General features: G+C 44.6%; 1 protein-coding gene and 8 non-coding genes across 9 annotated transcripts; 5 read left to right on the top strand and 4 right to left on the bottom strand.

Moving 5' to 3' along the window:
- Positions 1–6,688: 6,688 nt before the first annotated feature.
- Positions 6,689–6,760, top strand: trnag-ucc (transfer RNA glycine (anticodon UCC)). The gene has a single exon. It is a non-coding gene; the product is annotated as a tRNA-Gly (tRNA).
- An 8,185-nt stretch (positions 6,761–14,945) lies between these two features.
- trnag-ucc (transfer RNA glycine (anticodon UCC)) lies at positions 14,946–15,017 on the bottom strand. Its single transcript has one exon. It is a non-coding gene; the product is annotated as a tRNA-Gly (tRNA).
- A 10,793-nt stretch (positions 15,018–25,810) lies between these two features.
- On the top strand, positions 25,811–25,883 carry trnag-ucc (transfer RNA glycine (anticodon UCC)). Its single transcript has one exon. It is a non-coding gene; the product is annotated as a tRNA-Gly (tRNA).
- Positions 25,884–32,930: 7,047 nt separating this feature from the next.
- Positions 32,931–35,578, top strand: LOC133398686 (gastrula zinc finger protein XlCGF57.1-like). Its single transcript, XM_061670016.1, has 2 exons — positions 32,931–33,128; positions 33,556–35,578. The coding sequence occupies exon 2, from the start codon at positions 33,810–33,812 to the stop codon at positions 34,938–34,940; it is 1,131 nt and encodes a 376-aa protein (XP_061526000.1). The 5' UTR covers positions 32,931–33,128; positions 33,556–33,809; the 3' UTR covers positions 34,941–35,578.
- A 1,866-nt stretch (positions 35,579–37,444) lies between these two features.
- On the bottom strand, positions 37,445–37,517 carry trnav-uac (transfer RNA valine (anticodon UAC)). The gene has a single exon. It is a non-coding gene; the product is annotated as a tRNA-Val (tRNA).
- A 626-nt stretch (positions 37,518–38,143) lies between these two features.
- On the top strand, positions 38,144–38,216 carry trnav-cac (transfer RNA valine (anticodon CAC)). The gene has a single exon. It is a non-coding gene; the product is annotated as a tRNA-Val (tRNA).
- A 582-nt stretch (positions 38,217–38,798) lies between these two features.
- On the bottom strand, positions 38,799–38,871 carry trnav-aac (transfer RNA valine (anticodon AAC)). Its single transcript has one exon. It is a non-coding gene; the product is annotated as a tRNA-Val (tRNA).
- A 3,073-nt stretch (positions 38,872–41,944) lies between these two features.
- trnav-cac (transfer RNA valine (anticodon CAC)) lies at positions 41,945–42,017 on the bottom strand. The gene has a single exon. It is a non-coding gene; the product is annotated as a tRNA-Val (tRNA).
- Positions 42,018–42,764: 747 nt separating this feature from the next.
- trnav-uac (transfer RNA valine (anticodon UAC)) lies at positions 42,765–42,837 on the top strand. Its single transcript has one exon. It is a non-coding gene; the product is annotated as a tRNA-Val (tRNA).
- Positions 42,838–51,297: the final 8,460 nt, after the last annotated feature.

The following is a 51,297-nucleotide window of genomic DNA, read 5'->3' as shown; positions in this document are numbered from 1 at the left end:
ACCTGATCCCAATCAGCACTCATCACTGCCTGCATTTAAGCCTGCCAGATCCAGGAATCCAGCGCCAGAGTATTGACGTTAACGTTAGTCTATTTCAAGGAATCATTTGCTTGTTTGAAATGAACATCACAAAGACATTGGACAAAGCAGTGTTTTAGCACGAGTGCTAATTCTCAACACTTGTTAACAGGAAGCCTTGAAGAAGGTACACTGAATATAGATTTCAAATGAGCCTTGCTGCCAACAGCTTCAGACAGACAACTTCCGTTCCAGGTTCCACCAAACTATACTGATTGTATCGTGGTTAGTACTCTGCGTTGTGGCCGCAGCAACCGTTTTTCAAGTCTGGGTCAACGCAGGAATGAAGCGCTGTAATTGGCTATTTTATTGCTGCAGTTTGAAGTTTGTGGGAGACAGTGAAAATCCTCCACAGGGGCTTTCAGAGGGCCGCTCTCTCGTATTGTCTTTGTTTTTGTGTTTTTTGTTCGTCTTTGGAGACCTTACACGACTCACTTACACAAGGGGAGACTTGCTAACCATCAAGGAGGCTACTCCGGACTTTCTGTCACCAACGTTCGCAAATCCGCTCAGTTTTTTCCCCGAGTTACTAACGGGGGCGGCGTCCGCGGTTTTCGGCGCATGGAGACGGAAACGGCGCCACAGAGGGAAGCGAGCCGGCATCCAAGTGAAACTCCGCAAGAGAGGACACAGATTGGCGTTCCTGTCGATCCACCTCGCGAATGTACGCTCCCCACCCAACAAAATGGACGAGCTTCATCTTCTGTTAAAGACCAGTAAAGACTTCGGCCGTACCGCCGCCATGTGCTTCACGGAGACCTGGCTTTACGACGCTGTACCCGATGGCGCCGTCATGCTTCCCGACTTCCATTTTCATCGAGCGGACAGCGACATGGAATCATCGGGGAAAACAAAGGACGGCGGGATATGCTTCTATATCAATGAAAAATGGTGTGCGGACGTCACGGAGCTCAGCACACACTGCAGCCCGCATTTGGAGTCGCTGTTTTTGAACTGTAAACCATTCTACTCGCCGCGTGAGTTCGCATCATTCATTCTCTCTGGCGCCTTTATTCTTTATATTATATATATATACTTTATATTATGCCCACATGTCTTGTGCTGTTGAAGCCTTGCGTGTGTGAGAATCACGAAAGAAGTACAATGACTTAGCGGCCACCGAGAGTGACGGCCAGCGAATCAAGAAAGACACAATCAAGGTTAGAGTGACAGCCAAATGGATGGACCAATGATGAGGGCCGGGGCCCGTAATATGCGACTCATAGGCCGCAGTTTTCCATCTCACCGAGGGGTCTTGTGGTCTCGAAAGCTTGGAAGAATGGTCGCGAGAGCGCCCACTGGTGGACATCTTCAGCGTTTCCTGTGGGCACATCCCTTTCGTCAAGCTGTCATCTGGCTGCGATTTTGGTAGCGGCGACGCATCCAGGAGGCTCAGAGCGTAGCACTGGGAGGATTCTCTATTGTGTTCTGGCCGCTTCAGGGCCGGCATACCTGTGAATAAATCTCGCGTCTGGTGTAGTCAATTAATGGCATGAAATGACTTAGCAGATCTTGTCCAATGACCAAAGCTACTAACTTGACAGGTGACACGAACACCGGATGAATTATGGAATGTGGCCCGATTGTCCATTGCAACCACACTTGCGAGCTTAAGTGGGTGTTCACCAAAGCAAGGGGGCGAATTGTCATTTCACAGTGTTGAAGGATAAGTGTACGGCTGTCTTGCTGTACTTTGTCACGCAGTAGGTCAAACACGTCCTCGGACATGACAGTGATGTCTGCTGCAGTATCCACGGGTCCGTCATATTGGAACGTACGTTCAAGTGTGGTCGTCAAGTAAAATTACCCTGATGAGTCATTAGCGGTGAGTTTACCGAGAAGATGCTGAAATGGCTGCTTGTCTTTTTTCCCCAAAAACATGCATGGTAGGTTAATTGACAACTCTGAATTGCCCGTAGGTGTGAATGTGAGTGCGAATGGTTGTTTGTTTATGTGTGCCCTGCGATTGGCTGGCAACCAGTTCAGGGTGGACCCCGCCTCCTGCCCGAAGATAGCTGGGATAGGCTCCAGCACGCCCGCGACCCAGGTGAGGAGAAGCGGCTCAGAAAATGGATGGATGGATGGAGGTAGCTGAAGTCATTCAGTGAGTCACAGGACACGGTCGGAGACTGTCGAGGTCGGATTGTCGAACTGGGTTTTGGGCCGCGAATTTTGATTTGAGTAACGGGTGTTCCCTGGTCATCGCAGTGGTCAGTTATGTGCTTGCCCAGTCAGTTGGACGGGACGCTTGTCATCGCTATTTGGAGACGTCGGAGTCAGAACAGAGCTCGGGGACGTGGCCGAGCAGGGGTTGTCGTGGGTCTTGCTTTACATTATTCGCCAAGCTGCGGATGATCTCAAGGATAGCATGTGCAGTCGTACCCAATTCTTTGTTAGCGACCCCTTGTGGGGTTGCGAAGGAGGATACCTGACTTTTGGGCTTGTCGCGTTCGAGCGAACCGGACCAGGTGTCAGTTTTTTCCAGCAAATGTTCAAAGTTTTGGCACGTGTCACCCAAAGTGATTAAAAATAGACAAGCAATGAATTAAACCACAAAATGTGGTTACTGTAATGTGCAGTGCACGTACGCGAACGTAAGATGGCGTTTCTCGCTTGGGTGATGCAGGGCCTTCGTTGCTAAAGCTTGTCATACTCTCACCTTGTAAGTCTCAAAATTAGTTCAAAATAAAAATGGCACAACGCTTCAATCGTACAATTGTTGCAGTTGTGTTGAAGCAAACGAGTGACAACGGGAACGTTTCAATTCATCACAATCGCGATCGTTGCGCGGTTGGATTGAATGGCTTTAGCCGTTTTGCAAACGAGAGAAAAAGAAAAAGAAACCTTTCACTTAATGAAACCAATCGCGGCTCTCGGCGTTTTGAAAGCGATCACAAACTGAAGCTTTTAAATAAATAAAAGCAATTGCGTCGCGCAGTGTGGTTAAAACTAGTCAAAAAGGCACTCGCGAAACAGCAGAAAATCATAATGTGGTGCAACAGACAGGCTAAGTTTATTGTTCCCAAAGTAACAATCATCGATCGGCGATCGTCAGTAGCTTGCTAGCGGGTAGGTGGCTAATGGCTAACTTTGAGAGGGGGAGGTCACAGGTTACGCCATGAGCCAAACGTCCATGAGGTGGCAGTCGACCGCAAAGACCAACCGAAGAAGAACCACATGATGTCACGTGGACGCCAAAGATGGCGGACTACGGAGGCCTCTAAGTGTGAAGCGAACGACCACATGGCGAAGCAATGCAAACGGCACAAATGTCGCACAAAGCAGAGAGACAAAATGGCGGTCGCCGCAGATGCCACGTGTTGTCTCCCCACACAAAGGAATGAACACTCTAGGTTTACTGAGAGGCAAATCTGACTATTCTCACGTTTGCAAGCATTTACAACGCTGTGTCGACTGTACGGAATGCTGCTCAACACAGATTACATTTGACATGCCACACACAAGATGGCGGGCGACGTGTCGATTTTACTGAAACAGCTTGTATTTTTGTGTGTTCTGAATTCAAAACTTGAAATCTCCTCACGCGGGTTGCATCAATACTGTTGCGATTGTGTCTGAAATAAGAATTGTAATTAATTTAGGATAAAGTAAGAAGGCGGGAGCGACGTTTGCGTCACTTCCGGTTTATCGTAATTTTGATTGAATTGTTAAAAATCTAACTCATGTCTCGAAAAGGGCACCCCATCAAATTTTTCAAGTTTAACTTTATGCAAAATGCCGACAAACATTTTTAATCAGTCTCAGAATCTGAAGGTTGCTCCACACTACGACATTTTGAGTCCGAGGTAACAGAGGTTGACTTAAATTCAGAACACACACAAAATACGACCACGAGTGGAATTTTATGTTATATTTAATGAAACACACAACTACGAACTACAACAAGAACATAACACTAAGGGTAAACGGAAGAAAGAAAATAAGGCGTACGAAAATTGGAAGAGGACATCGTGTGTCGTCGCTTGACTAAACTAAATGAGCGTGTGAGCGTTTAATGCGTTGAGTCAGAGCGACAGAAGGCAAAATTGGGATTTCGTAGGAAGCTAGTAATTTCCCCACAATTATTACGCATTGACGTTGTACATCATAGTAAGGATTGCAGTGTGAACTCACGAACGCAGATCAGCTGATCTTTGGGGTGGTCTTCCTCCGGACCTCATGTGGGAAAGAAGCAGGTTCGGTTGAAGAAAAACCAGATGCACAAAAATAAAAAGAAGGTTGCGGTGTGCATGTCCGCTGCACTTGTTTTCTGGAGATAGACCACCAAAAGCACTCATGATTCCATTTGTGCTTCTATTTTATCTCAATCAGGGTATCACCGACAGTGAGAATCACTGAGAAGGCAAAACTTCGAATGTGGAAATTCTATGTCCACCCCCAGTAGTCTTTATTAGATGTGAAGTTGGCCTTTTATTTCCTATATTGCAAATTATGAATTTTGAAAATAACTAATATGATGTCGGACTTCAAAGATTTCTTAACTTCAGGGGTTTCCATTATGTTAGATATTGTCATGGAAAGACCTGACCATGTTGACAGTGTTGCGTGAGTTAGCGTAACCCAGACGTTTCAGGTGAACGTGTCCAACACAGCAATTGTGGCTCGGGTTGACCACCACATGCTAAACGACAACCGAGTTAGCCAGGAGTCGAACCTCGAATCTTCTGATCCAGTCAGACACGTTTTGCATTCCTCCACTAGCCCCATGCAGACACCACCTCCTCTGCAAGCCCCAATGGAGGATTGTTAGGATGCCACCAGCAGCGGCAGCAGCACTAAAGATAATAAAAAATAAAACATTTAAAAAAAAATCATAATAAACAATAAAAACAAATCAATAAAATAAAAAAAAATAAAAAACATTAAAAAAAAAATAGTCATTGGAGGACTTTGTACCTGCCGTGACCCAGATTTCAACCGGGGGTTGCTGCGGCCACAACGCAGAGTACTAAACACTAGGGGTGTAACGATTCATTTTGGCAGTGATTCGATTCATATCACAATTCGTGGTGGCTGATTTGATTCAAGGACAATGTTTTATCTAGAACGATACGATTCAAAACCAGTATTTGGAAACAGATTCAGTAATTTTTACAAATGTAACCAGTGTGACAGTGAAATAAATACTTGGATACTGGACAGTGCAGGTGAAATTTCCTAAATTGGTTTTGTTTTTTGTGAAGATATCAGGTAAAGTTAATTATGGAAAAACAAAAAAAGCAAGCGATAACCAACCATTCTGGCAAATGATAATAATGGCAAATGCATTCACACTTTATTTGAAGAAAATGCAAATGACAGGTTGGATGAACACTCGGTTTACCTGCTACTTCTGATGTGTTTTGAAAAATGATAAAAATCTTATTTTAATTGCATAACTATGATGTATGCATGTTCTAATCGTATTTATTAGTACTCACTCACGAGTCAAGATGTGTGACATCATAGTTAAGGAGCTCTGAGTAGCTTGTGATGTTCAAGTTGCTATCTGTCCAGGGTGAGACACTTTCCAGTCTGCCTGCTCGATGCGCTCTTTGACTGCTTTGGTTTGTCTTAGTCGTGTTGGTGTTCGTTTTGCTGAAGTACAGTATGTCCGTGAAGGAATTTCAAATGTGTTTCCCAACCTTTTAGCTCTCGATTGTGCTATCATGAAGAAGTCTCACAAATTGATGGTTGGCCTCGGCTTGCTTCTTGCTTGTGGGTTATTGTGGCTTTTCATATTACTTTTATTTCACGACTTGTCGACGGTTTATTGCATGCCCGTCATGTTTTTTTCCTCAATTGTTTTTTAAGACTGGAAAACCAAAATGCGTCCATACTTTTCATCACATACGTTACTGATTTAACTTTGATGGACATTCAGTGGCCTGGATTCAACCTTTGCAGATTCCACTTGTGAAGTTTTGCGTTCTGCACTGCGCACTTCTCATCCTGTGCAGTGAGCAGTGAATCATGGGAGATGTGATTCGCTTTTTAGACTGGCCCATTCAATCGCGCCAGAAAAAAAACAAGACAGTTTAATACTCCTATGTTCCCAAACTTAATCGAGTCACGCTGAACAATTTATCATTAAAAGTGGTAAAAAAAAAAGAAATAAAAAATAATTAAAAAAACACACATTCATCCATCTCAAGTCTGCCGTACGAAAATCTAATCTTATCTAATCTAATCCTAGGAATATGAATCGATACATCGATATTAAGAATGGATCATTGCACCCTGAATAATAATAATAATAATGATTTCTCCTTCCCTGGCAATATCGCGACACTCCCGGTATTAATCACTGTGTGCTTGTTTATGTGTGTGTGTGTTTTTGTGTGGTTGTATTTTGTGATGGGCTGGGCTCTTGAATATTTTTTTGCGATTTTAATTTGACTGTTTTGAAATTTGTTTTGACACTGTATCTACTAATATTGAGACTATACTTGCACATGTTTTGTGAAGCTCTTTTGTTTGTAATATCTTTTTACTGGGTTTCTGCTTGGACATTGTTTCAGTTTCAAAAAATCTCACTCCATGATTTAAAATGGTCAGTGGTTATATCAGCCGCATATATAGGATGCAGGTGTTGGTGGTATAGACGCAGGCGTTGGTGGTATAGTGGTGAGCATAGCTGCCTTCCAAGCAGTTGACCTGGGTTCGATTCCCGGCCAACGCAAGATTTTTTAATGCAGCCCTATGGGGGGCACAAGTCAGTGCAAACTGTAGGCCGGTCCCAAGCCCGGATAAATGCAGAGGGTTGCGTCAGGAAGGGCATCTGGCTTAAAGCTTTGCCAAACAAGTATGAGCGTTCATCCAAAGAATTCCATACCGGATCGGTCGTGGCCCGGGTTAACAACGGCTGCCACCGGCGCCGTCAACCTGCAGGGCGCCGTTGAAAATTCAGCTACTGTGGGTCGAAGTCAAAGAAGAAGAAGAGGTCGAAAGCGGGTTCTTCGGCAGAAAGAGAAGAGGAAAACACAGAGCCTTGAACCGAATGTGGGACTTTGAATGTTGGGACTATGACAGGAAAATCTCGGGAGTTGGTTGGCATGATGCTTAGGAGAAAGGTTGATATATTGTGTGTCCTGGAGACCAGGTGGAAAGGCAGTAAGGCTAGAAGTTTAGGGGCAGGGTTTAAATTATTTTACCATGGTGGAGATGGGAAGAGAAATGGAGTCAGGGTTATTTTAAAAGAAGAGTTGGCTAAGAATGTCTTGGAAGTGAAAAGAGTATCAGATCGTGTGATGAGGCTGAAACTTGAAATTGAGGGTGTTATGTATAATGTGATAAGTGGCTATGCCCCACAGGTAGGATGTGACCTAGAGGTGAAAGAGAAATTCTGGAAGGAGCTAGACAAAGTAGTTCTGAGCATCCCAGACAGAGAGAGAGTCGTAATTGGTGCAGATTGTAATGGACATGTTGGTGAAGGTAATAGGGGTGATGAAGAAGTGATGGGTAAGTACGGCATCCAGGAAAGGAACTTGGAGGGACAGATGGTGGTAGACTTTGCAACAAGGATGCAAATGGCTGGAGTTAACACTTTTTTCCAGAAGAGGCACGAACATAGGGTGACCTACAAGAGCGGAGGTAGAAGCACGCAGGTGGATTACATCTTGTGCAGATGATGTAATCTGAAGGAGGTTACCAACTGTAAGGTAGTGGTAGGGGAGAGTGTGGGTAGACAGCATAGGATGGTGGTTTGTAAGATGACTCTGGTGGTGGGGAGGAAGATTCGGAAGACAAAGGCAGAGAAGAGAACCATGTGGTGGAAGCTGAGACAGGATGAGTGTTGTGCAGCTTTTTGGGAAGAGGTGAGACAGGCCTTCGGTGGATGGGAGGAGCTTCCAGAAGACTGGACCACTGCAGCCAAGGTGATCAGAGAGGAAGGCAGGAGAGTACTTGGTGTATTTCTGACAGGAAAGGAGAAAAGGAGACTTGGTGGTGGAACCACAACAGTACAGGAAATCCTACAAGGAAAAAGGTTAGCTAAGAAGAAGTGGGACACTGAGAGGACCGAGGAGAGGTGAAAGGAATACATTGAGATGCGACACAGGGCAAAGGTAGAGGTGGCAAAGACCAAACAAGAGGCATATGATGACATGTATGGCAGGTTGGACACTAAAGAAGGAGAAAAGGATCTATACATGCGGGCCAGACACAGGGGTAGAGATGGGAAGGATAGTGCAGCAGGTTAGGGTGATTAAGGATAGAGATGGAAATATGTTGACTGGTGCCAGCAGTTTGCTAGCTAGATGAAAAGAATACTTTGAGGAGTTGATGAATGAGGAAAATGAGAGAGAAGGGAGAGTAGAAGAGGCAAGTGTGGTGGACCAGGAAGTGGCAATGATTAGTCAAGGGGAAGTTAGAAAGGCATTAAAGAGGATGAAAAATGGAAAGGCAGTTGGTTCGCTTGGTAGGCAAACTGCAGGGGGGTCCAGCAGGGGACCTGTGACACTCTTGAGGTGGTCCAGCACGAGACGTTCGCAGGACATCATGACCATAGATGTCAAAGCGACAGGCCTGTAGTCATTCAGACCAGAGATTGCAGGTTTCTTGGGGACTGGAATGATGGTGGAGCGTTTGAAACAGGATGGAACTTCGCACATTTCCAAAGATCTGTTGAAGATCTGAGTGAAGACTGGAGCGAGCTGGTCCGCGCAGACTTTGAGGCAGGATGGGGACACATGGTCCGGGCCTGCCGCTTTGTTAATCTTCTGTTGTTTGAAGATGCGTCTCACATCCTGTTCATGGATGGTTAACGCAGAAGTCAGAGGTGTGGTTGTGGTCGCGGGTGCGGCCGGGTGGGTGTGTGGTGTGAAACTGTCCTTTTCAAATCTGCAGTAGAAGGTATTCAAGTCGTTGGCTAGTGTGCTATTGTTCTCAGCTTGGGGGGATCGTCGCTTGTAATTAGTCAGCGATTGGAATGCATGCCAGACTGATTTAGAGTCGTTAGCGCAAAACTGTTTATCCAACTTTGCTGCATAGTTGCTCGGTTAATTTCTTTAGTCAGCTGGTTTCTTGCTCGATTAAAGAGGGCCCTGTCCCCGCTCTGATATGCATCTTCCTTAGCTTGGCGAAGCTGCTTAAGTTTAGCAGTGAACCACGGCTTGTTGTTGTTGAAGGTCCGAAATGATTTTGTTGGTACACAAACCTCTTCACAGAAACTGATATAGGATGTGACAGTGTCCGTATATTCATCCAGGCTGCCAGCTTAATTTTCAAAGACACTCCAGGCTGTGCAGTCTAAACAGCTTTGAAGTTCCATCTTGGCTTCATTGGTCCACTTTTTGACTGTTTTCACTGTCGGCTTCGCACATTTAAGTTCTTGCCTGTACGTCGGTATTAAGTGAACTTAAGCAGTGATCAGATGAGCCCAGGGCTGCACGAGGTATAGCACGGTATGCATTTTTTACCGTAGTGTAGCAGTGGTCTAAAGTATTATTTTTCCTGGTAGGACAGTCGATGTGCTGCTTGTATTTAGGAAGTTCGTGGTTGAGTTTAGCTTTGTTAAAGTCCCCGAGAATAATGAGGGGTGAGTCCGGGTGTGTTTTTTTCAATTTCGTTGACTTGTTCGGCGAGCGTTAGCAATGCGGCGTTCGTGTTAGCTTGAGGCGTAATATAGACTCCAACCAGTATGAACGATGCAAACTCACGTGGCGAGTAGAATGATTTACAGTTCAAAAACAGCGACTCCAAAGGCGGGCTGCAGTGTGTGCTGAGCACCGTGACGTCCGTACACCATTTTTCGTTGATATGGAGGCATATCCCGCCGCCCTTTGTTTTCCCCGATGATTCCATGTCGCGGTCCGCTCGATGAATGTTGAAGCCGGGACGCATGACGGTGCCATCGGGTACAGCGTCGCAAAGCCAGGTCTCCGTGAAGCACATGGCCGCGGAACGTCCGAAGTCTTTACTGGTCTTTAACAGAAGATGAAACTCGTCCATTTTGTTGGGTAGGGAGCGTACATTCGCGAGGTGGATCGACGGGAACGCCAATCTGTGTCCTCTCTTGCGGAGTTTCACCTGAATGCCGGCTCGTTTCCCTCTGTGGCGCCGCTTCCGCCTCCATGCGCCGAAAACCGCGGACGCCGCTCCGGTGAGTAACTCGGGGGAAAAAACTGATTAAAATTCCTAAAATGCAATTGATATTCTCTTTGAAAAATTTATGTGAAATATGTATTACCATTTATTAAATTTTAATTCTTTTTTGTTTTTGAAATATATATATATATATATATATATATATATATATATATATATATATATATATATATATATGTATTGAAAACTAATTACATAATTTATTATATTTTTATTTTTCAATTTTTAAATCCTCCAAATGTAATTAGTTTAAAAATTGAAATATTTAACTACTATCATATTTAACTACATATATTTCTTAATTTGTATTCGTATATTTTGAGTATTTTTCGAAGATAAAAAGTATGTAAACATGTTGGCCTTTAAAGAGTTAAAATTCATCAAATAAAAATAAAACTTAAGCTTGAAAGATTTAATATTTTTGATATTTTAGTTATTGAAATATATATATATATATAATTTATGAAATTTCTATTATTAATAAATATTTATTTAAAAAATGTTTTATAAAATACTCTCCAAATAAACTCTCCTTATATTTAAAAATGTTAATTTTATATCATAATGCAGATTTTATTCCAATATTGTATTTATATTTTTTATTTTTGTGGTGGCATGGTGGCCGACTGGTTAGCGCGTCAGCCTCACAGTTCTGAGCAGCGGGGTTCAATCCACGGCCCCGCCTGTGTGGAGTTTGCATGTTCTCCCCGTGCCTGCGTGGGTTTTCTCCGGGCACTCCGGTTTCCTCCCACATCCCAAAAACATGCACGTTAATTGAAAACTCTAAATTGCCCGTAGGTGTGAATGTGAGTGCGAATGGTTGTTGTTTGTTTGTATGTGCCCTGCGATTGGCTGGCAACCAGTTCAGGGTGTACCCAGCCTCCTGCCCGATGATAGCTGGGATAGGCTCCAGCACGCCCGCGACCCTAGTGAGGAGAAGCGGCTCAGAAAATGGATGGATGGATGGATATATTCATTTTTGTGCTTTGTTTAATAAAAAACTATGGAGTTATGTTATGTAAGCCTAGAATGGCCATTAAAGGGTTAAACGTCCTCAAATATAATCAATCTTCATCTTGAAATATACATGTATTCCTTATATTTTATTATTAGATCCAAAGATGGTAATGATTATTTGCTAAAAACAATAAAGTTTATCAGTTAGAATATCTTGTCTTTGTAGTGTATTCAATTATATGTAGGTTGAACATGATTTGCAAATCATTGTATTCTGTTTTTATTTATGTTTAACACAACGTCCCAACTTCATTGGAATTGGGGTTGTATTTTTTTGGTCGTCACCCTTGGTTTTCACCCAGACAGCCCGGGTTTGACTCCTGGTATGGGAACATCCCCTGAATGCTTTCATTTTGGCCTGATTTGGTGAAAACTTCAAAATTTGAAAATACAGAATTTAAAAAAGACTAAGTTGAAGCAAGACCAGCTAGTCCATGTGTTCCCTATGTTCTCGTGGCAAGGTAAGTGGTTTTCACTTGTCTACTTCTCCTGGTATGTATCCTGAATTACTTTGTTTTGGCCTGATCGTCTTGTGAAAAAAAAAATCCTGCTTGAAAGAAAGTACAGAATTTTAAAAAAAAAAGTTGAGGAAACAGTTACATGAATCCCATATAGTCTTCTTCTTTTCCTTTCGGCTTGTCCCGTTAGGGGTCGCCACAGCGCGTCATCCTTTTCCATGTAAGCCTATCTCCTGCATCCTCCTCTCGAACACCAACTGCCATCATGTCTTCCCTCACGACATCCATCAACCTTCTCTTTGGTCTTCCTCGAGCTCTCTTGCCTGGCAGCTCCATCCTCATCATCCTTCTTCCAATATACTCACTATTTCTCCTCTGGACGTGTCCAAACCATTGAAGTCTGCGCTCTCTAACTTTGTCTCCAAAACATCGAACCTTGGCTGTCCCTCTGATGAGCTCATTTCTAATTTTATCCAACCTGGTCACTCCAAGAGCGAACCTCAACATCTTCATTTCCGCTACCTCCAGCTCTGCTTCCTGTTGTCTCTTCAGTGCCACTGTCTCTAATCCGTACATCATGGCTGGCCTCACTACTGTTTTATAAACTTTGCCCTTCATCCTAGCAGAGACTCTTCTGTCACATAACACACCTGACACCTTCCTCCACCCGTTCCAACCTGCTTGGACCCGTTTCTTCACTTCCTGACCACACTCCCCATTGCTCTGCACAGTTGACCCCAAGTATCTAAAGTCCTCCACCCTTGCTATCTCTTCTCCCTGGAGCCTCACTCTTCCCCCTCCACCCTTCTCATTCATGCACATATATTCTGTCTTACTTCGGCTAATCTTCATTCCTCTTCTTTCCAGTTCATGCCTCCATCTTTCTAACTGTTCCTCCAGCTGCTCCCTGCTTTCACTGCAGATCACAATGTCATCTGCAAACATCATGGTCCACGGGGATCCCAGTCTAACCTCATCTGTCAGCCTATCCATCACCACTGCAAAAAGGAAGGGGCTCAGGGCTGATCCCTGATGCAGTCCCACCTCCACCTTAAATTCATCTGTCACACCTACAGCATACCTCACCGCTGTTGTGCTGCCCTCGTACATGTCCGGTATTATTCTAACATACTTCTCTGCCACTCCAGACTTCCGCTTGCAGTACCACAGTTCCTCTCTGGGTTCTCTGTCATAGGCTTTCTCTAGATCTACAGACACAATGTCGCTCCTTCTGACCTTCTCTGTACTTTTCCATCAACATCCTCAAGGCAAATAATGCATCTGTGGTACTCTTTCTAGGCATGAAACCATACTGTTGCTCGCAAATACTCACTTCTGTCCTGAGTCTAGCCTCCACTACTCTTTCCCAAAACTTCATTGTGTGGCTCATCAACTTTATTCCTCTATAGTTCCCACAGCTCTGCACATCACCTTTGTTCTTAAAAATGGGCACCAGTACACTTTTCCTCCATTCCTCAGGCATCTTCCCACGCACTAGAATTCTATTGAACAAGCTGGTCAAAAACTCCACAGCCACCTCTCCGAGATGCTTCCATACCTCCACAGGAATGTCATCAGGACCAACTGCCTTTCCATTTTTCATCCTCTTTAATGCCTTTCTAACTTCCCCCTTACTAATCATTGCCACTTCCTGGTCCACCACCCTCTTCTACTCTCCCTTCTCTCTCATTTTCCTCATTCATCAACTCCTCAAAGTATTCTTTCCATCTAGCTAGCACACTGCTGGCACCAGTCAACATATTTCCATCTCTATCCTTAATCACCCTAACCTGCTGCACTATCCTTCCCATCTCGATCCCTCTGTCTGGCCTGCCTGGATAGATCCTTTTCTCCTTCTTTAGTGTCAAACCTGCCATACATGTCATCATATGCCTCTTGTTTGGCCTTTGCCACCTCTACCTTTGCCCTGTGTCGCATCTCAATATATTCCTTTCACCTCTCCTCGGTCCTCTCAGTGTCCCACTTCTTCTTAGCTAACCTTTTTCCTTGTATGATTTCCTGTACTGTGAGGTTCCACCACCAAGTCTCCTTCTCTCCTTTCCTGCCAGAAGATACACCAAGTACTCTCCTGCCTTCCTCTCTGATCACCTTGGCTGCAGTGGTCCAGTCTTCTGGAAGCTCCTCCTGTCCACTGAGGGCCTGTCTCACCTCTTCCCGAAAAGCTGCACAACACTCGTCCTGTCTCAGCTTCTCTTCTCTGCCTTTGTCTTCCGAATCTTCCTCCCCACCACCAGAGTCATCTTACACACCACCATCCTATGCTGTGTAGCCACACTCTCCCCTACCACTACCTTACAGTTGGTAACCTCCTTCAGATTACATCGTCTGCACAAGATGTAATCCACCTGCGTGCTTCTACCTCCGCTCTTGTAGGTCACCCTATGTTCGTGCCTCTTCTGGAAAAAAGTGTTAACTACAGCCATTTGCATCCTTGTTGCAAAGTCTACCACCATCTGTCCCTCCAAGTTCCTTTCCTGGATGCCGTACTTACCCATCACTTCTTCATCACCCCTATTACCTTCACCAACATGTCCATTACAATCTGCACCAATTACGACTCTCTCTCTGTCTGGGATGCACAGAACTACTTCATCTAGCTCCTTCCAGAATTTCTCTTTCACATCTAGGTCACATCCTACCTGTGGGGCATAGCCACTTATCACATTATACATAACCCTCAATTTCAAGTTTCAGCCTCATCACACGATCTGATGCTCTTTTCACCTCCAAGACATTCTTAGCCAACTCTTCTTTTAAAATAACCCCGACTCCATTTCTCTTCCCATCTACACCATGGTAAAATAATTTTAACCCTGCCCCTAAACTTCGAGCCTGACTGCCTTTCCACCTGGTCTTCTGGACACACAATATACCAACCTTTCTCCTAATCATCATGTCAACCAACTCCCGAGATTTTCCTGTCATAGTCCCAACATTCAAAGTCCCCACATTCAGTTCTAGGCTCTGTGCTTTCATCTTCTCTCTCTGCTGAAGAACCCGCTTTCCACCTCTTCTTCTTCTTTGACTTCGACCCACAGTAGCTGAATTTTCAATGGCGCCCTGCAGGTTGACGGCGCCGGTGGTGGACGTTGTTAACCCAGGCCACGACCGATCCGGTATGGAATTCTTTGGATGAACGCTCATTTGGCAAAGTTTTAAGCCGGATGCCCTTCCTGACGCAACCCTCTGCATTTATCAGGGCTTGGGACCGGCCTACAGTTTGCACTGACTTGTGCCCACCATAAGGCTGCATTAAAAAAAGCTTGCGTTGGCCGGGAATTGAACCCGGGTCAACTGCTTGGAAGGCAGCTATGCTCACCACTATACCACCAACGCCTGCGTCTATACCACCAACACCTGCATCCTATATATGCGGCTGATATAACCACTGATTCATTTTCAATCATGGAGTGAGATTTTTTGAAACTGAAACAATGTCCAAGCATAAACCCAATAAAAATATATTACAAACAAATGAGCTTCACAAAACATGTGGAAGTATAGTCTCAATATTAGTCGATACAGTGTCAAAACAAATTTCAAAACAGACAAATTAAAATCGCAAAAAAATATTCAAGAGCCCAGCCCATCACAAAATACACCCACACAAAAACACACACACACACACACACACACACACATTAACAAGCACACAGTGATTAATACCGGTAGTGTCGCGAATAGGGCCAGGGAAGGAGAAATCATTATTATAATTTTATTATTCAGGGTGCAATGATCCATTCTTAATATCAATGTATCGATTCATATTCCTAGGATTAGATGAGATTAGATTAAATTTGATTAGATTAGATTAGATTAAATTAGATTAGATTGGATATTCGTACAGCAGACTTGAGATGGATGAATGTGTGTTTTTTAAAATTATTTTTTATTTATTTATTTTTTTACCACTTTTAATGATAAATTGTTCAGCGTGACTCGATTAAGTTTGGGAACATGAGAGTATCAAACTGTGTTGTTGTTTTTCTGGCGCGATTGAATGGGCCAGTCTAAGAAGCAAATCACATCTCCCCTGATCCACTGCGCACTGTGCAGGATGAGAAGTGCGCAGTGCAGAATGCAAAACTTCACGAGTGGAATCTGCAAAGGTTGAATCCAGGCCACTGAATGTCCATCAAAGTTAAATCAGTAACGTATGTGATAAAAAGAATGGATGCATTTTGGTTCTCCAGTCGTAAAAAACAATTGAGGAAAAAAACATGACGGGCATGCAATAAATGTTTTCCGACCGCCGCCGCCGTCGACAAGTCGTGAAATATAAGTAATGTGAAAAGCCACAATCACCCACAAGCAAGAAGCAAGCCGAGGCCAACCATCAATTTGTGAGACATTTCATCCAGGTTTTCTTCATGATAGCACAATCGAGAGCTAAAAGATTGGGAAACACATTTGAAATTCCTTCACGGACATACTGTACTTCAGCAAAACGAACACCAACACTACTAAGACAAACCAAAGTTGTCAAAGAGAGCATCGAGCAGGCAGACTGGAAAGTGTCTCACCCTGGACAGATGGCAACTTGAACATCACAAGCTACTCAGAGCTCCTTAACTATGATGTCACACATCGTGACTCGTGAGTGAGTACTAATAAATACGATTAGAACATGCATAAATGAGGTGTGTGTGTTCAATGACAATACGATTTTCATCATTTTTCAAAACACATCAGAAGTAGCAGGTAAACCGAGTGTTAATCCAACCTGTCATTGGCATTTTATTCAAATAAAGTGTGAATGCATTTGCCATTATTATCATTTGCCAGAATGGTTGGTTATCGCTTGCTTTTTTTGTTTTTCCATAATTAACTTTACCTGATATCTTTACAAAAAACAAAACCAATTTCGGAAATTTCACCTGCACTGTCCAGTATCCAAGTATTTATTTCAGTCACACTGGTTACATTTAAAAAAAATTACTGAATCTATTTCCAAATACTGGTTTTGGATCGTATCGTTCTAGATAAAACATTGTCCTTGAATCAAATCAGCCACCACGAATTGTGATACGAATCGAGTCACTGCCGAAATGAATCGTTACACCCCTAGTGGTTAATACTATGCGTTGTGGCCCCAGCAACCCCGGTTGAAATCTGGGTCATGGCAGGTACAAAGTCCTCCAATGACTTTTTTTTTAAAACAATTTTTGAATTTATTTTAATTTTTATTATTATTTTTTTTAGTGATGCTGCTGCTTCTGGTGCCATCGTAACAATCCTCCATTGGGGCTTGCAGGGGAGGTGGTGTCTGCATGGGGCTAGTGGCGCAATGGGAAACACGTCTGACTTCGGATCAGAAGATTCTCGATTCGAGTCCTGGCGAGCTCGGTCGTAGTTTAGCATGTGGTGGTCAACCCGAGACAAAATTGCTGTGTTGGACACGTTCACCTGAAACATCTGGGTTACGCTAACTCATGCAACACTGTCAACATGGTCAGGTCTTTCCATGACAATATCTATCATAATGGAAACCCCTAAAGTTAAGAACTCATTGAAGTCCTACATCATATTAGTTATTTTCAAAGTTCATAATTTGCAATATAGGAAATAAAAGGCCAACTTCACATCTAATCAAGACTACTCGTGGAATAGAATTTCTACATAGAATTTCCACATTCTAAGTTTTGCCTTCTCAGTGATTCTCACTGTCGGTGATACCCTGATTGAGATAAATAGAAGCACAAATGGAATCATGAGTGCTTTTGGTGGTCTATCTCCAGAAAACAAGTGTTGCGGACATGCACACCGCAACCTTCTTTTTATTTTTGTGCATCTGGTTTTTCTTCAACCGAACCTGCTTCTTTCCCACTTGAGGTCGGGAGGAAGACCACCCCAAAGATCAGCTGATCTGCGTTCGTGAGTTCACACTGCAATCCTTACTATGATGTACGTCAATGCGTAATAATTGTGGGGAAATTACGAGCTTCCTACGAAATCCCAACTTTGCCTTCTCTCTCTCTGACTCAACGCATCAAACGCTCACACGCTCATTTAGTTTAGTCAAGCGACTACACACGATGTCCTCTTTTCCAATTTTCGTACGCTTTATTTTCTTTCTTTCGTTTACCCTTAGTGTTATGTTCTTGTTGTAGTTCGTAGTTGTAGTTGTGTGTTTCATTAAATATAACATAAAATTCCACTCGTGGTCGTATTTTGTGTGCGTTCTGAATTTAAGTCTACCTCTATAACCTCGGACTCAAAATGTCGTAGTGTGGAGCAACCTTCAGATTCTGAGACTGATTCAAAATGTTTGTCGGCATTTCGCCGAAACTTAAACTTGAAAAATTTGATGGAGTGCCCTTTTCGAGACATTAGTTTGATTTTTAACAATTAAATCAAAATTATGATAAGCCGGAAGTAACGCAAACGTCGCTCCCGGCTTATTACTTTATCCTAAATTAATTACAATTCTTATTTCATACACACTGCGATTGGCTGGCAACCAGTTCAGGGTGTACCCCGCCTCCTGCCCGATGACAGCTGGGATAGGCTCCAGCACGCCCGCGACCCTAGTGAGGAGAAGCGGCTCAGAAAATGGATGGATGGATTTCATACACAATCGCTACAGTTCTGATGCAACCCGCGTGAGGAGATTTCAAGTTTTGAATTCAGAACACACAAAAATACAAGCTATTTCAGTAAAATTGACACGTCGCCCGCCATCTTGTGTGTGGCATGTCAAACGTAATCTGTGTTGAGCAGCATTCCGTACCGGAGACACAGCATTGTAAATGCTTGCAAACGTGAGAATCGTAAGATTAGCCTCTCAGTAAAATTAGAGTTTTAATTCCTTTGTGTGGGGAGACAACACGTGGCATCTGCGGCGGCCGCCATTTTGTCTCTCTGCTTTGTGTATTGCAACCACGAGGCTTCGCCATGTGGTCGTTCGCGTCACACTTAGAGGCCTCCGAAGTCCACCATCTTTAGCATCCACCGTGACATCATGCGGCTCTTCTTCGGTTGGTCTTTGCGGTCGACTGCCACCTCATGGACGTATGCGTCATGACGTAACCTATGACCTCCCCCCTCTTGAAGTTAGCCGTTAGGCACCTACCCGCTAGCAAGCTACTGACGATCGCCTACAAAGACGCCCGACCGATCGATGATTGTTACTTTGGGAACAATAAACTTAGCTTGTCTGTTGCACCACATTATGATTTTCTGCTGTTTTGCGAGTGCTTTTTTGACTAGTTTTAACCACGCTGCGCGCCGCGATTGCTTTTATTAATTAAAAACCTTCAGTTTGTGATCGCTTTCAAAACACCGAGAGCCGCGATTGGTTTCATTAAGTTAAAGGTTTCTTTTTTTCTTTTTTTCTCGTTTGCAAAACGGCTAAAGCCATTCAATCCAACTGCGCAACGATCGTGATTGTGATGAATTGAAACGTTCCCGTTGTTGCTCGTTTGCTTCAACACAACCGCAACAATTGTACGATTGAAGCGTTGTGCCATTTTTATTTTGAACCAATTTTGAGACTTACAACGTGAGAGTATGACAATCTTTAGCAACGAAGGCCCTGCATCACCCAAGCGATAAACGGCATCTTCCGTTCGCGTACGTGCACTGCACATTACAGTAACCACATTCAGTGGTTTAATTAGTTGCTTGTCTATTTTTAAACACTTTGAGTGACACGTGCCAAAACGTTGAACATTTGCTGGAAAAAACTGACACCTGGTCCGGTTCGCTCGAACGCGACAAGCCCAAAAGTCAGGTATCCTCCTTCGCAACCCCGCAAGGAGTCGCGAACAAAGAATTGGGTACGACTGCACATGGTATCCTTGAGATCATCAGCAGCTTGGCGAATAATGTGAAGCAAGACCCACGACAGCCCCTGCTTGGAGGCCACGTCCCCGAGCTCGGCCAGCCCGCCGTGATGGTCTGTTCTGACTCCGACGTCTCCAAATAGCGATGACAAGCGTCCCGTCCAACTGACTGGGCAAGCACATAACTGACCACTGTGATGACCAGGGAACACCCATTACTAAAATCAAAATTCGCGGACCAAAACCCAGTTCGACAATCCGACCTCGACAGTCTCCGACCGTGCCCTGTGACTCACTGAATGACTTCAGCTCCCTCCATCCATCCATCCATTTTCTGAGCCGCTTCTCCTCACAAGGGCGTGCTGGAGCCTATCCCAGCTATCTTCGGGCAGGAGGCGGGGTACACCCTTAACTGGTTGCCAGCCAATCGCAGGGCACACATAAACAAACAACCATTCGCACTCACATTCACACCTACGGGCAATTCAGAGTTGTCAATTAACCTACCATGCATGTTTTTGGGAAAAAAAAGACAAGCAGCCATTTCGGCGTCTTCTAGGTAAACTCACCGCTAATGACTCATCAGGGAAATTTTACTTGATGACCACACTTGAACGTACGTTCCAACATGACGGACTCGTGGATACTGCAGCAGACATCACTGTCATGTCCGAGGACGTGTTTGACCTACTGCGTGACAAAGTACAGCAAGACAGCCGTACATTTAACCTGCAACTGTGAAATGACAATTCGCCCCCTTGCTTAGGTGAACACCCACTTAAGCTCGCAAGTGTGGTTGGACTGGACAATAGGGCCACATTCCATAATTCATCCTGTGGTCGTGTCACCTGTCAAGTCAGTACCTTTGCTCATTGGACAAGATTTGCTTAGTAGTTTCATGCCATTAATTGACTACACTTGATGCAAGATTTATGCGCAGGTGCGCCGGCCCCTGAAGCGGCCAGAACACAATAGAGAATCCTCCCAGTGCTACGCTCTGAGCCTCCTGGATGCGTCGCCGCTACCAAAATCGCAGCCAGATTTATTTTTTTTGACAATTGTGCAAAAAGATGCAGAGTCCTCTAGCACTTAAAGCAGTTCGAATGACTAATATTGCAATAGTCCGGTGCAATGACCGTTGTGCAAAGGGCGCCGAGACTTCAAGGAGTGTATGCAGTTTAAAGTGACGAGTAGTGCGATAATCTGGGACAATGTTGGTTGTGCAAATGTTGCAGATACTCCTCAATCAGTGTGCATGGAGCAGATGCGACTCTGGTATGAGTGGCCAGAGGACAGCTTGATGAAAGGGATGTGCCCACAGGAAACGCTGAAGATGTCCACCAGTGGGCGCTCTTGCGACCATTCTTCCAAGCTTTCGAGACCACAAGACCCCTCGTTGAGATGGAAAACTGCGCCCTATGAGTCGCATATTACGGGCCCCGGCCCTCATCATTGGTCCATCCATTTGGCTGTCACTCGAACCTTGATTGTGTCTTTCTTGATTAGCTGGCCGTCACTCTCGTGGCCGCTAAGTCATTGTACTTCTTTCGTGATTCTCACACACGCATGGCTTCAACAGCACAGGACATGTGGGCATCGTCTCTTATCAGAGACCTCAGACTTCCTGTGCACTTGTTCTGTACAGCTTGCAAAGCGCACCTCGGTGCCATCTTTTTTCCCACCCTGCCCACCCTGTCGTTTCCAAGGTAACGCCAAGAACCCAACTCTTCTGGTGCATCTACAACGACCACTTGGGTTGTGCAATTCCTTCTGTGCTGGTTACCAGCCTTCCTCCGCTGCTCTACGTGGTTCGAGTTGTCGAAGTTGCCTGCTTTTCATTGAATCTTTCGGGGCTCGCCTTGGCGGCCACCCTCTCAATACTTCGACGCAGACGTCGCTTCCAGCTCATTCTTCAGAATCAGAGTCAGAATTATCTTTATTTGCCAAGTATGTCCAAAAACACACAAGGAATTTGTCTCCGATAGTTGGAGCCGCTCGAGTACGACAACAGACAGTCAATTGACAGAGAACACTTCAGAGACAGAAAGACATTGACAAAAAAAAATAGTCACTGAGCAGTAAAGGGTTGCTAGTTATCTGGTAATGCCGGTACATTTATTTTTATTTTTTTGCCAATTGTGCAAAAAGATGCAGAGTCCTCTAGCACTTAAAGCAGTTCGAATGACTAATATTGCAATAGTCCGGTGCAATGACCGTTGTTCAAAGGGCGCCGAGACTTCAAGGAGTGTATGCGGTTTAAAGTGACGAGTAGTGCGATAATCTGGGACAATGTTGGTTGTGCAAATGTTGCAGATACTCCTCAATCCGTGTGCAAATGGAGCAGATGCGACTCTGGTATGAGTGGCCAGTATATGCAAATAGTGCAGCATGGCGAGACAACTACAGTGAGTGCACGAGTAAAAAAACAACGAATTCAAGTCAAAAAATTACCAGCATGTTTTAATGGAATTTTAGGTTAGGTGTTCAAGAAGTTGATCGCAAGAGGGAAGAAGCTGTTGGAATGTCTGCTAGTTCGAGTTTGCATTGATCGGTAGCGCCTCCCTGAGGGAAGGAGCTGGAAGAGCTGGTGACAAGGGTGCCGATGGTCCGAGAGGATTTTGCACGCTCTTGTCTTAGTTCTGGCAGCGTGCAAGTCCTCAATGCAGTTTTCAGCAGTTTTGATTCTCCGTTGCAGTCGGAGTTTGTCCTTTTTTGTACCAGCACCAAACCAGACTGTGATGGAAGAACACAGAACTGATTCGATGACCGCTGTGTCGAACTGTCTCAGCAGCTCCGGTGGCAGGCCGTGCTTTCTCAGAAGCCGCAGGAAGTACATCCTCTGCTGGGCCTTTTTGAGGACGGAGTTGATGTTGGTCGCCCACTTCAGGTCCTGAGAGATTGTAATTCCCAGGAACTTGAAGGTCTCGACGGTTGACACAAGGCAGCTGGACAACGTGAGGGGCAGCTGTGGCGAAGGATGCCTCCTGAAGTCCACGATCATCTCTACAGTCTTGAGCGTGTTCAGCTCCAGGTTGTGTCGGCTGCACCGTAGCTCCAGCCGTTCCGCTTCCTGTCAATATGCAGACTCGTCACCGTCCTTGATGAGTCCGATGACAGTGGTGTCATCTGCAAACTTCAGGAGTTTGACAGTCGGGTTCGCTGAGGTACAGTCGTTCGTGTAGCGAGAGAAGAGCAGCGGAGAGAGGACACAACCTTGGGGCGCCCCAGTGCTGATGCTGCGTGTGGATGAGGTGGCCTCCCCCAGCCTGACCTGCTGTGACCTGCCAGTCAGAAAGCTGTAAATCCACTGGGAGATGGCAGATGAGACGCTGAGCGGGAGAAGCTTGGATGAAAGGAGTTCAGGGATGATGGTGTTGAACGCTGAGCTGAAGTCCACGAACAGGATCCTCGCGTAGGTCCCTGCACTGTTGAGGTGTTCTAGGATGAAGTGCAGTCCCATGTTGACTGCATCATCCGCAGACCTGTTCGCTTGGTAGGCAAACTGCAGGGGGTCCAGCAGGGGACCTGTGACACTCTTGAGGTGGTCCAGCACGAGACGTTCAAAGGACTTTATGACCACAGATGTCAAAGCGACAGGCCTGTAGTCATTCAGACCCGAGATTGCAGGTTTCTTGGGGACTGGAATGATGGTGGAGCGTTTGAAACAGGATGGAACTTCGCACAGTTCCAGAGATCTATTGAAGATCTGAGTGAAGACTGGAGCGAGCTGGTTCGTGCAGACTTTGAGGCAGGATGGGGACACATGATCCGGGCCTGCCGCTTTGTTTATCATTTGTTGTTTGAAGATGCGTCTCACATCCTGTTCATGGATGGTTAACGCAGAAGTCAGAGGTGTGATTGTGGTCGGGGGTGCGGCCGGATGGGTGTGTGGTGTGAAACTGTCCTTTTCAAATCTGCAGTAGAAGGTATTCAAGTTGTTGTCTAGTGTGCTATAGTTCTCAGCTTGGGGGGATCGTCGCTTGTAATTAGTCAGCGATTGGAATGCATACCAGACTGATTTAGAGTCGTTTGCGCGAAACTGTTTTTCCAACTTTACTGCATAGTTCCTCTTTGCAATGTTAATTTCTTTCGTCAGCTGGTTTCTAGCTCGATTATACAGAGCCCTGTCCCCGCTCTGATATGCGTCCTCCTTAGCTTGGCGAAGCTGCTTAAGTTTAGCAGTGAACCACGGCTTGTTGTTGTTGAATGTGCGAAATGATTTTGTTGGTACACACAAATCTTCACAGAAACTGATATAGGATGTAACAGTGTCCGTATATTCATCCAGGCTGCCAGCTGAATTTTCAAAGACACTCCAGTCTGTGCAGTCTAAACAGCTTTGAAGTTCCATCTTGGCTTCATTGGTCCACTTTTTCATTGTTTTCACTGAAGGCTTCGCGCATTTAAGTTCTTGCCTGTACGTCGGTATTAAGTGAATTAAGCAGTGATCAGACGAGCCCAGGGCTGCACGAGGTATATAGCATGGTATGCGTTTTTTACCGTAGTGTAGCAGTGGTCTAAAATGTTATTTTCCCTGGTCGGACAGTCGATGTGCTGCTTGTATTTAGGGAGTTCGTGGTTGAGTTTAGCTTTGTTAAAGTCTCCGAGAATAATGAGGGGTGAGTCTGGGTGGTTTTTTTTCAATTTTGTTGACTTGTTCGGCGAGCGTTAGCAGTGCGGCGTTTGTGTTAGCTTGAGGCGGTATGTAGACTCCAGCCAGTATGAATGATGCGAACTCACGTGGAGAGTAGAATGGTTTTCAGTTTAAAAATAGCGACTCCAAATGCGGGCTGCAGTGTGTGCTGAGCTCTGTGACGTCCGTACACCATTTTCCGTTGATATAGAGGTCCCGCCGCTCTTTGTTTTCCCCGATGATTCAATGTCGCGGTCCGCTCGATGAATGTGGAAGCCGGGAAGCATGACGCTGCCATCGGGTACAGCGTCGCAAAGCCAGGTCTCCGTGAAGCACATGGCCGCGGAACGTCCGAAGTTTTTACTGGTCTTTAACAGAAGATGAAGCTCGTCCATTTTGTTGGGTAGAGAGCGTACATTCGCGAGGTGGATCGACGGGAACGCCAATCTGTGTCCTCTCTTGCGGAGTTTCACCTGAATGCCGGCTCGTTTCCCTCTGTGGCGCCACTTCCGTCTCCATGCACCGAAAACCGCGGACGCCGCTCCGGTGAGTAACTCGGGGAAAAAACTGAGCGGATTTGCGAAAGTTGGTGACAGAAAGTCCGGAGAAGCCTCCTTGATGGTTAGCAGGTCTCCCCTTGTGTAAGTGAGTCGTGTAAGGTCTCCAAAGACGGACGGAAAACACAAAAACAAAAACAAGAGAGCGCATTACCGAGGCGACCACACTGGTAGGCGCCATCTTGGATCAATCAGGGTATCACTGACAGTGAGAATCACTGAGAAGGCAAAACTTAGAATGTGGAAATTCTCTGTCCCCCCCAGTAGTCCTTATTAGATGTGAAGTTGGCCTTTTATTTCCTATATTGCAAATTATGAACTTTGAAAATAACTAATATGATGGAGGACTTCAATGACTAATCTAATCTAATATCATCTAATCCTAGGAATATGAATCGATACATCGATATTAAGAATGGATCATTGCACCCTGAATAATAATAATAATAATGATTTCACCTTCCGGCGGCACGGTGGCCGACTGGTTAGAGCGTCAGCCTCAAAGTTCTGAGGACCTGGGTTCAATCCCCGGCCTCGTCTGTGTGGAGTTTGCATGTTCTCCCTGTGTCTGCGTGGGTTTTCTCCGGGCACTCCGGTTTCCTCCCACATCCCAAAAACATGCATTAATTGGAGACTCTATATTGCCTGTAGGCATGACTGTGAGTGCGAATGGTTGCTTGTTTCTATGTGCCTTGCAATTGGCTGGCAACCAGTTCAGGGTGTACCCCGCCTCCTGCCCAATGACAGCTGGGATAGGCTCCAGCACGCCCGCGACCCTAGTGAGGAAAAGCGGCTCGGAAAATGGATGGATGGATGGATGGATTTCTCCTTCCCTGACCCTATCGCGACACGACCGGTATTAATCACTGTGTGTGTGTGTTTTTGTGTGGGTGTATTTTGTGATGGGCTGGGCTCTTGAATATTTTTTTGCGATTTTACTTTGTCTGTTTTGAAATTTGTTTTGACACTGTATCTACTAATATTGAGGCTATACTTCCACATGTTTTGTGAAGCTCATTTGTTTGTAATATCTTTTTATTGGGTTTATGTTTGGACATTGTTTCAGTTTCAAAAAATCTCACTCCATGGTTTAAAATGGTCAGTGGTTATATCAGCCGCATATATAGGATGCATGTGTTGGTGGTAAAGACGCAGGTGTTGGTGGTATAGTGGTGAGCATAGCTGCCTTCCAAGCAGTTGACCTGGGTTCAATTCCCAGGCCAATGCAAGTTTTTTAATGCAGCCCTATGGGGGGCACAAGTCAGTGCAAACTGTTGGCCGGTCCCAAACCCGGATAAATGCAGAGGGTTGCGTCAGGAAGGGCATCCGGCTTAAAACTTTGCCAAACAAATATGATCATTCATCCAAAGAATTCCATACCGGATCGGTCGTGGTCCTGGTTAAAAACGTCCGCCACCGGCGCCATCAACCTGCAGGGCGCTGTTGAAAATTCAGCGACTGTGGGTCGAAGTCAAAGAAGAAGAAGAGGTGTGAAAGCGGGTTCTTCGGCAGAGAGAGAAGAGGAAAGCACAGAGCCTAGAACTGAATGTGGGGACTTTGAATGTTGGGACTATGACAGGAAAATCTCGGGAGTTGGTTGACATGATGATGAGGAGAAAGGTTGATATATTGTGTGTCCAGGAGACCAGGTGGAAAGGCAGTAAGTCTCGAAGTTTAGGGGCAAGGTTTAAATTATTTTACCATGGTGTAGATGGGAAGAGAAATGGAGTTGGCTAAGAATGTCTTGGAGGTGAAAAGAGTATCAGATCGTGTGATGAGGCTGAAACTTGAAATTGAGGGTGTTATGTATAATGTGATAAGTGGCTATGCCCCACAGGTAGGATGTGACCTAGAGGTGAAAGAGAAAGCTGTGGGGTTGTGACCGAAAGAACAAGATCCAGGATACAAGCGGCCGAAATGAGTTTCCTCCGCAGGGTGTCCGGGCTCTCCCTTAGAGATAGGGTGAGAAGCTCAGTCATCCGGGAGGATTTCAGAGGAGAGCCGGTGCTCCTTCACATCGAGAGGAGCCAGATGAGGTGGCTGGGGCATCTGATTCGGATGCCTCCCGGACGCCTCCCTGGTGAGGTGTTCCGGGCACGTCCCACCGGGAGGAGACCCTGGACAAGCTGGAGAGACTCCATCCTTCGGCTGGCCTGGGAACGCCTCGGGATCCCCCCGGAAGAGCTGGATGAAGTGGCTGGGGAGAAGGAAGTCTGGGCGTCCCTGCTAAAGCTACTGCCCCCGCAACCCGACCTCGGATAAGCGGTAGAAAATGGATGGATGGTTGGAAATTTCTTGCTTGCGCTTAATTTTAAACCGACATCAATGTGTGAAGAATATCACCACATGGGCTCAGGAACACTTCAGAAAACCAATGTCAGTAAAACACTTCGGCGCGACATCCGTAAGTACAACTTAAAACTCTACTATGCAAAGCAAAAGCCATTTCTCAACAACACCCAGAAACGCCACCGGCTTCTCTGGGCCCGAGCTCATCTAAGATGGACTGATGAAAAGTGGAAAAGTGTTCTGTGGTCCGACGAGTCCACATTTCAAATTGTTTTTGGATATTGTAGACATCGTGTCCTCCGGGCCAAAGAGGAAAATAACCATCTGGACTGCTATGGACGCAAAGTTTAAAAGCAAAGAATCTGTGATGGTATGGGGCTGTAGTAGTGCCAATGGCATGGGTAACTTACACATCTGTGAAGGCACCATTAATGCTGAAAGGTACATACAGGTTTTGGAGAAACATATGCTGCCATCCAAGCAACGTCTTTTTCATGGACGTCCCTGCTTATTTCAGCAAGACAATGCCAAACCATATTCTGCACGTGTTACAACAGTGTGGCTTCCTAGTAAAAGAGTGCGGGTACTAGACTGGCGTGGCTGCAGTCCAGACCTGTCTCCCATTGAAAATGTGTGGCGCATTATGAAGCGTAAAATATGACAACGGAGAACCCGGACTGTTGAACAGCTGAAGCTGTACATCAAGCAAGAATGGGAAAGAATTCCACAGACAAAGCTTCAACAATTAGTGTACTCAGTTCCCAAACGTTTATTGAACCTTGTTAAAAGAAAAGGTGATGTAACACAGTGGTAAACATAACCCTGTCCCAGCTGTTTTGGAACGTGTTGCAGCCATAAAATTATAAGTTCATGATTATTTGCTCAAAACAATCACATTTATCAGTTTGAAAATTAAATATCTTGTCTTTGTTGTGTATTCAATTAAAAATAGGTCGAACATGATTTGCAAATCATTGTATTCTGTTTTTATTTATGTTTAACACAACGTCCCAACTCAGTCACTGGTGGTGTAGTGGTACACTCGCCTGACTTTGGTGTGGGCAGTGTGGGTCCAGTTCCCACTCAGTGACGGTGTGAATGTGAGTGTGAATGGTTGTCCGTGTCTATATGAGGACCAGTTCAGGGTGTAGTCCGCCTTTCGCCTGAAGTCAGCTGGGCTAGGCTCCTCTTACATTCGTGGTTTGGGCGGAGGCGAGGAACGTAAGGCAAGAACATGGTGGGCCCAATTGCAGGGAAGCAGTGAGGCAAGGCAGGAGTGCGGTAGTCTAAAAAAATAATATTTAATCTTTCAAAAAGGGCAAACAAGGATATTGGATAAAGCAAAACTACACAAAGTCCCACAACAAAGTAACAAAGAAACACTTGAATATCTAAAACTGGAAACAAACTATGACCTGTGAGTAAGACGTGGAACAGAAAGGGACAATGACATACCACAATGACAACGACAAATGGCGACTATGACATGGCAAAGACGTGACAACGATAATGAACCAACAAGAACTGAAAGAAACCAGGGAACGAAATACAAACAGATTGACGAGACAATGAGGAACACCTGGACAAGACACGAGTGGCTGGAGAGAACTAATTGGTCGACACAAGGTAGACGAGAATAGGTGGACACAACAACCGAATGAGCACACGACAAACATGGAACACAGGAAAACATGGAACAAAACTAAACACAACCCAAACCAAAACACAGACCATGACACCTGTGACCCTAACCAGGATAAGCGGTATTGAAAATGGATGGACAACATCCCAACTTCATTGGAATTGGGGTTGTACAAAGACACAATGTAGCTCCTTCTGACCTGCTCTGAACCTTTCCATCAACATCCTCAAGGCAAATAATTCATCTGTGGTACACTTTCTAGGCATGAAACCATACTGTTGCTCGCAAATACTCACTTCTGTCCTGAGTCAAGCCTCCACGACTCTTTCCCATAACTTCATTGTGTGGCTGATCAACTTTATTCCTCTATAGTTCCCACAGCTCTGCACATCACCCTTGTTCTTAAAAATGGGCACCAGGACACTTTTAACTCCATTCTTCAGGTATCTTCTCACGCGCTAGAATTCTATTGAACAAGCTGGTCAAAAACGACACAGCCACCTCTCCTAGATGCTTCCATACCTCCACAGGAATGTCATCAGGACCAACTGCCTTTCCATTTTTCATCCTCTTTTATGCCTTTCTAACTTCCATCTTACTAATCATTGCCACTTCCTGGTCCACCACACTTGCCTCTTCTACTCTCCCTTCTCTTTCATTTTCCTCATTCATCAACTCCTCAAAGTATTCTTTCCATGTATCTAGCACACTACTGGCACAAGTCATCACATTTACATCTCTATCCTTAATCGCCCTAACCTGCTGCACATCCTTCCCATCTCTATACCTCTGTCTGGCCAACCTGTATAGATCCTTTTTCAGAATCAGAATCAGAATCATCTTTATTTGCCAAGTATGTCCAAAACACACAAGGAATTTGTCTCCGGTAGTTGGAGCCGCTCTAGTACAACAGACAGTCAATTTACAGAACACTTTGGAGACATAAAGACATTGACAAAGAACAATTGTGCAAAAAGATGCAGAGTCCTCTAGCACTTAGAGCAGTTCAAATGACTAATATTGCAATAGTCCGGTGCAATGACCATTGTGCAAAGGGCGCTGAGACTTCAAGGAGTGTATGCGGTTTAAAGTGACGAGTAGTGCGATCATCTGGGACAATGTTGGTTGTGCAAATGTTACAGATACTCCTAGATCAGTGTGCAAATGGAGCAGATGCTACTCTGGCATGAGTGGCCAGTACATGCAAATAGTGCAGCATGGCGAGACAACTACAGTGAGTGCACGAGTAATACATAATTGGCCCCACAAAAATGTGACAACGAACTCAAGTCAAAAACTTTCCAGCTTGTTGAAATGGAATTATAGGTTAGGTGTTTAAGAAGTTGATCGCAAGAGGGAAGAAGCTGTTGGAATGTCTACTAGTTCTAGTTTGCGTTGATCGGTAGCGCCTACCTGAGGGAAGGAGCTGGAAGAGCTGGTGACCGGGATGCAGACGGTCCGAGAGGATTTTGCACGCCCTTGTCTTAGTTCTGGCAGCGTGCAAGTCCTCAATGGTGGGTAGGGGGGTACCGACAATCCTTTCAGCAGTTTTGATTGTCCGCTGCAGTCGGAGTTTGTCCTTTTTTGTAGCAGCACCAAACCAGACTGTGATGGAAGAACACAGGACTGATTCGATGACCGCTGTGTAGAACTGTCTCAGCAGCTCCGGTGGCAGGCCGTGCTTTCTCAGAAGCCGCAGGAAGTACATCCTCTGCTGGGCCTTTTTGAGGACGGAGTTGATGTTGGTCGCCCACTTCAGGTCCTGAGAGATTGTAATTCCCAGGAACTTGAAGGTCTCGACGGTTGACACAAGGCAGCTGGACAACGTGAGGGGCAGCTGTGGTGAAGGATGCCTCCTGAAGTCCACGATCATCTCTACAGTCTTGAGCGTGTTCAGCTCCAGGTTGTGTCGGCCGCACCACAGCTCCAGCCGCTCCGCTTCCTGTCGATATGCAGACTCGTCACCGTCCTTGATGAGGCCGATGACAGTGGTGTCATCTGCAAACTTCAGGAGCTTGACAGTCGGGTTCGCTGAGGTGCAGTCGTTCGTGTAGAGAGAGAGAAGAGCAGCGGAGAGAGGACACAACCTTGGGGCGCCCCAGTGCTGATGATGCGTGTGGAGGAGGTGGCCTCCCCCAGCCTGACCTGCTGTGGCCTGCCCGTCAGAAAGCTGTAAATCCACTGGCAGATGGCAGGTGAGACGCTGAGCTGGAGAAGCTTGGTTGAAAGGAGTTCAGGGATGATGGTGTTGAACGCTGAGCTGAAGTCCACGAACATCCTCGCGTAGGTCCCTGCACTGTCGAGGTGTTCTAGGATGAAGTGCAGTCCCATGTTGACTGCATCATCCGCAGACCTGTTCGCTTGGTAGGCAAACTGCAGGGGGTCCAGCAGGGGACCTGTGACACTCTTGAGGTGGTCCAGCACGAGACGTTCAAAGGACTTCATGACCACAGATGTCAAAGCGACAGGCCTGCAGTCATTCAGACCAGAGATTGCAGGTTTCCTGGGGACTGGAATGATGGTGGAGCGTTTGAAACAGGATGGAACTTCGCACATTTCCAAAGATCTGTTGAAGATCTGAGTGAAGACTGGAGCGAGCTGGTCCGCGCAGACTTTGAGGCAGGATGGGGACAGATGGTCCGGGCCTGCCGCTTTGTTAATCTTCTGTTGTTTGAAGATGCGTCTCACATCCTGTTCATGGATGGTTAACGCATAAGTCAGAGGTGTGGTTGTGGTCGCGGGTGCGGCCGGGTGGGTGTGTGGTGTGAAACTGTCCTTTTCAAATCTGCAGTAGAAGGTATTCAAGTCGTTGGCTGGTGTGCTATTGTTCTCAGCTTGGGGGTATTGTCGCTTGTAATGAGTCAGCGATTGGAGTGCATGCCAGACTGATTTAGAGTCGTTTGCGCAAAACTGTTTTTCCAACTTTGCTGCATAGATCCTCTTTGCAATGTTAATTTCTTTAGTAAGCTGGTTTCTAGCTCGATTATACAGGGCCCTGTCCCCGCTCTGATATGCGTCCTCCTTAGCTTGGTGGAGCTGCTTAAGTTTAGCAGTGAACCACGGCTTGTTGTTGTTGAATGTGCGAAATGATTTTGTTGGTACACAAACCTCTTCACAGAAACTGATATAGGATGTGACAGTGTCCGTATATTCATCCAGGCTGCCAGCTGAATTTTCAAAGACACTCCAGTCTGTGCAGTCTAAACAGCTTTGAAGTTCCATCTTGGCTTCATTGGTCCACTTTTTGACTGTTTTCACTGTTGGCTTCGCACATTTAAGTTTTTGCCTGTACGTCGGTATTAAGTGAATTAAGCAGTGATCAGACGAGCCCAGGGCTGCACGAGGTATAGCACGGTATGCGTTTTTTACCGTAGTGTAGCAGTGGTCTAAAGTATTATTTTCCCTGGTAGGACAGTCGATGTGCTGCTTGTATTTCGGGAGTTCGTGGTTGAGTTTAGCTTTGTTAAAGTCCCCGAGAATAATGAGGGGTGAGTCCGGGTGTTTTTTTTCAATTTCGTTGACTTGTTCGGCGAGCGTTAGCAATGCGGCGTTCGTGTTAGCTTGAGGCGTAATATAGACTCCAGCCATTATGAACGATGCAAACTCACGTGGCGAGTAGAATGGTTTACAGTTTAAGAATAGCGACTCCAAGTGCGGGCTGCAGTGTGTGCTGAGCACCGTGACGTCCGTACACCATTTTTCGTTGATATGGAGGCATATCCCGCCGCCCTTTGTTTTCCCCGATGATTCCATGTCGCGGTCCGCTCGATGAATGTTGAAGCCGGGAAGCATGACGGCGCCATCGGGTACAGCGTCGCAAAGCCAGGTCTCCGTGAAGCACATGGCCGCGGAACGTCCGAAGTCTTTACTGGTCTTTAACAGAAGATGAAGCTCGTCCATTTTGTTGGGTAGGGAGCGTACATTCGCGAGGTGGATCGACGGGAACGCCAATCTGTGTCCTCTCTTGCGGAGTTTCACCTGAATGCCGGCTCGCTTCCCTCTGTGGCGCCACTTCCGTCTCCATGCGCCGAAAACCACGGACGCCGCTCCGGTCAGTAACTCGGGGAAAAAACTGAGCGGATATTCGAAAGTTGGTGACAGAAAGTCCGGAGTAGCCTCCTTGATGGTTAGCAGGTCTCCCCTTGTGTAAGTGAGTCGTGTAAGGTCTCCAAAGACGGACGAAAAACACAAAAACAAAGACAATACTAGAGAGCGCGTTACCGAGGCGGCCACACTGGTAGGCGCCATCTTACATCGTATCCATTTGAAGTATCGTATCAAGTATCGTATATCCAATAAGGTGTAGTCTGATGGCATCCCCTCATGATGATGTGGATTGAGGGTTGTAGGCCAAATTTCTGAAGATCCGAAAGGCTTGTGGCCATTGTTGCATGATCAAAGTGTAACAGTGTTACACAACCTACACGACGTGTTTGGAAAATTGCCAGCAAGATTTTTGCCCTTTTTGTGTCTTGTAGGCTACTTGAGTCAACATTTGTTCATGCCAAGTCAAATCAGTCTTCAATGGTGGGAAGTAACCAAGTACGGTAAACCCTCCGCTATATCGCGGTTCATCTATCGCAGTTTTATTACTGTACATATTATTCTTTACTGTACCTAAGTACATTTTTAGGTGTCATACTTTTTTTTACTGTAAAAAATTTGCTTTCACTCTTTAAATTTGAAACCTGTGATTTCTCTTCCTTACTTCGTCACAAATAGCTTTACCTTTTTCAACTTCTATGGATGATGACGTGTCAAAAAAACAAAAAACGGTGCATCCGCATTGAAGGGTCACCCAACTTTGCTGCGTTCCGCTGTTCTACTATTTTGCGTCACCCCATTAGTCCCATGAGGCTCTCTGGTTGAAGGCGCTAATGTGTAAACAGGATCGAGGACCAAGGTTGTTGTCAATATTCTAAACAAATTAGATTTGACCCATTTGTGTTTGTCTTCTTTTGTCTTGCAGACGTCAGTGAAAATCTTCATCCTGAGCGGCAGCAGTCAGTGTCCCCTCACATCAAAGAGAAAGAGCAGGAGAAAATCATCAAGGTTCCATCGACTGGTGTCCCTTTGAAGAGTGAAGATGAAGGTCGAAGTGAGGAGAGACGAGAGGCGGAGCCACCAAACAGCAACAACTCAAGTGATGGAGACCACTGTGGAGGATCACAAACAGACGGTGATGATGATGATGATGATGTTGATGAACAGTTGGAAGGTGATATGACATATCACACTTCCAGCAAATGCTGGAAATGTTCTAAATGTAGGAAAACCTTTGCTTCTAAGAGGAATTTCAAACAACACATGAAAATACACACTGGAGAGAAGCCTTTTGCATGCTCAGTTTGTGGTCAAAGGTTCACTCGGAAGGGACACATAAAAATACACACAAGAACACACACTGGTGAGAAACCTTTTGCCTGCACAGTTTGTGGTCAAAGATTCTCTCACAAGGAAAGCTTAAAAATACACACAAGAACACACACTGGTGAGAAACCTTTTGCCTGCACAGTTTGTGGTCAAAAATTCTCTCACAAGGAAAGCTTAAAAATACACACAAGAATACACACTGGTGAGAAACCTTTTGCATGCTCAGTTTGTGGGCAAAGGTTCTCTCGAAAGGGACATTTGACACATCACGCAAGAACACACACTGGAGAAAAACCTTTTTCCTGCTCAGGTTGTGGTCAAATATTCTCTCACAAGGAAAGCTTAAAAATACACACAAGAACGCACACTGGTGAGAAACCTTTTGCATGCTCAGTTTGTGGTCAAAGGTTCTCTGTGAAGAGTTCCTTAAAAATACACACACGAACCCACACTGGTGAGAAACCTTTTGCCTGCACAGTTTGTGGTCAAAGGTTCTCTGTGAAGAGTTACTTAAAAATACACACACGAATCCACACTGGTGAGAAACCTTTTGTATGCTCGGTTTGTGGTCAAAGATTCTCCATACAGAAAAGCTTAAAAATACACACAAGAACACACACTGGTGAGAAACCTTTTGCATGCTCAGTTTGTGGGCAAAGGTTCTCTCGAAAGGGACATTTGACACTTCACGCAAGAACACACACTGGTGAGAAACCTTTTGCATGCACAGTTTGTGGGCAAAGGTTCTCTCGAAAGGGACATTTGACACTTCACGCAAGAACACACACTGGTGAGAAACCTTTTGCATGCTCAATTTGTGGAAGACGATTCTCTGAAAAGGGACATTTGACACGTCATGCAAGAACACACACTGGTGAGAAACCTTTTGCATGCTCAGGTTGTGGTCAAAGATTCTCTCGTAAGGCTCGGGTTAAGACACACAAGTGTCCTGGTGAGACAAGCAGTGATCAAGAAGAATAACTGAAATATCACACAGCCATAAGTATTCAGACCCCAGCAAAGGGTCGGAATACTTATGGCTGTGTGATATTTCACTTTTTCTTTTTTCATAAATCAGCAAAAATTTCAACCATTATTTTTTTTTTCTGTCAATATGGGGTGCTGTGTGTACATTAATGAGGGAAAAAATGAAGTAATTTTAGCAAATGGAAGATATACAACGTAATACCAGCTTGAACAAGGCGGTGTTTGGAAACTCTAGCAATTTCCTGAAAAGTTGTCATTTTGAAGGTGAGGGGATTCCACCTGAAAGCTGCGATATACAAATATGACCAATGACTGCCACTTCATAGTATGGTACATTCCTTTTCCCACACCAGCTATGCCAGTGCTTTTCAGTTTTCAATTTTGTTGATGAAAAAGGGGTGTTCGAAAGGGAATTAGTTATTTACCAATTGCTCCAAAATGTATTGATATTTTTGGAAATGAGTGCCAGTTTCATTTTCTTGAGCATGCATTCATTTTGTTCAATGTTTTAGTGATGTCAATATCAAATAAGTGAATGATTGATTGAAATAGACTAAAAAAAACTGACTTTTGGTGCTAAACTGTAACGTGTATATGTGATCCTGAATAAAGTACACTGCTTAAAACAGTGAGGGTGACTCCATTTACGTGTACATCAAATCCATTTTCCCCATTAAAAAGAATTGAAAAATAATTGTTTCCTCAGGACCAGGTAAATATTGAATTCATGTTTGACATTTTAAAAGTGTTTAAAGCAAACATTCTGATACTGTCCTTGAATTTTTACGAAAGAAAACAATTCTGACCTTAACTTCCATGATCTTTGCATTGAAAAATAGCAGAACTGAAAGTTGAAAACCAACAGGTTTAAGAAGTATTTGATAGCCTTCACGCAAAAAATGTACATTTTGCTTCCCAGCTGAAAGGAGTTTGCAGTTTAGAAGATCACCGCAAGTGACCGCAAGCTGCAATTTTATATTGAGTTACCGTCTCGAGCTCGTTACATGTCGTTGTTGTGTGTTGCCAAAATGTAAAGTAATGACACCAATGTAATGGACATGCTCTCGCCCAAAGGCACTGACCCCCAAACCCCGGACTGAGCTACATCGCTGTCGCCGCTCCCCCGCCACGGGGATGCTAGATTTAACATCGCACACGGACGCTAAATGAATTACCAGCCAGTCCCAAGTAGCTCATCAAAGCTGCGTTACGGACACTGGTTTCTCACTCGGACACTAAGTCAATTAACTTTCACCCCCAGCCAGCCTGAAGTGTCTCATCAACAAAGACTTTTTTTGGGGGGACACTGGCTTGATCACCAAGAAGGTCAGGAACCCGCTGTTTGCTGGCTCTCGTTCGACCAACTTGCCGAAGACTGGCTTAGCCAGGAAGCCCCACCTCGCACCATGAGGTGGCGAGGACACATCGGACCCCTCCCCGCCGCAGGGCATCCTGCCAGCGCTCCGAGCTACCCTTTCGGGTGCCCGGACAAACTCGGTCGGGAAGGAAGCGGGCAGCGCACGTCCGCTCCGAACGTCTTGCGAATAGCGACATACGGGCTCCGGCCGCCCTGCCTGGGAACATTTTTTTTTCCCGCTCTCCTTTTTTTCCCCTTACTTTTCCACCAAATCCACCTGTTCCCCGTGCAGACCAGACCGGCCAAACAACCGGGAAATCGACCAGCCTGCGTAAATTCTGTTCCATGCAAAGTAATTCCAGCTTGTGGTCTACTGAAAGTACAGATTAGTGCATATTTGTGCTTGGATGAACAAGAACAGGAACCCCCAGCTATATGCATTGTCAATACACGCTCATTCCACCCTCACATCACAAGCTCAGCCTCTTCCTACCAATGTTTGTCCTTCGTTTGCTTTTTCCTGCCTTGTTTACTTGTAGATTCCCCTGGTAGAGCTCATGAAATTTCTATAAAAATTCACTACCTGTATCATTTGTGTGTGTTTGGGTTCGACAAAAGACCTCTGGCTATCGAGAACTCCTAATTTCTGCCGCAACCTTCAGATTACAAGACAGATAAAAGGTTTGTCGTCGCTTTCTACCTAAATTTTATACGTCGAAAGTGACGCGGTGCCCTTCACGAGACAAATTTAATTATAACGCTGAAACAGAAATCATGCTTTCCTTTCTGTTTTACTGCAATTTCCACACAATTTATGACGTACGCCATACAGAGAATCACATTTTCTGTTGACATGGCAATACTCTCACTCGGCTTTTCATTTTGGACCCTCTTCACTGATTGTATTGACCACTTTAACCGGACTTGTTTTCGTCTTTCTTACGTTGCATCCACACCCAAATGTCACCCTGTGTTGTCCTCCAAAATGACAGCATTTCTCCTCCACATTTCGGACAACTCTGTCTCCCTTGTGTCAATATCGCTGACATTTGGAACATCTGAGAATTCGTTCCGGAAAAATGCGTCTGTTGAGACGTATCACGGGACCGGCAAACCACAGACAACAGCTCGAAAGATAAGGTGTTTCCACTCGGTTTCGAACCGAGGACCTTTCGCGTGTAAAGCGAACGTGATAGCCACTACACTATGGAAACCGCTGCTGGAGTTATGACCCAAGGGGGACTGGGCCACCACATGCTAAGGGGAGCTGCCAGCCGGCGGCAAGTTTCACGTGACCTGATGGAAAAACCAAAACAAAAGTGCATTTGCCTGTTTTGGACCCTAAATCATGGTGGAATCAATCATCTAAAAATATATATATAAACAAATCCTAAAACTAAAAAGAGGAAACAAGGACAAAAGAAACAGTCACGACTACCATTTACACATCCAGGAGAAACAAGTCATCAGGGGCCTCATGTACAAAAACTTGCGTGGATTTCCTACTGAAACATGCCGTACGCTTCAAATCCAGAAAACATCTGCACAAAAACGTGGTGTACGTTCTTTCTCACGGCAAAGTTCAGATGTATCAAGAGTGAAAGGAGCGTGCGGTGCTTTGGCGACACTTGGAGGTGATGTTGCGAAGGGTTAGAGAGACACATGGGCCTGTGCGTTCGGATGATGTGCCCAAAACCGCGGTGGCCGTTGGAATTTCTTCGCTTGCCCTCTGGCCTGAACATTAAATGCCAAAACGTTAAATGCAATTTTTTTTTCATTGGGTTGCAGGCTCGCAGCTCCAAAAAGTACTGTTGGGGCGGTTCGACAAAGCAAGCCAGCAGTTTCCATAGTGTCGTGGTTATCACGTTTGCCTCACATGCAAAAGGTCCCTGGTTTGAAACCGGGTGGAAACAAGGCTTGTTTGTTATCTGCCATGAAAACCTATGGGGAGAGATTTGTGTCAAAATCTTTGACACAAATATATCTGTGACTTACATACGTGTTTTTTAAATCCACAAACATATCTGCAATTTACATGTGTGTTTTTTTGTTGTATGTGCATTTATCATAACTTATCATTTGTCAATATTCAGTTCTGCTTGTGTATTGTTGATGGTGCGTTTGTAGATCATCGCATTTATTTTTGAGACAAACGTAATGCAGTTTTCAAGATACACACACACACACACACAAGTTGAGAATCTTCACACGTAGGGTCTCGATCCTGATTCCCACTTCACTGGCAGAACTATTCACGGTGTCTGAGCAGGACCTCAAGATTTGATTCCTGACGGGGAGAAGATTTTTGTCGAAGCTGTTTTTCAAGGCAGATTAATTAAAATAATAATAATAACCAGGACTTGCTCATACTATGTTTTGAACCAGGAACCTTTCACACATGAGGTGCACATGCACACCACTCAGGTATGGTAACGTTCACTGCAGAACATCACCAGCAAACAACAAACAACAGCTGCCTGACAAGCAAGAAGAGCGGTTTCCACCCGGTCTCGAACCGAGGACCGTTCACGTGTTAGGCGAACGTGATAACCACTACACTATGGAGGCTGTTGTGCCCAAAAGCGGACATGGATTTATCGACAGACCAGCCCACCAAGTAACCAACTCAAGTAGAATTGAATATTTACAAATGATAAGTCATAATGGAGTTGATTTAAGCATTACTGAAGTCCGAATTCTTTTGAGAGGACCAAGTGTTTTGAGCAGTTATCAAGCCAACCATCTTTTCTTTGTATTTCTACATCAATGGAATTCCTACAGCCATTTGTGATTTGAAAGAAGTATGGAAGGAAGGAAACAAGGAAACATATCCAATACAGCACTCTTAATTGGGTTTAACACCATATGCAAAGCTGTACACGAGTTAGCCAGGAGTTGAACCTAGAAATCATCCCCTCCTCGCCCGCGCACCTGTTCTCAATCAGCACTCATCACTGCCTGCATATACAGTAAGCCTGCCAGGTCCAGGAATCCAGAACCAGTGGTATCGTCCGTGGTACTCTTGTGATTCGTTCTCTATTGTTCGATTGATTACTTGGCTTCCCGCATTTGTACTGACTCTCTTGTGTTCTCCTCCACCTCCAGTGTTCCTTACGCGTGTTTGGCAAACATAACAACCACTACACGACTGAAACTGTTTCTTTCGTGCTATCCGTTAGCAGGACCAGCAAACAGTCTTGCTGGCATTGCCATGCATTCAGGTGCATTGATCTGTGCTCGACACTCAGTTAACAAAGCAAAACTCAACCACGGACTCCCAAAATACAAGCAGCACATCGATAATAACATTTTAGACCACTGCTACACTACGCTAAAAAACACATACCGTGCTATACCTCGTGCAGCCCTGGGCTCGTCTGATCACTTCTTAATTCACTTAATACCGACGTACAGGCAAGAACTTAAATGTGCGAACCCTACAGTGAAAACAGTGAAAAAGTGGACCAATGAAGCAAAGATGGAACTTCAAAGCTGCTTCGACAGCACAGACTGGAGTGAGTCGTTTATGATGAGTTTGACATCTTTTCCACACTTTTTCCACTTGTACTGGCACTAGGTCATGAAGCCTGAGAACTGGGACCGATGGTAAGAAAATGCCATTTGGCAAATGATTGGCAACAAGGTCAAATACAATGTGTTGTACTTTCCTAGTACTAAATGTTTTTTTCTTAAGGGTGCCATGGTAGACGGGGAATGTTGGAGCATGTGACTTTAGCACGATTCCATGGCAGAGAGCTCTCGGACCATGAGGACGCCGCACAGCTGTTGAACTCACTGTGGTCCGAGGGGCCTGCAGATGGGGGTCTATGTGCATCCGTGACTCCGGTAACATTCGAGGTAGACCCGACTGCTTTTGTTAACGTGCCGTAGTATCCTTGTAAACAAGAGGCCGCAGAAGATATCGCGAAAACCCAAATTCTGAATTCCAAACGCTTTGGTCCATAAATGATGTTATGAAACCCTCCGCTCAAGCTGCAGAACTGCTGGCCATGTGCAGGGCACTGGACTGGTCTTAACTACAGGAAAGTTCATGTGGTTAGTGGTTGAGGAAGCAAATACCCCGGCACATAAGAGTTATGTGTCAATGCTGTACAAGCTGCGCTTTTGGTGGCACCCTGATCTTCTGCGTAAGGTAAAAGATTTTTGTTTTTTGTGATATATGTCAAGATTTCAGTGTTTGCCCGACAACGAAGAAGGAATTGCAACACACTGAGAGGGGCCGATACCCAAATGATGGTGGTAATGGACTGAACCGACAATGGTGGTCCCAGTCCAAGGCATAAGGTACTTATTAATGATTGTTGACACTTTTTCTGGATGGCCCAAAGGCTATCCTTGTGCAAAAGAAAACGTGCCGTCTGTCGACAAAGCGCTGGTTAACCACTATATCCCGACGCATGAGTTTCCACGAGTAATCAGATCGGACAAGTGGTTCTACTTGTCACAAACATGTCCTGCGCAGGCCTCTATTGTAAAAAAAAATTTGGACTTCGTGTGAATGGTATAAATATTCTGTGTGATACGTTTTATAAATTGTGTACACAATATAAAGTAAACCTTAGAGCTTTGATTAATAAAAGTGTATGACTATATATGTAAATCGTTAAAAAGCGCTTCAAAGGGTACCCATTATATTTATGAACTAAATAAATAAGGTATACATATTGTATGTATAAATAGGTATGCATATGATATTCTGGAAGATAAATAAAATAATAGATAAATTAAGGCGTGTGCCCGGCGGCAGAGTGGCCTTGTGATTTTCTACATCCGGGTCAGCAGAGCGGAACAGAGCGGGCTAACATAGCCTGGTTATTATTATTATTTTAATTATTGCACGGTGGACGACTGGTTAGAGCGTCTGCCTCACAGTTCTGAGGACCGAGGTTCAATCCCCGGCCCCGCCTGTGTGGAGTTTGCATGTTCTCCTCGTGCCTGCGTGGGTTTTCTCCGGGCACTCCAGTTTCCTCCCACATCGCAAAAAAACATGCATGGTAGATGAATTGTAGACTCTAAATTACCCGTAGGTGTGAATGTGAGTGCGCATGGTTGTTTGTTTGTATGTGCCCTGCAATTGGCTGGCAACCAGTTCAGGGTGTACCCCGCCTCCTGCCCGATGACAGCTGGGATAGGCTCCAGCACACCCGCGACCCGGGTGAGGAGAAGCGGCTCAGAAAATGGATGGAAGGATGGATAATTATTCTGCCTTGAAAAACAGCTTCGACAAAAACCTTCTCCCCGTCAGGAATCAAATCTTGATCGCCTGCTCGGACAACGTGAATAGTTCTGCCAGTGAAGTGGGAATCAGGATCGAGAGGCTGCGTGTGAAGACTCTCAAATTGTGTGTGCGTGTGTGTGTATCTTGAAAACTGAAATTACGTTTGTCTCAAAAATAAATGCGCTAATCTACAAACGCACCATCAACAATACACAAGCAGAACTGAATATTGACAAATGATAAGTTATGATAAATGCACACACAACAAAAAAACACACATGTAAATTGCAGATATGTTTGTGGATTTGAAAAACACGTATGTAAGTCACAGATATATTTGTGTCAAAGATTTTGACACAAATCTCTCCCCATAGGTTTTCATGGCAGATAACAAACAAGCCTTGTTTCCACCCGGTTTCGAACCAGGGACCTTTTGCGTGTGAGGCAAACGTGATAACCACTACACTATGGAAACTGCTGGCTTTGCTTTGTCTAACTGCCCCAACAGTACTTTTGGGAGCTGCCAGCCAGCAACCCAATGGGAAAAAAAACTGCATTTGACGTTTTGGACGGTAAATTGTGGCGTAAACAATCATTGATTCATTCATTCATCTTCCGTCCCGCTTCTCCTCACGAGCCTTTGAAACGTCTGAGGCCGGAGAGCACACGAAGAAATTCAAACAGTCACCGCAGTTTTGGGCACATCCTCCGAGCGCACAGGCCCATGTGTCTCTCTAACCCTTCCCAGCATCACCCCGAAGTGTCGCCAAAGCTGCAACAGCTGCAGAAACGTGCGTACGCCAGCCATGAAGTTGCCGTGAGCCACCGCACGCTCATTTCACTCTTGATACATCTGAACTTTGCCGTGAAAAAGAACGTACACCACGTTTTTGTGCAGACGTTTTCTGGATTTGCGCGTACGGCATGTTTCAGTCGGAAATCCTCGCAAGTTTTTGTACATGAGGCCCCTGATGACTTGTTTCTCCTGGATGTGTAGATGGTAGTCGTGACTGTTTCTTTTGTCCTTGTTTCCTCTTTTTAGTTTTAGGATTTGTTTATATATATTTTTAGATGATTGATTCCACCATGATTTAGGGTCCAAAAGAGTGAAATGCACTTTTGTTTTGGTTTTTCCATCAGGTCACGTGAAACTTGTCGCCGGCTGGCAGCGCCCCTTAGCATGTGGTGGCCCAGTCCGCCTTGGGTCACAATTCCAGCAGCGGTTTCCATAGTGTAGTGGCTATCACGTTCGCTTTACATGCGAAAGGTCCTCGGTTCGAAACCGAGTGGAAACAGCTTATCTTTCGAGCTGTTGTCTGTGGTTTGCCGGTCCCGTTATACGTCTCAACAGACGCAAAAGTATGATTTTTCCGGAACGACTTCTCAGATGTTCCAAATGTCAGCGATATTGACACAAGGGAGACAGAGTTGTCCAAAATGTGGAGGAGAAATGCTGTCATTTTGGAGGACAACACAGGGTGACATTTGGGTGTGGATGCAACGTAAGAAAGACGAAATCAGTCCACTTAAAGTGGTCAATAAAATCAGTGAAGAGGGTCCAAAATGAAAACCAGAGTGAGAATATTGCCATGTCAACAGAAAATGTGATTCTCTGTATGGCGTACGTCATAAATTGTGTGGAAATTGCAGTAAAACAGAAAACAGAAAGGAAAGCATGATTTCTGTTTCAGTGTTATAAATAAAGCTATTTTGTCTCGTGAAGGGCACCGCGTCACTTTCGAGGTATACAATTTAGGAGAAAGCGACGACAAACCTTTTATCTGTCCTTATCTGAAGGTTGCTACAGGAATTAGATGAGTTCTCAATAGCCAGAGGTCTTTTGTCGAACCCAAACACACACAAATGATACAGGTAGTGAATTTTTATAGAAGATTTCATGAGCTCTACCAGGGGAATCTACAAGGAAACAAGGCAGGAAAAAGCAAACGAAGGAAAAACATTGGTAGGAAGAGGTTAAGCTTGTGATGTGAGGGTGGAATGAGCGTGTATTGACAATGCATATAGCTGGGGGTTCCTGTTCTTGTTCATCTAAACACAAATATGCACTAATCTGTACTTTCAGTCGCCCACAAACTGGACTTACTTTGGATGGAACAGAATTTACGCAGGCTGGTCGATTTCCCGGTTGTTTGGCCGGTCTGGTCTGCACGGGGAACAGGTGGATTTGGTGGAAAAGTAAGGGGAAAAAAAGGAGAGCGGGAAAAAAAAAATTTCCCAGGCAGGGCGGCCGGAAGCCCGTATGTCGCTATTCGCAAGACGTTCGGAGCGGACGTGCGCTGCCCGCTTCCTTCCCGACGGAGTTTGCCCGGGCACCCGAAAGGGGAGCTCGGAGCGCTGGCAGGATGCCCTGCGGCGGGGAGGGGTCCGATGTGTCCTCGCCACCTCATGGTGCGAGGTGGGGCTTCCTGGCTAAGCCAGTCTTCGGCAAGTTGGTCGAACGAGAGCCAGCAAACAACGGGTTCCTGACCTTCTTGGTGATCAAGCCAGTGTCCCCCCAAAAAAAGTATTTGTTGAATGAGACACTTCAGGCTGGCTGGGGGTGAAAGTTAATTGACTTAGTGTCCGAGTGAGAAACCAGTGTCCGTAACGCAGCTTTGATGAGCTACTTGGGACTGGCTGGTAATTCCTTTAGCGTCCGTGTGCGAAGTTAAATCTAGCATCCCCGTGGCGGGGGAGCGGAGACAGCGATGTAGCTCAGTCCGGGGTTTGGGGGTCAGTGCCTTTGGGCGAGAGCATATCCATTACATTGGTGTCCATTACTTTACATTTTGGCAACACACAACAACTACATGTAACGAGCTCGAGACGGTAACTCAATATAAAATTGCAGCTTGCGGTCACTTGCGGTGAACTTCTAAACTGCAAACTCCTTTCAGCTGGGAAGCAAAATGTAAATTTATTGCGTGAAGGTTACCAAATACTTCTTAAACCTGTTGGTTTTCAACTTTCAGTTCTTCTATTTTTCAATGCAAAGATCATGGCAATTAATGTCAGCATTGTTTTCTTTCGTAAAAATTCAAGGACAGTATCAGAATGTTTCCTTGAAACACTTTTAAAATATCAAACATGAAATTAAATAATGACCTGGTACTGGGGGAATGTTCATACAGTTTGACATGTTAAGAGGTGCTGAAGGTGCATCGGCTCTCTTCTTCTGGGTCCCCCTCTGCTCCTGTCTTTTGTATCTTGCATACTGCAGACTGTTTTTTGTTTAGCATTGTAATGACTTTGACCCAGTTGCCAAAACCTCCCGAACAACTTAAGCTGCATTCTTACCTTTGCAATTAAACATTGACATTTTCAATGAAAGCTTCTTGACCCCTGCGATTCTCACCAGCACACTTGTATTTCTTAGGACAGAATCTTTGGCCACAAACTGAGCAGGAAAAAGATTTCTCACCAGTTTCTTGTCATGCGTCGTTTACTCTTAGAAGTAAAACTTTTCCCACACTGAGAACATTTCCATCGTTTGTTGTCAGTGTGACATGTCAGATCGCCTTCCGACTGTTTATCATCATCTTCATCAGTGTTAGGAGAGTGTGGTAACTGTAACTGTGTTTCTTGCTTCGGTAATAATGGCATTCATCCTCAAATATGGGGAAAGCCTCTGTCTATTCTTTTATGCCACACAAAGTTCTACATGTGTTGCATTTTTGCACATTATTTTTGCCACGTGACGGTGTTATTAAGAGGTGGATTAGGTCACTGAAGGCCCAGGTCCCAAACTCAGCCTGCCACTGGAATTTTTCAAGATAACCACTCCGTTGTGTCACCACCTTGCCAGATGTCCTCCCACCAAAAGCTTTTGCTACAAATGAAACGACACCGGTTGGTGTGTGTATTGTGATGCTTACAGTCAGACCACGTCTCTTCATATCCTGTTTATGGACCAGGACTTTGAATACTGTAAATACTTCAAAACAGTCAATTATGCTGGTGCACTTAGGGTAGGATTGTTTACCAAGTTCTTCTTAAACTTGTTGGTTTTCTACATTCATTTCTGCTATTTTTTCATGCAAAGATCATGAGAGTGAATGTCTTCATTGGTTTTCATCTGTAAAGATTCACTCACAGTCTCAAAATGGGTCCTAAAAACACTGTACACTTTTCAAATGTCAAACATGAATTCAATATTTACCTGGTACTGAGGAAACATTCACACAGTTTGACATGTCAAGAAGTGCTGAAGCTGCATCGGCTCTCTTCTTCTGGGTCTCCCTCTGCTCTTTTGAATCTTGCATCTGCTCTTTTGTATCTTGCATTTTTATTAAGCAATAATTTCAAGTTGTGTGTCTTACCAGAGATAAAGTCTCGAAAGCAAACGCGTTGCATTATCAGCTGTACTAACGAATTTGATAAGAAGGATCCCTTGAGCTTTTAACGCATTTTCTCCCAAAAACCCGAAGCGTGTCGTAAAATTTGGATTGCAGCAATTAGAGAGACAAGAGACAAGTGGACACATCCTGACAACCAGAGGCGTCAAACATATTCACGTTCATTACTCAAGTAGAAGTAGAGTTTAGGGTTTAAAGAAGACTTCTGTAGAATTTGTAATATCAATTCAAGCTTTTTAGTCAAGTATATGTGTAAAAGTATAATTTTCAAAATGACTTGAAGTATAAAAGTAATGTGTGGGGGGGAAAAAAATAAATTAAGCACAGTGCATTCAAAAGGAGTTCTTTTTGCAATACAGCCATTTGGAAAAACTCTTCCAGGTCCGGCCACGGATGTACAAGGGTTGGCTGGCTATCAACCTCCTTGCTGCTGGGACTCGGTTGGGACTTTTGGTGTGAGTTCTCTGCCACGGACATTTTCAGGCATCGGCTGCACATCTGCTCTCGATGTCCTCGTGTGACAATTTGTCTTCGATTTGTTAGATTTGTTACTTGCGCAGGTGCGATGGATCGCGTACAAACCAATAAGGTGTCGGAATGGTATAGAGAGCTGCCAACCTATAGAAAGTCACTTGCAGAACAATTTGTCCCAATTTTGTCAGAATTTACATATTTTTAAAACTTTGTCAATAGCATGACCGCAGGACAATTATTGCAGTACAGGATAAAAATAATTCTGCATATTGTTAACTTGGACAACATAATGATGACTCTATAATCATAATCTTGAATAAATTAGTTTCAAGCTTTATCACATAAAACATTATGACAAAGAGGAGAGTGACACGAGTGATGCTTTTCATCACCAAAAGGTGAGTATAAAAGTGGTTGAAATGGTAAACAAGATTAAATGTTGATTCATGTTCGAGTCAATTACAGTAAAAGTGTTGAGATAATGGCTTCTTAGATCCTAACCCTCAAGAAGGATTTTAAGGACTTTATCATGCTCAGGAATTTTAAGAATATTTTCAAATAAACACTTTTATTATTATTCAGTTTAATAATGAGTAAATATGAGTGAAAAATGAGTGATTTCCGTCACAAAATACAGATGATCCATTAACATTCGACAGCTCTCATCCAACCACAATCAAAAGCACTCTATCAAGGCACAATTTATCCGGATTGTTTTTTTTGTTTTTGTTTGCCATTTTGAACAATGACAAGCCGGAAACAACACAATCCAAAATGAAAAAGAACAAGGCTTTTTGTGTAAGGAGTCGAAAGTACACATATTTGCCTGAAAATCTAAGGAGTCAAGGTAAAAAAATATGCTGAAAAATAAATATTCCAGTGAAGTATAGACCCCAAACTTGTACTGAAGTAAAGTAATGAACACCGTCGTCCCAGGGGAGGAGCGGGCGGAGGCCGCCCAAGAGCCAAAGTCAGCCAAGTACAGCGCTACCTTGACGTACCAGTGCCCCACCTGAGCAGTTTTCGCACTTAGGCCTTGTCGCTTGGGCCATTTCTTGCTTTGTGTTGCCAGCATTTTGCTTTTGGAGGCTTTCCAATGCATGAAAGACATTTCAATTATTTTCAATTGGGACAATGGATTTGATTTCCAAACAAATTGAGTTACTGTCACTGTCTGAAGCGTGTTTTATCATTGATCACTCTTTTATCATGGATCACATACTGTATACACTTTACAGTTTACCACCAAAAGTCAATGCTTCTTTACAGTCTAGTCTTTATAGCTTCTTGACCACTGCGATCCTCACCAGCACACTTGTGTTTCTTTGCCCAATACTTAAGTGTTCATTCTCAACACTCACGGGGCTTGTAGAAACTATATGGACAAGAAGATACATACAATAAAAGCTGGTACACAGAATACAAGCATGTAGATTTCTGTCAGTAACATAGTAATTACTTTTATATTAAACATTTACATTTGCATTCAAAGCTTCTTGATCACTGCTTGTCTCACCAGGACACTTGTGTGTCTTAACCCGAGCCTTACAAGAGAATCTTTGACCACAACCTGAGCAGGAAAAAGGGTTTTCTCCAGTGTGGGTTCTTGTGTGACTTGTCAAATATCCCTTGTGAGAGAATCTTTGACCACAAACTGAGCAGGCAAAAGGTTTCTCACCAGTGTGGGTTCTTGTGTGTATTTTTAAGCTTTCCTTTAGGGAGAATCTTTGACCACAAACTGAGCATGCAAAAGGCTTCTCTCTAGTGTGTGTTCTTGCGTGACGTGTCAAATGTCCCTTTTCAGAGAATCTTCGACCACAAACTGAGCATGCAAAAGGTTTCTCACCAGTGTGTGTTCTTGTGTGTATTTTTAAGTGTCCCTTCCAATTGAATCTTTGACCACAAACTGAGCATGCAAAAGGTTTCTCTCCAGTGTGTGTTCTTGCGTGATATGTCAACTGTCCCTTGTGAGAGAATCTTTGACCACAAACTGAGCAGGCAAAAGGTTTCTCATCAGTGTGGGTTCTTGTGTGACTTGTCAAATATTCCTTGTGAGAGAATCTTTGACCACAAACTGGGCATGCAAAAGGTTTCTCACCAGTGTGTGTTTTTGTATGCAATTTTAAGCTTTCCCTTCGGGAGAATCTTTGACCACAAACTGAGCATGCAAAAGGTTTCTCACCAGTGTGTGTTCTTGTGTGTATTTTTAAGTGTCCCTTCCAATTGAATCTTTGACCACAAACTGAGCATGCAAAAGGTTTCTCTCCAGTGTGTGTTCTTGCGTGATATGTCAACTGTCCCTTGTGAGAGAATCTTTGACCACAAACTGAGCAGGCAAAAGGTTTCTCATCAGTGTGGGTTCTTGTGTGACTTGTCAAATATTCCTTGTGAGAGAATCTTTGACCACAAACTGGGCATGCAAAAGGTTTCTCACCAGTGTGTGTTTTTGTATGCAATTTTAAGCTTTCCCTTCGGGAGAATCTTTGACCACAAACTGAGCATGCAAAAGGTTTCTCACCAGTGTGTGTTCTTGTGTGTCTTTTTAAGTGTCCCTTCCAATTGAATCTTTGACCACAAACTGAGCATGCAAAAGGTTTCTCTCCAGTGTGTGTTCTTGCGTGACATGTCAACTGTCCCTTGTGAGAGAATCTTTGACCACAAACTGAGCAGGCAAAAGGTTTCTCATCAGTGTGGGTTCTTGTGTGACTTGTCAAATATTCCTTGTGAGAGAATCTTTGACCACAAACTGGGCATGCAAAAGGTTTCTCACCAGTGTGTGTTTTTGTGTGCAATTTTAAGCTTTCCCTTCGGGAGAATCTTTGACCACAAACTGAGCATGCAAAAGGTTTCTCACCGGTGTGTGTTCTTGTGTGTATTTTTAAGTGTCCCTTCCGAGTGAATCTTTGACCACAAACTGAGCATGCAAAAGGTTTCTCACCTGTGTGGGTTCTTGTGTGTATTTTTAAGTATCCCTTCTGTGTGAAGCTTTGACCACAAACTGAGCATGCAAAATGTTTCTCTCCAGTGTGTATTTTCATGTGTTGTTTGAAATTCCTCTTAGAAGCAAAGGTTTTCCTACATTTAGAACATTTCCAGCATTTGCTGATAGTGTGACATGTCATATCACCTTCCAACTGTTCATCAACATCATCATCATCATCACCATCAGTTTGTGATCCTCCACAGTGGTCTCCATCACTTGAGCTGTTGCTGTTTGATGGCTCCGCCCCTCGTCTCTCCTCACTTCGACCTTCATCTTCACTCTTCAAAGGGACACCAGTCGATGGAACCTTGATGATTTCCTCCGGCTCTTCCTCTTTAATGTGAAGGAACTCTTCCTCCTCCTCTTTGATGTGTTGAACCTCTTCTTCCTCCTCTTCCTCTTTGATGTGAGGGGACACTGACTGCTGCCGCTCAGGATGAAGATTTTCACTGACGTCTGCAAGACAAAAGAAGACAAACACAAATGGGTCAAATCTAATTTGTTTACAATATTGACAACCACCTTGGTCCTCGATCCTGTTTACACGTTAGCGCCTTCAACCAGAGAGCCTAATGGGACTAATGGGGTGACGCAAAATAGTAGAACAGCGGAACGTAGCAAAGTTGGGCGACCCTTCAATGTGCATGCGCCGTTTTTTGTTTTTTGACACGTCATCATCCATAGAAGTAGAAAAAAGTAATGCTATTTGTGACAAAGTAAGGAAGAGAAATCACAGGTTTCAAATTTAAAGAGTGAAAGTAAATTGTTGACAGTGAAGAAAAAAAAGTATAGACACCTAAAAATGTACTTAAGTACAGTAATAAAACTGCGATTTACCATACTTGGTTACTTCCCACCATTGAAGACTGATTTGACTTGGCATGAACAAATGTTTACTCAACTTGCCTACAAGACACAAAAAGGGCAAAAATCTGGCTCGAAATTTTCCAAACAAGTCGTGTAGGTTGTGGAACACTGTTACACTTTGATCATGCAACAATGGCCACAAGCCTTTCAGATCTTCTGAAATTTGGCCTACAACCCTCAATCCACATCATCATGAGGGGATGCCATCACACTACACGCTATTGGATATTATAAAAAAATGATATGTAACGTCAGACAGTGCTCATCAGAAAAAAACAGGAACAGCAATAAAATTCGAATGCATGCAACAAGTGAACCCACCTGCTCTGTGTAGCACAATTCGAGGCTGCAGATTGAACGCAGCGTCCAGCAGTTGACGTTGTGGCTCCTTCTCCTCTTTTGGGCCCCAAAGTTCCTCCTCGTACTCTGCTGTCCTTGCACACATTTTCACACGACGATCGCAACACTTTGGAGGGATGAGAAAAGCAAGTGCAAGTCAGATGACATCGAGATGACGATTTGGACACTGTGGGTTAAACACTACGTTAGTTAAAATGGCAAAGCACCAAAGTCAACAAGAGGAAACAGGAGAACGGAATGATTGGAAGAAATATGAGACAGAAAGAAAACAGCTCATTTGTGACAGGGAGAGAAAACATTGTCGAGATTCTACAAATGGATTCATAAAATAGGTCTTACAGGATGTGATTTCAGTAACTCAGACAAACAAATCTGAATCGCTAGTTGTTGTTTTTTATCTAATTCCTTGTCGTATTAATATTCTGGTCCCACTCCAAACTCGTAGTGACGGAAGAAGAACACTTACGCTCAGGCTTTTTCTCTGCTTAGCGAAAATGTTGATCCCAAATGGGTCTCTTTTTTAGCTTGCTAAGCTAGCTAAGCTAAGCAAACGAAGCTAGCCGAATGCAATCAACGTGCAACGAGACGACTCAACCGACCCGAAGGATCGCAACGAATGTTTTTAGCCCTGTGAGGTATTAAATTGACTTCCCGTGACGAGGCATTCAGCACGTTCGGTGTCGATTCAGGAAATGTTGTGCAGCGCGTGGAAGCGC

Source organism: Phycodurus eques, unplaced genomic scaffold (genome assembly GCF_024500275.1).
Source record: "Phycodurus eques isolate BA_2022a unplaced genomic scaffold, UOR_Pequ_1.1 contig_271, whole genome shotgun sequence".
In the NCBI taxonomy this organism is placed as follows: domain Eukaryota; kingdom Metazoa; phylum Chordata; class Actinopteri; order Syngnathiformes; family Syngnathidae; genus Phycodurus; species Phycodurus eques.
This window is presented reverse-complemented; position numbering and strand designations above follow the sequence as displayed.

Bases quoted from the DNA above. Each gene is read 5' to 3' on its own strand.
- LOC133398686 (XM_061670016.1), top strand. From the start codon at position 33,810: ATGACATATCACACTTCCAGCAAATGCTGGAAATGTTCTAAATGTAGG.